At 44.0% G+C, this 72,089-nt stretch overlaps 1 protein-coding gene and 1 pseudogene across 4 annotated transcripts in view; both read left to right on the top strand.

The window, feature by feature from the left end:
- Positions 1-3,399, top strand: part of LOC311135428 (CCR4-NOT transcription complex subunit 2-like) — a 17,174-nt gene extending 13,775 nt beyond the window's left edge. For all 3 annotated transcript variants that reach the window (XM_084169374.1, XM_084169375.1, XM_084169376.1), the window contains exons 9-15: positions 260-377; positions 548-704; positions 848-909; positions 1,085-1,134; positions 1,275-1,375; positions 1,688-1,832; positions 2,482-3,399. In XM_084169374.1, the coding sequence (XP_084025500.1) occupies positions 260-377; positions 548-704; positions 848-909; positions 1,085-1,134; positions 1,275-1,375; positions 1,688-1,832; positions 2,482-2,568 (720 nt within the window). In that variant the 3' untranslated portion in view covers positions 2,569-3,399. The remainder of the gene's footprint in view (positions 1-259; positions 378-547; positions 705-847; positions 910-1,084; positions 1,135-1,274; positions 1,376-1,687; positions 1,833-2,481) is intronic.
- An 8,164-nt stretch (positions 3,400-11,563) lies between these two features.
- On the top strand, positions 11,564-53,570 carry LOC311135427 (solute carrier family 41 member 2-like; annotated as a pseudogene). Its single transcript, XR_014615410.1, has 14 exons — positions 11,564-12,063; positions 12,454-12,561; positions 13,133-13,204; positions 13,325-13,469; positions 15,287-15,434; positions 15,533-15,612; positions 15,717-15,848; positions 15,963-16,111; positions 25,846-25,939; positions 26,285-26,418; positions 41,352-41,549; positions 41,789-41,867; positions 52,567-52,646; positions 52,958-53,570. The product of XR_014615410.1 is annotated as a solute carrier family 41 member 2-like (transcript).
- The last annotated feature ends 18,519 nt before the right edge of the window (positions 53,571-72,089 follow it).

The following is a 72,089-nucleotide window of genomic DNA, read 5'->3' on the forward strand; positions in this document are numbered from 1 at the left end:
TTGTCATGCCAAACATGGATAAAGCAGAAACGGACAGGCAACCAGGCAAGGCCTCCTTATGTTGAGCAGCAACAGCTTTTATTTATTTTTATTTAACCTTTATTTAACTAGGCAAGTCTACTGCATATTCAAGTGTTTCACCTTATAGTTAGAAGAGCGGACATCTTATATTAAAAGCAATGTTCCATGATGTCATGTGGGTTATAGATGTAATAAAAATAAGATAATTATTAATTAATTAGTTTTTTGCTTTGTTCAGAACCTAAACTCTACAGGCAAGAGCACGTCCAGTGCAGATGGGCCTAAGTTCCCCGGAGACAAGACGACCTCGGCACAGAACAACAACCAGAAAAAAGGGATCCAGGTGTTACCTGACGGTGAGCCCTCTCAACCAATCACACCTCTCGGTCTCGACCTGGGTGGGTTTTGAGATGGTTCCTGCATGACTGTTGGCCAGTGGTGTTGTCCAAACTTTACACTAGCTGGAGGGAAAGCTCTACTTGGTTATTATTATTTTCCCTAAGTGTGGCTTTTCCTACCTCTGTAGGGCGGGTGACGAACATTCCCGGGGGAATGGTGACGGACCAGTTTGGGATGATCGGCTTGCTGACATTTATTCGAGCGGCGGAGACGGACCCGGGCATGGTGCACCTGGCACTGGGGAGTGACCTCACAACACTGGGACTCAACCTCAACTCTCCAGAGTAAGATGTCTGCTCTGTCTCAACGTTAGGTTGAAGGGATACATAACTCAAAAATCTACGTTTTGTCGGATGTTCTTATTCATCAAAAGTGGTATTAAGTTAAGTCCATGTTGAGAGTAACATGTCCTCTCCTCTCCTGACAGAAACCTGTACCCCAAGTTTGCTTCCCCCTGGGCATCAGCACCGTGTCGACCTCAAGACATTGGTAAGACATTATCCTGACCACACACGCACACTGAAACACACCAAGATGCACGCCAAGACACATACACCAGGATAGTCCACTCAGTTGCCACAACTGCCACTGTTTTCCACCAAAACGCACACACCCGCACCCCGCACTGAGCCTGTTGGTGACCCTGGTGCAACCTCTCTTTCAGACTTCCACGTCCCGTCTGAGTACTTAACCAACATTCACATACGGGACAAGGTAGGTGATGAATCAGTAATCTAACCAGTTTGTGTAACACCCCCTTTCATGTGGTATTGAGCTTATGCTCTTGAAGAAAACACAATGTCATCATTAGATAAACAAATGATGGTGTTGATAAAGACGTCTCTCCTCCTCAGCTGGCAGCTATAAAGCTGGCTCGTTACGGTGAAGACCTGCTGTTCTATCTGTACTACATGAATGGAGGAGACCTGTTACAGCTCCTGGCAGCAGTAGAGCTGTAAGTAGCACATCCAAACTACTACTGACGGCATTGAACTTACTTTGTAGTATAGAGTGCCTTGCTCAGAGAAGTGTCTTTTATTTAGATATGATCCATGGTCGGACTCCTCCCAAAAGTGATTTTAGAGATATATTACCTCACCGTAACTCCCAGCATCACTTTTTGGTTTTCTTTCAATAGTTGTCCAAAGTTCCACAGTTCTTTCCATAGGTTGTTATCAATAAGCGATTTGTGCGTCTTTTCTTTAGTGACTTCACTGTGCAGTAATGGGATTTCTCTCTCTCCTGTCTGTGCCTGGTGTTGGTGCAGCTTCAACCGGGACTGGCGGTACCACAAGGAGGAGCGGGTGTGGATCACGCGGGCGCCAGGCATGGAGCCCACACTAAAGACCAACACCTACGAGAGGGGGACCTACTACTTCTTTGATTGTCTTAACTGGAGGAAGGTAGCCAAGGTAAAGGTGTTGGCTTTAGTATATGCTATCCTCAATCAATACACTTAACATTAAAGGGATCGTTCAGGATTTTGGCAGTCTACTTCCCCAGACTCCGATTAACTCTAGTATACAATGTTTATGTCTCTGCGTCCAGTATGAAGGAAGTTAGATGTAGTTTCGTGAGCCAATGCTAACTAGAGTTAGTGCAATGCTAACTAGAGTTAGCATGCTAGCTGTTCTCATAGACGTCCAGTCATTGTGCTAACACTAGTTAGAAATTGCGCTAACGCTAGTTAGCAACTTCCTTCAAACTGCACGCAGTGACATAAAAATGGTATCCTCGAGTTCTTCTGACTCTGGGTAAGTAGATAAAGGGCTTCATTGCCAAAATCCCAAACTATCCCTTTAAGAGAAAGCTTTATGTGTGTGCCTTTTAGATTTAGATGTATGCCTTGAGTTGTGAATCTCCTTAGATGGAGTTACGTTGGTTCTGACCCTCAAGAAAGGCTTGTAAAAAGGCTCAAGATAGGCCTTCTGTATCTCTCGGTTACTGGTGATGTCACACTGAGTTTTCAGTTCTTGATGATCAGTAGTCTCACTCGGGCCATATAAACTCAGCAGGAATCTTCCATTTCCATTGCTGATTGTGTGTTCTCAATCCCTTCAGGAGTTCCACCTGGAGTACGACAAGCTAGAAGAGAGGCCCCACGTCCCGTCTACCTTCAACTACAACCCAGCCCAGCAGGCCTTCTGAGGCCCAGTACAGTACAGTCCCAGGGGAACTGCTTTCCCTGCACACCTCCCTCCCAGCCTGAGGAGGGTGCTGTGGCCCAGGCATCCATCCTGGTTTTTATTCCTTGAGGATCTGGTTAAAATGACTGCAGAGGAGGCGCTCACCACTGTATAAGGGTGGGGAAAACTGAGCCCTGCCTTTCCCAAATGATGTGCTGCCCAAACACCTATATCTGTTCTGTTTTTATTCCTTTAGTTTCCTCGTTTTTGGAGGGGGTTGAGCAGGGTCTGTGTTTTGTTTACCTCTGAATAAGAAGACTGACTATACCGGCACACTTTACAGTGACAAAACAAGGGTTATGCCTCATTTTTTCAACAACAAAAAAAGTGTTAAGAACAGACAAAGGTGGGGAAGGCTAAGCCAACAAGTACCATCCCAGACGTGAGAATGAAAGGGCGGAAGAAATGCAATGTTCTTTGTTGCACTATTTAGTAATAAAAGAACACAAAGATTGTTTGTGCTTTTTTAAGTGAATTACACTCCCTCATGTTTTGTTTTGGAAAGATGAGCAGCCTGTCTACACATCTCTCTCTCTCTCCACTTCTCCTTTCATCTCTCCTCTTGTACATTCCCTCTTTTCTCCTCAACCGGCCCCACATCCCTTTCTTTCCTTTTGACAGGTATTTTCTGTCTGGCGTCAATATAGACACAAATCAGATACTTTCTTTAGTGAATGTTCTCACAACCTGTGGACAACCCTTACAAGGGTTGTTAGATTACCTAACCAGCTTCATTGTTCCAGAGCAAGCAAAACACTTTCCAGTCTTTGTTACGATTTTGTAATAAATGTGTAAAAATATATATTTTTATGTTTGAACATCACATGAATAGTGATATGTATGTCTGAATGTGTATATATTATATATGTGTATGTATATATATATATATATTTATATATGTATATGTGTATTTATATATGTGTGTGTGTGTGTATATATATATATGTATATGTGTATTTATATATGTATGTGTGTATATATATATATATATGTGTATGTGTATTTATATATGTATATATATATATATATATATATGTGTATGTGTATTTATATATGTATGTGTATATATATATATATATATATGTATATATATGTATGTGTATATATATGTGTATATATATATGTATGTGTGTGTATATATATATATATATATATATATATATATATATATATATATATATACATATATATATATATATATATATATACATATATATACACGTGTGTGTGTGTGTGTGTGTGTGTGTGTGTGTATATATTGGAGAAAAAAATTGCCCTGCCTTGTACCTCGTTTTTAGGAAGTCAGCATGGATGCAATATGTGGATAAAATAGGACATTTCTGGATCTGCTGGACAGGGCGTCGCACTCGGCACCGTGAGCACTTACGAAGAATTACAAATAAAGACGAACGAGGAAAGACCTGATTCTCAGCTAAAACAAGGAAATCCACCCCCAAACAAACCAACTAGTCAGTCCAAAGCAAGAGAACAGATGGACACATTTCACTTAAAGCTGTTTAAACAGCAGCATTTCATAGGAAATTGAAAAATTAATAATAATTTTAAGAATAATGAATACAGACCAATCTTGTATTTTCTGAAGTTCAAAGCCTCTTTTCTTTGTAATAAAGCAGAAAAGGCTTTCCTGAACTACTATTGTGTGGCGTCTGATTTCTGACGGAAGGAGACATTCTGACATTTTAAATCTTCACATGGGTCTTGATGAAAACCAAACAAATTTGACACTGAATTTATATGAAATGATATCCCCCTTCCAGTGGTCCTTGGAGTTGTATATGTATTATCTGTGTATTACTGACCTGTTGATACACAATTTAAAGGACAGTCACAGACAGGACCATCTCGGGTCCAGTGTTATTGAATGACAGAAGGAGTAGGGAGGGATGGAATGTGTAGGGCTAATATATACTGAACAAAAATATAAATGCAACATGTAAAGTGTTGGTCCCATTTTTCTGAGGTGAAATAAAAGATCCTAGCAATATTCCATATGCCCAAAAATGTATTTCTCTCATATTTTCACAAATTTGTTTACATCCCTGTTACTGAGTATTTGTCCTTTGCCAAGATAATCCATCCACTTGACAGGTGTGGCATGTCAAAAAGCTGATCATTACACAGGTGCACCTTGTGCTGGGGACAATAAAAGGCCACTCTAAAATGTGCAGTTTTGTCACACAACACAATGCCACAGATTGGAGCATGCAATTGTCATGCTGACTGCAGGAATGTCCAACAGAGCTGTTGCCAGAGAATTTAATGTTAATTTCACTACCAAAAGGCGCATCCAACGTCGCTTTAGACTATTTGGCAGTACATCCAACCAGTCTCACAACTGCAGACCATGTGTAACCATGCCAGCCCAGAACCTCCAAATCTGTCTTTTTCACCTGTGGGATTGTCGGGGGGGGGGGGGCGGCAATTGATTGATTTCCTTCTATGAACTGTAACTCAGTAAAATCTTTGAAATTGTTGCATGTTGCACTTATATTTTTGTTCAGTATATAAGGGCAAGGTCAGAGATGGGCAACTCTAGTCATCTGGGGCCTGATTGGGGATACACTTTTGCCCCAGCCCCTGCTAACACACCTCCAATAATCAACTAATATAATGGTCTTCAGTTTAGAATGCAAACACAGAAAGACAGTCGTGAAGAGGGCATGACAATGCCTATTCCCCCTCAGGAGACTGAAAAGATTTGGCATGGGTCCCCAGATCCTCAAAAAGTTCTACAGCTGCACCATCGAGAGCATCCTGACTGGTTGCATCACCGCCTGGTATGGCAACCGTTCGGCATCCGACTGTAAGGCTCTACAGAGGGTAGTGCGTACAGTCCAGTACATCACTGGGGCCAAGCTTCCTGCCATCCAGGACATCTATACCAGGCGGTGTCAGAGAAAGGCCCAAAAAATTGTCAAAGACTCCAGTCACCCAAGTCATACTCTGTTCTCTCTGCTACCGCACGGCAAGCGGTACCGGAGCGCCAAGTCTAGGTCCAAAAGGCTCCTTAACAGCTTCTACCCCCAAGCCATAAGACTGCTGAATTATTAATCAAAATGCCACCAGGACTATTTGCATTGACACCCCAACCCCACTTTGTTTTTACACTGCTGCTACTCGCTGTTTATTATCTATGCATAGTCACTTTACCTCTACCTACATGTACAAATTACTTCAATTACTTCGACTAACCTGTATCCCCGCACATTGACTCATTACCGGTACCCCCTGTATATAGCCTTGTTATTGTTATTTTATTGTTACTTTTTTACTTTAGTTTATTTAGTAAATATTTTCTTAACTCTATTTTCTTAAAACTGCATTGTTGGTTCAGCGCTTGTAAGTAAGCATTTCACGGTAAGGTCTACACCTGTTGTATTTGGCGCATGTGACAGGCAAAGACAATATTAACTGTACACTTGTACATTTGAGTTGCAATCTTAGTCCCCTTCCCTTCATATGCAAATGGAATGATGATCTCTTGGATCGCAGCCAGCAAATTAATAATGATTGTGCTGCCAGGGATTTACAATACCTCACTGACATAACTACAGATATAAAACGAATCTCTGTCTGGTAAATGTATTATTATTATTACAGTTTTGGTCAAATGTCTGAGGGATGTTTCTCTTGGCTTTACTTACTCACAAATCCTCGACCATTGCTATTCAAACTTCAAGGATGGTTATAAGGCCCTCCCCCGCCCTCCTTTCAGCAAATCTGACCACGACTCCATTTTGCTTCTCCCTTCCTATAGGCAGAAACTCAAACAGGAAGTACCCGTGCTAAGGACTATTCAACGCTGGTCTGACCAATCGGAATCCACGCTTCAAGATTGTTTTGATCACGCGGACTGGGATATGTTCCGGGTAGCTTCCGAAAATAATTTAGACATATACACTGAAACGGTGACGGAGTTTATCAGGAAGTGTATAGGTGATGTTGTGCCCACTGTGACTATTAAAACCTACCCTAACCAGAAACCGTGGATAGACGACAGCATTCGCGCAAATCTGAAAGCGCGAACCACCACATTCAACCATGGCAAGGTGACTGGGAATATGGCAGAATACAAAAACAGTGTAGCTACTCACTCCGCAAGGCAATTAAACTGGCAAAGCATCAGTATAGAGACAAAGTGGAGTCGCAATTCAACGGCTCAGACACGAGACGTATGTGGCAGGGTCTACAGACAATCACGGACTACAAAAAGAAAACTAGCCACGTCGCCGACACCGACATCTCGCTTCCAGACAAGCTAAACACCTTCTTCGCCCGCTTCAAGGATAACACAGTGCCACTGACGAGGCCCACTACCAAGGACTGTGGCCTCTCCTTCTCCATGGCCGACGTGATTAAGACATTTTAGCACGTTAACCCCCGCAAGGCTGCCCGCCCAGACGGCATCCCTAGTCGCGTCCTCAGAGAATGCGCAGACCAGCTGGCTGGTGTGTTCATGGACATATTCAATCTCTCCCTTTCCCAGTCTGCTGTTCCCACATGCTTCAAGATGGCCACCATTATTCCTGTACCCAAGAAATCAAAGGTAACTGAACTAAATGACTATCGCCCTGTAGCACTCACCTCTGTCATCATGAAGTGCTTTGAGAGACTAGTCAAGGCATATCACCTCTATTTTACCTGTCACCCTAGATCCACTTCAATTTGCTTACCGCCCCAATAGATCCACAGACGATGCAATTGCCATCACACTGCCCTATCCCATCTGGACAAGAGGAATACCTATGTAAGAATGCTGTTCATTGACTATAGCTCAGCATTCAACACCATAGTACCCTCCAAGCTCATCATTAAGCTCGAGGCTCTGGGTCTGAACCCCGCCTTGTGCAACTGGGTCCTGGACTTCCTGAAGGGCCGCCCCCAGGTGGTGAAGGTAGGAAACAACATCTCCACTTCGCTGATCCTCAACACTGGGGCACAAGGGTGTGTGCTCAGCCCCCTCCTGTACTCCCTGTTCACCCATGACTGCGTGGCCAAGCACGCCTCCAACTCAATCATCAAGTTTGGAGACGACACAACAGTAGTAGGCTTGATTACCAACAATGACGAGACCGCCTACAGGGAGGAGGTGAGGGCTTTGGGAGTGTGGTGCCAGGAAAATAACCTCTCACTCAACTTCAACAAAACAAAGAAGATGATCGTGGACTTCAGGAAACAGCAGAGGGTGCACCCCCCTATCCACATCGACGGGACCGCAGTGGAGAAAGTGGAAAGCTTCAAGTTCCTTGGCGTACACATCACTGACAAACTGAAATGGTCCACCCACACAGACAGTGTGGTGAAGAAGGCGCAACAGAGCCTCTTCAACCTCAGGAGGCTGAATAAATGTGGCTTATCACCTAAAACCCTCACAAACGTTTACAGATGCACAATTGGGAACATCCTGTCATGCTGTATCTCCGCCTGGTACGGCAACTGCACCGGCCACAACCACAGGGCTCTCCAGAGGGTGGTGCGGTCTGCCGAACGCATTACCGGGGGCAAACTACCCGCCCTCCAAGACACATACAGCACCCGATGTCACAGGAAGGCCAAAAAGATCATCAAGGACATCAACCACCCGAGTCACTGCCTGTTCACCCCGCTATCACTAGAAGGTGAGGTCAATACAGGTGCATCAAAGCTGGGACCGAGAGAATGAAAAACAGCTTCTATCTCAAGGCCATCAGACTGTTAAATAGCCATCACTAGCACATTAGAGGCTGCTGCTGCCTATTTAAATCACTGGCCACTTTAAGAAATGGAACACTAGTCACTTTAATAATGTTTACATATCTTGCACTACTCATCTCATATGTATATACTCCATTCTATTCTATAATATTCTTCTGTATCTTAGTCCATGCTGCTCTGTCATTGCTTGTCCATATATGTATATATTCTTAAATCCCATTCCTTACTTTTTTTGTGTGTACTGGGTATATGTTGTGTAATTGTTAGATATTACTGCACTGTCGGAGCTAGAAGCATTTCGCTACACCCGCTATAACATCTACTAAACACGTGTATGTGACAAATACATTTTGATTTGATTTGTACTGGCATACCCGTTAATGACCAAGATTAACCTAATGGTCATGGTATTGGCTACACCTTTACACATTTAAATCAGCCCAAGGCCAAGCCAATAAGTATCCCATATACTGTGTATTGCGTTGCAGTAAAGGAGTGGGCGGAGTAGGGAGTCACCAGTACTCTGTATTAAACCCATTGCCCAGCACAAGATACCCATTCACGTTTTACAGACTCTATTGAGTATTTCCAAAAAGTGTATTTTGTTTACAGGTATGCCAGTACGTCATTGTTTACATTGTCTTTGTTTACATTTATTTATTTGCCCCATGACTTCAGGGTGCTCATGGGTAATGTATTTTTTTGTTAACAAAATACAGGACAGATGTGTTGGGGATATTACTGATATGAAATACACCGTGTGTTGGTTTATATGTCTCATACAAGAAAAACATATATTTGTAAAACTGTATGCTATTTGAATGTGATTTATTGGAACATGACAATTCATATGCTGGAGAATATTACATTTTCTGTCATAACATGATTGCTTACACTAGATGGTGTATTTCACTGTTGAAGAGCATCACTGTGTGAAGGGAACTGTGTGTGTGTGTGTGTGTGTATTTGTGTGTGTGTGTGTTTGAGCAATGCCATAGCTTTGAAGGAGCTTCAGCCATTCAGGGAGGAGGAAAACCGTTATGGACAGAATAAGCAGAGTAAAAGGACAACGATGGAGTATCTACTTCTCCAAAATCTATTTATTCTCTCACATGTGTAATATACATTTACATTTTAGTAATATGCTATGGTTTCACACTTTAGGTAAGTCACCTTTTTCTCTCTTAACATACTATCTTGGAACTTTACATATTTTCAACTTCAGACCAAATTTGTTTATATGCAAATTACTTACAGAATAACAAGTCATTGATTCACTCACTGTCACTCAATTCCAGATAGACTCACTCTGAATATTCTGACAGTGTCTGCCATTTTCAGAGTTACCTAATGAATTGAATATCTCGCTCAAGTTGTTTGGCTATTGTGTGACTGCTAGCGCCATGAGGCCCCACATTGTTTCCCTGTCTGACAAGGGACTTTGTAATAGCATGGGAAAACCCTGAGTATGTGGGAGAATGCCTAGCAAATTATACCATACAAGCATCAGATGTTATGTGTCAGACAGTCGTGCTGTCGCTATGACTCTCTTGTATGCTTGGCTGTCTTATATGCTCAAGTGTAAAGATACCATGTATCTAAGTCATTTATCTGTGTCTGTGCATCACAAGTGTGTTACATTACACACTAAGGCTACATTGCCTTATGAAGGTATTCATATCCCTTGACTTATTCCACATTTTGTTGTGTACAGCCTAAATTCAAAATTGATGAAGTAATTTTTTTTCACCCATCTACACACAATAGCCCATAATGAGAAAGTGAAAACATGTTATTAGCAAATGTATTGAAAATGAAATACAGAAATATCTCATTTACTGTATATATGTATTCACACCCGAGTCAAGACATGTTAGAATCACATTTGGCAGCGATTACAGCTGTGAGTCTTTCTGGGTAAGTCTCTAGGAGCTTCGCACCCATGGATTTTACAATATTGAAGCTGGTTGAGAGAATGCCAAGAGTGTGCAAAGCTGTCATCAAGGCAAAGGGTGGCAATTTGAAGAATCTCAAATATATTTGTTTAACACGTTTTTGGTTACTACATGATTCCATATGTGTTACTTCATAGTTTTGATGTCTTCACTATTATTCTACAATGTAAAAAAATTAGAAAAACCCTTGAATGAGTAGGTGTGTCCAAACTTTTGACTGGTAGTGTATTTAAAGTGGTACTCAGTGATGTGTTGTGTTGGATTTGCCCCAAACATAACGCTTTGTATTCACGACATCAACTTCATTTCTTTGCCACATGTTTTGCAGTTTTACTTTAGTGCCTTATTGCAAATAGGATGCATGTTTTGGAATATTTTTTATTCTGTACCAGCTTCCTACTTTTCACTCTGTCATTTACGTTAGTTTTGTGGAGTAAACTACAATGTTGTTGATCCATCCTCAGTTTTCTCCTATCACAGCCATTAAACTCTGTAACTGTTTTAAAGTCACCATTGGCCTCATGGTGAAACCCCTGAGAGGTTTCCTTCCTCTCCGGCAACTGAGTTAGGAAGGACGCCTTTATCTTTGTCGTGACTGGCTGTATTGATACACCTTCCAAAGTGTAATTAATAACTTCACCATGCTCAAAGGGATATTCAATGTCTGCTTTTTTATTTTTTACTCATCTACCAATAGGTGCACTTCTTTGCGAGGCATTGAAAACCCTCACTGGTCTTTGTGGTTGAATCTGTGTTTGAAATTCACTGCCCGACTGAGGGACTGTGTGGGGTACAGAGATGAGGTAGCCATTCAAATATCACGTTAAACACTATTATTGCACACAGAGTGAGTCCATGCAACTTATGTGACTTGTTAAGCACAATTTTACTCCAGAACTTATTTAGGCTTGCCATAACAAAGGGGTTGAATACTTATTGACTCAAGATATTTCAGCGTTCCTTTTTTTATTAATTAGTAAAAATGTCTAAAAACGTCATTCCACTTTGACATTATTGGGTATTGTGTGTAGGCCAGTGAAACGAAATCTCAATGTAATCCATTTAAAATACAAGCTGGAACAAAACAAAATGTAGAAAAAGTCAAGGGGTGTGAATACTTTCCGAAGGCACTTTTTACCACACCTTTTACACAGCAACAAGTGCATTTATTATTTTCTTATCTTGCCAGTAGTTCATGACTACTACCATGAGTGTTCACTGATAACATCAACATTAAGGATGATACATACAGTAACTGTCTGATTACCTCCTGCTGATTTTCTTCGACCCAGTTATATCAACTTGTGAGTTCAGGTGAGGACACCTTTTCTTCGGAGTAGCAGTAGGAGTGTCTAACTCACTCAGGACACATCATTGTTCGGATGGCCAACACTGGGCCACAGGATGACCAACCGGCCCCAAATGACATCGTGGGCACAGGAAAACACAACAGGCACCACTATGGGTCCTGCCTAGCCCCAGACACACAACATCCAGGGGGTCACCAACAACTCCTAAACGGAGCTCAGGACCCAACCAACACCAGCCCCTTTAGTGAGCTCTCTCCATACACAGAGACGGACCCTCTGCTCCCCAATGGACACTTCCCTGGCTCCAAGGTCAATGAGGAAGTTATGGAGAAGGACCCAGAGGATTGTGGTGCCCAGGGCAGTGTCCAATAAGTGCCCAGTGAGTCTGTCAGGTCTATGGTTCTGCAGATACTAGTGCCTTTCCTACTGGCTGGATTGGGGACGGTGTCAGCTGGAATGCTACTGGACATAGTTCAGGTGAGGTACTGATAAATTGCATGGTGTGTTTATTTTTTTATCTGTTATTGCATTGTGTATGGGCGTGTACTGTATTGTGTTTTAGTGTAGTGCATGGTATGTTTATGTATTGTGTTGTGTGTCTGTATATTGATCTATTGCATTGTGTGCTCGTCTGGCTAGTAGTGTATTGGGTGTTGGTGTGTCCACTGCACTGTGTGCCAGTCTATTACATGGCTCTCCAACCCTGTTCCTTGAGAGCTACCATCCTGTAGGTTTTCATTTCAACCCTAATCTAGCGCACCTATTTCTAATAATGATTTGGTTTAAAAGATGAATCAGGTCAGTTACAACTGGAATTGGAGTGAAAACCTACAGGAGTATTCAACTGTGGGTGTGTTGTTGTGGCAGCATTGGGAGGTGTTCCAGAGAGTCACAGAAATCTTCATCCTGGTGCCAGTTCTACTGGGCCTGAAGGGAAACCTGGAGATGACCCTGGCCTCCAGACTCTCAACCGCAGTGAGTACATACACATACACACGCTCACACATAATATGCCATTTAGCAGACGCTTTTATCCAAAGCGACTTACAGTCATGCGTGCGTAATTTTTTTTTTTTGTGTATGGTTGGTCCCGGGGATCGAACCCACTACCTTGGCGTTACAAGCGCTGTGCTCTACCAGCTGAGCTACAGAGGACCAAGCACGCACGCACACACAAACAACACACACACACACAATCAATCCATACCTCAAAACAGTGGGAAATCCATTCCTCACATTGTTTCTCGCTTGCATTGTGACTTCTCTGTCCCCATGTGAAAATCCTCACCTGCCTGTGAAGAAAATATCCCTGCACAACTCCCTACAGTACAACACTGAAATAATGTAACTACAACCTATACTGCATATATGACTCTGAATCTACCCTCCCTTACCATGTATTGTGCACACAGGATGTATGGTGTGTTATTGCATTTTTCACCCCCAACTGAACAACCTGCTGACTGGCATGATGGAAAATGTTCTGATTATAGAATGCATGACCTCTAGTAACTGATGCTCTCCCACTCATTTTGTCTTCTGTTAGGTAAATGTGGGGAAAATGGAAACTGCCAGAGCTAAGTAGAGTTTGATTATTGGGAACCTGGCACTAAAACAGGTAAATGAGTATGGTTATATTAAATGTTTAGTCACAGTAGATGGATAAAGACCCAAATGACAGACACAGGTTGGCCCTTGTGTGTCATACTGTTCACAGTGTTATCTGCCCACTCTCTAGATGCAAGCCACAGTGCTGGGTCTTCTGGCTGCCTTAACAGCGGTGGTCTTGGGCTGGGTACTGGAGAGAGATATGTTCCTCAGTCACGCTACTCTCCTCTGCTCAGCCAGTGTAACTACGGCCTTCATGGCTTCACTGCTGCAGGGTAAGGACACCAAATAGCCCTGTCTACACGACCAAAAGTATGTGGACACCTGCTCGTCGAACATCTCATTCCAAAATCATGGGCATTAATATGGAGTTGGTCCCCCCTTTGCTGCTATAACAGCCTCCACTCTTCTGGGAAGGCTTTCAACTAGATGTTGGGACATTGCTGAGGGGACTTGCTTCCATTTAGCCACAAGAGCGTTAGTGAGGTCTGGCTCTGATGTTGGGTGATTAGGCCTGGCTCGCAGTCAGAGTTCCAATTCATCCCAAAGGTGTTCAATGGGGTTGCGGTCAGGGCACTGTGCAGGTCAGTGAAGTTCTTCCACACTGAGCTCGACAAACCATTTCTGTATGGACCTCGCTTTGTGCACAGGGGCATTGTCATGCTGAAACAGGAACACAAAGTTGGAAGCCCAGAATCGTCTAGAATTTCATTGTATGCAGTAGCATTAAGATTTCCCTTCAAAGGAACTAAGGGGCCTAGCCCGAACCATGAGAAACAGCCTCCACCAAACTTTACAGTTGGCACTATGCATTGGGGCAGGCAGCGTTCTCCTGGCATCTGCCAAACCCAGATTAATCCGTCGGACTGCCAGATGTTGAAGCGTGGTTCATCACTCCAGAGAACGTGTTGCCACTGCTCCAGAGTCCAATAGCGGCGAGCTTTACACCACTCCAGCCGACGCTTGGCATTGTGCATGGTGATCTTAGGCTGCTCGTCCATGGAAACCCATTTCATGAAGCTTCCGATGAACAATTCTTGCGCCGAGGTTGCTTCCCGAGGCAGTTTGGAACTCGGTAGTGAGTGTTGCAACCGAGGACAGACGATTTTTACGCGCTACAAGCTTCCCGTTCTTGTGTGGCCTACCACTTCATGGATGAGCCGTTGTTACTCCTAGAAGTTTCCACTTTACAATAACAGCACTTACAATTGACCGGGGCAGCTATAGCAGGGCAGAAATTTGATGAACTGACATGTTGGAAAGGTGGCATCCTATGATGGTGCAACGTTGAAAGTCACTGAGCTCTTCAGTAAGGTAATTCTACTGCCAATGTTTGTCTATGGAGATTGCATGGCTGTGTGCTCGATTTTATACACCTGCCAGCAACGGGTGTGTCTGAAATAGCCAAATCCACTAATTTGAAGCGGTGTCCACATACTTTTGTGTATATATAGTGTACCATACTGACTTTGGGAGGCCCAAGTTGTAAATCACAGCTCTAAGAGCTAGCTAGGTATTTACAGCAACGGACGAACACCAACACTAGTTTAAAAACAACAACCCATTTATCCCTATACCAACATCACCTCATTGTCCTACATAGATTCATGCATGCCAATTCCTCCCTGCAATAAGGCCCTCTTCACTAGCATCTTAGTGTAAGATGGCAGTCGCTTCATTATAGGGAAGGTGTGTCTTTCTACATACCATGCCCTCTCTATCATGGGGGCACGTGTGTACCCATTGATCATTATTACTAATGACTATTTACCATACTGAATACAGCTGCGGGATTCCTGCAAAAGCCTGCATGCTATTTCTATTTGACACAGAATACTCAGCAAAGAGACCAGGAAACAACTAAAACTAAAACTGTAGGTTTCTTCCATATAAGATACCTTTTGGTTGCTAAATAATTTTATGACTCAAATAAAACCAATGCTTGAAATCTGAGAGACAGACCACATTTACATTTTAGTAATTTAGCAGAAGCTCTTATCCAGAGCGACTTACAGTTAGTGAGTACACTAGTCTGTCTGGCTATCAACTGTGTTTGTTTAGCTAGTATATCTGCTCCTCTCTGTCTCCACAGAGTATTATCCCTATGTGTCGTACCTGGTGTGCCTGATCTTCCTCTGCCTGACCCCTCTGTGGGTGGTCGTCTCCTCCAGAAACCCAGCCAGTCGCATTCTACTCTACACAGGCTGGGAACCAATCATCACTGCCATGGTCATCAGCAGGTCTGCTACCCTGTTCCGTGCCCCTGAAGTCCAGTCACAGCATTCAAATCCTGTGATCTTTATGGAAATACCATCCTTCAATTTGTATTTTTCTCTAGTATCGGAGGACTCATCCTGGACACAACTGTATCAGACCCGAACATGGTGGGAATGATAGTCTACACGGCAGTTATGAATGGCAAGACGGGAAGCTGGGTTTTTAGGAGCACACATTCAGGATCCTTCAAGAAAATGGTAATAATGTATATGATCATTGTGTCTCTCCTCCTCATCTCAATCTAGGTGTTGGGGGGAACTTGGTTGCCATCCAGTCCAGCCGTATTGCCACTGATCTGCACCGCCACTCCTCACTGAGGCAGGTGCCTGAGGATCGAAGGAGCTGCTACAAACCCTGCAGGACCTTCTGTGGCTCAGGTAATGACACACACACAACCAATCCCCTTAACATGCCTGTGAACACAACATTAATGAAATGTTCTGTTGTCAGTGTATTCTACCTGTCAGGTTAACCATCTCTACCTCTGACAGGAGCCAATCATCGCTCTGCCCAGGTGCTGCTCCTTTTGGTCGTCCCGGGTCACCTGATCTTCCTGTACACCATCCACCTGATGAAGGGCGGCCCCATCGGTCCCACACCTGTCTATATCACCTTCTTCTTAACTGCAGCCCTCCTACAGGTAAAACATGAAGCAAGAGAGATCAGTTAGGTCAATCATGCCTCAGTAGTCATAAGTGGATTATTTATCCTCTGCTCCTTCATTAACACTTACACTGAGTATACAAAACGTTAAGAACACCTGCTCTTTCCATGACATAGACTGACCAGGTGAAAGCTATAATCCCTTATTAATGTCACTTGTTAAATCCACTCCAATCAGTGTAGTTGAAGGGGAGGAGACAGGTTAAAGAAGGATTTTTAAGCCTTGAGACAATTGAGACATGGAATGTGTATGTGTGCCTTTCAGAGGGTGAATGGGCAAGACAAAATATTTAAGGGCCTTTGAACAGGGTATGGTAGTAGGTGCCAGGCACACCGGTTTGAGTGTGTCAAGAACTGCAATGCTGCTGGGTTTTTCACACTCAACAGTTTCCCGTGTGTATCAAGAATGGTCCACCACCCAAAGGACATCGAGCCAACTTGACACAACTGTGGGAAGCATTGGAGTCAACATGGGCCAGCATCCCTGTGGAATGCTTTCGACACTTTGTAGAATCCACGCCCCAACGAATTGAGGCTGTTCTGAGGGCAAAAAGGGGCAAAAGGAAGATGTTCTTAATGTTTGGTATAATAAAGGGCTGACTCTCTCTGTCCCCCTTCCGTCTATGTCCCACTCTTCTCTCTCTGTGTTCTCTTCTCTCAGGTCTTCATTCTGCTGTGTCTTGCTGACTGGATGGTCCATTGCCTGTGGTGGACGGGCAAGGACCCGGACAGTTACTCCATCCCCTACCTCACCGCTCTGGGGGATCTATTGGGCACGGCCTTCCTGGCTCTGGCCTTCTTCATCCTCTGGCTCGTAGGGGTTTAATGGAGGGCGGCCCTTATTCCCGGTCAAGGAGAGCGGCAGAGCCACTGGCTCCAGCAATGCCCTCATTGGCCAAGTACGTCGAGGGCTCATGGGAGGCACCTCTAGCGGCGCGTTCGCCGGCTAGGTCGTACCTCCCATTCACTAGAGTGGAGGGAAGATTCCAGGGCCCTTCAAAGGGAATCCCCAGGTTAGAGAGCGCCATGGCTGCGTATCTCGTACCGGGTTTGAGTCCCTGGCCCTCTTCCAAGAAGGCTACTCTACCATCGCAGAAGGACCGTCTCACAGCGCAGCTGTTGAAGAAGTCCTTCACTTTGGGAGCCCAGGCTGTAGCAGCAGCAAATAACATTGCCCTCTTGGCAGCCGCTCTGTCCCGTCTAACCACGGGTAAGACCGAGCTGGAATTAGAGGAGGTGGGGGAGGCGTCCAGAATTTCTGGCGCCATTCTTCACCTAACACAAGCTTCGGCCGTCTGTGCGGGGAGGTCCATGGCCACTTCGGTGGTCGCGGAGCGACACCTCTGGTTGTCTCTGACAACCATGAAAGAAGCAGACAGGACGTCGTTTTTGAACGCCCCCTTCTCTGACGACGGGCTCTTCGGAGTCGCCGTCAAAGAGGCGACAGAGAGGTTTTCAAGACTGGATGAAGAAAAGAAGCAGCTGGCCAGACACCTGCCATTGGCAGGGAGGTTAGGCCCTGCGCCCCAGTCCCAAAGACCGTCCACTTCCGCCGCCCAGAGTAGGCCAGGGTCTACGGCGAGGTGGCGTATCCGGCGACAGTCGGCGGCTACAGGAGGCAGGAGAGCGGGCTCCGCCCCCCCAGCAGCCACGGTGGCCCCAATGGTGCAGCCGGCGAGGGAGGTCGTAAGGACGCCGACCTGGCAACCTAAGGGGGGCCACAAGAGGAGGCGCACGTGACAGGACGCGGGGGAGTGGATAGAGGACGTGTCGATGGTGTCGAACGTGCCCACTGTTCCCCCCCACCCTTCGGTTGAAGGGATGGGTGAGGATGCTTTTGTTGATGTATGTAATAAAGAGTTGGCTCCACCTGACTTTGTCAAAAAAGAGCCCCTTTTCCATAATACGTCCGAGAGCGTTCATATCTCACCCTCTCCCGCTTTCTCTGCATTGCTGGCAGTGGCAACGAAGCTGTACCCTCTCACGCTGGCTAGACCAGACGTTGCAGAAGGGTTATGCCATCCAATTCCATCGGACCCCACCCCCATTCAGGGGAGTGGTGGAGACGGTGATGAAAACACCCGAAAAAGTGGCCGCTCTGGTTTCAGAGATTACGGAACTTTTGGCGACAGAGACGGTCACAGTAGTTCCCCAGGAGCAAAGGAACAAAGGGCTGTATTCGCCCTACTTCCTGGTGCCTTAAAAGACGGGGGGAATGAGGCCGATATTGGATTAACGCATTCTCAACGTGAGCGTAACCAAACGGCCCTTCCGAATGCTTACGACAAAACGTCTACTGGAATGTGTCCAGAAAGGAGACTTTTGTACAAGCATAGACCTAAAGGATGCATACTTTCATGTGCCGGTACAGCCGCGTCACAGGAAGCTTCTGTGATTCGCCGTTCAAGGAGTAGCGTAGGAATACACGAGGATGCCATTCGGGTACGCCCTGGCACCTCGCAAGTTTCCAAGTGTGTGGAGGCGGCATTGGAACCGTTGCGTCGTCAGGTAATAAGGCTACTAGCCTACCTAGATGACCTACTGGTTCTCGCCCCGTCAGCAGAGCTGGCGTTCACTCACACGACACAGACAGTGATTCATCTCACACGTCTGGGGTTCGCTGTGAATTGGAAAAAGAGTGTGCCCTGGCCCAGTCATCATATTGTCTATCTGAGTGTCTATCTTACAGCTAGACACTGTAATGATGAGGGCTCGAATTTCGGTCCCTCGAAGGGTAGCCTTGTTGCTAGCCCTGAGGAAGTGTCGTCCGAATCACACGGTAACGGCGCTGTCGGTCATGTCACTCTTGGGTCTCATATCGTCAGCCCATTCTGTGGTTCCGCTGGGACTCCTGCACATGCGCAGGATGCAGCGATGGTTCGCCCAACTAAGACTAGACCCAGTGCGTCAACGTCATCGGTTGGTGGTGGTTCCCCTCTCGCTCAGGGCAGATCTGAACTATTGGAGAAACCCGCGCGTTCTCACGCACGGAATCCTGATAGGCAAAGTGTCCTCCTACATTCCAGTGTATACAGATGCCTCTCTGACTGGATGGGGAGGGACATGTCAGACCCAAGCGATAGGAGGTGTGTGGCCTCTTTCGAGTCGCCACATCAACCTCTTGGAGTTGGAAACGGTTTGACTGGTTCTGACCCACTTCGCGTCTACACTTCGGGGTCGCGATGTGCTGGTCTGGTCAGACACCGGACCACAGTAGCTCACATAAATCGCCAGGGAGGAGTCAGGTCTCCTGCTCTCCACCGGGCGGCAGAGGAATTGTGGCTGTGGGCTCACGAGCACCTTTGCTCATTGAGAGCAGCACACATTCCGGGCTACTTGAACGTAGGAGCAGACCTCATGTCGCGAGGGGGTCCTCGAGACGACGAGTGGTGTCTGCATCCGGACATTGTTCTCAAAATGTGGGAACAGTTCGGGAGAGCCGAGGTGGATCTATTCGCATCACGCGTGAACGCGCAATGTCCCCTATGGTTCTCTCTGAGGGAACAGGACGAACCGCTACTGGGAAGAGACGCATTTGCGCACCAACCGTGGCCGAGAGTTCTTCTGTATGCATTCCCTCCGCTGTCCTGCATTCTCCCACTGTTAGCCAGGGTGAGATCAGGAGGGCTGTCAATAATATTGATAGCCCCCGATCGCCCAGGGGTTCCATGGTTTGCGGAGATGAGTCAGATGTTGATTGCGCCACCTTGGCCAATTCCACATCGACGGGACGCATTGTCTCAGGCGGGGGGTTCGATAGGGCAATTGCCCATAATTGGCCAACCACTGAAGGCTTGGCTCCTGAGAGGGACAGGCTAGAGCGCCGTGGGTTATCTGATGCAGTGATCAGGACCATACAGGGTTCACGTGCCAGTTCCACTTCCAGGATGTATGCCAGTAGATGGAACGTTTTTTCATGGTGGTGTGTCACACAGGGTGTAGACCCCATGAGCTGTCAGGTTGAGAGTGTTCTCTCTTTCCTGCAGTTGATGTTTGATAAGCAGCGATCGCCCACCACCATTAAGGTGTTTGCAGCGGTGATTTCAGCTTGTCACGAGGGGTTTGGCAGAGACAATGTCTTCAGCCACCTTCTAGTGAAACGTTTCTTATTGGGAACGCGGCGGCTTAGGCCAATGCCTAGAGCCACGCTTCCTCAGTGGCATTTGGCTTTGGTACTCGAAGTGCTATGTAAGTTGCCGTTCGAGCCATTGAATCAAATACCCCTCAAGATGTCTATGAAGACGGCACTGTTGCTCGCTTTGACTACTGCTAAGCGTGTCAGTAATTTGCATGCTCTTTCGACGAGACCCGACTGCCTTGCCATTAATGGCGATCTGAGCAGAGCGGTGTTACGTCCTAACCCGGCATTTGTGCCGAAGGTTATTAAGAGCTCATATAGGTCACAGACCGTGGAGCTGTGGGCTTTTTCTCCCCCTCCTCATAGGGAGAGGAGTGAGGAAAGGCTCCATCGCCTGTGGCCAGTGCGCGCTTTGGCGTGTTACGTTGAGCGCACAGCAGCGATTAGGTCATCGCCTCAGCTGTTAGTGTGTCACGGTGCGGCTGCACTAGGTAGACCATTTTCAAAACAGCGCTTGTCTCATTGGCTTTGTGAAGGCATTGAGACTGCTTATGAAGCAGCGGGGCGACAATTGCCTCAGGGTATAAGAGCTCACTCCACTCGTGGAGTAGCAGCTTCTACTGCCCTTCTCAGAGGAACAGGGGTAGAGGATATATGTACAGCGGCGTCATGGTCGACACCGTCTCCATTTATCAGTTTCTATCTCTTGGATATGTCTTCTAACTCTTTGGCTCAGTCTGTACTCAGCGTGGCTGAGGGGAGGACTTGAGCTAGGAGAGAGGAATGCAGGACTGAGGAGACAGGTCTCTTTCAGGTCTGCTTCTGATGGAAGGACATATTGGTATGATGAGGGAGAATAGTAGTAACCTTGGTTACGGTACTATTTGACCGTTCATGATATTTTTGACGGAATGTGACGTCATCTATCTGCTTGTTCAGATTAGTATGAATCATGTTCTGGGATCTGCCCACTAATCTATGGATTTCCATTGATTGAGTGAGGCGGCCTACCGTGTACACAATGTAGAGTGACACTTTGTGTCATTCCATTCGTGGTCGGTATTATTGTGTCAGGATATTGAGTACCATCTATCTGCTAGTACAGATTAGTATGGTTTGTATTCTGGTGATCTGCCCACTAGTCACTGGTGTTGCCATTGGACTAGGTGGGGCGGGTTTATAACTGATGACGCAGTATATTGTGACACTTGTATTGTCATACAGTCGTTGCAGTACTGCGGGACTTGGTTGCAGCCATTGCTAGGCCTGACCTTTTCGTCTCGATGGGAAGTGTTGGGCTCGGCAGGGAGTACATTTTGGAGCGCTACGCTCCGCCTTAAACCAATAGGAGCAGAGCTCCCCTATGGGGCGGAGCTCCACGATATAGAACGATTAGTTACCGGAGTGTAACTCCAGTTCTATGAATGGAGCGGAGCCCCATAGGACTTAAGGCCCTGCCGACCCTCTCTAGTCTCGCTGAAGATAAATATCTCGGGAGGCTGATTGAGGGGAGGCATCCCCTCTTATAGGGACACCTGTACTCCTATTGGCTGCAGGTGTGTGCATAATTTTGTCTCAGGCTGATACTGCCTTAGGGCAGAGGGTAAACCAATAGGAGCAGAGCTCCCCTATGGGGCTCCGCTCCACTCATAGAACTGGAGTTACACTCCTGTAACTAATCGATTATTTCCCCTCTCCTGCTTATACAGATTAACATTAAAAAAAGCTTTTTCTGCCTCTGAATGACGAGTAGCCTACTTTTCAGGTAGACGTAGTAGTACACAGGTCTACTGTACAGTGAAAACATTGCTCCCCTAGAGGCAGAGTGAGAGAGTGCTTTTGGGACGCAGAGCTTCGCGCTGGGACTGGTTCTCTCGCAGCCATTTTCTGTCCAACCACACGGCCGTTTAGAGAAGCTAACCAACCAGGGCTGTATCGGAGGTTTGTGGCTGGCTCCGGCCAATGATTGCTATCCGATTTCGCTTTACCTCGAATCGAAATCTCCGCGTTTGACTGTTTCTCTTTATTTGATGGTAGTGTGAATGGGAATTAGCAGCGGGAAAGTAGAAATGAAGACTGCGAGTTGTGAAATTACTGGAGCCGCTAGTAAATGGTATCCTGCTAGCCTATATGGGTTCTCACGCACAGGCCCTCCACAAACAAAGACTAGCTCTAAACATTGCTCAAATCATCTGTCAAATGTAGCTATACTAACTGGCTATGTTAGGCATGGTGGTCAGACTGGTGACGTCGACGGGATATCTTGAATTTTGTTTAAACATGAAGAATTTTCCAAATCGTGAGTTACTAATCGATTCAACAATGGCCATTAAATGGTGCCTTTTTTGATTTGGTATGAATGCGAGTTGACTAGTATGACCTAACATTAGCTAGTTAGGTCTCCTTCCCATCTAGCTAGCGCAGCTTGTTATCATAGCTAGCTAACGTTAGCTAGGTATCTAAAGTTGTCTTGTTTTATCTTAGGTGAAATGCGAACTGTTCTGTCCCCGCGTATTTATCTCGACCTCAAAGCCGTCTCTGGGTTTTGGCAAGTTCGATTCGTAGATATTAGCCAGTTAACGTTATGCTCGCCACTACTAGTTAGCCAGTTAGCTATTTTATTTGCCCTCTGGCTAGTTGTCAGTCAACGCGGGAACAAAGGGAATGTTGCAGGTAGACAAAGCCAGAGCCATGGGCTCTGGAAAAGCTAGTGTTAGCTAAACTCTAGCTGGGTAACAAAGCTAGTGTTAACTAAACTGGGTAGCAAGCGGTTTATCGATTTTACCATCCACGTCTGAACTAGTAACAAATCGTAACTTTTATGCAACTGTATGGTAGATTTTCCATTCCATGCTAATGTGAATGTACTCTGATTTACAGCCGCGACTGGACAGCGGTGCGCATAGCTACAACACAGCACAATGAGACAGATATTTCACCGGATGTATAAATGCGAAGCATCCGCTTGGCGTTTCTACTCCAGGAGTGAGGGTAAGCCCAGTGGCCTGCAGTGGTAGAAGATTGAACGAGATCGATTTTGGCCTACATTCTGTAAATTTTCTCATTGATGAAACATTTGATCTCAATACAATTAATTTTCCCAAAACTAAAATATGTTACGTACAGAGTGAACTAAGTTTTGTAGACATTACCCTTCGCCAAAGATTTAAAAAGTTACGTTGTTTAGGAGTGCAAAGGCAAATTGAGTTATTCCACACGCGCGCTCATTGTAGGCGTTCCCTAACGGAAATATACAAATGTTCGCTAGAAGGCGCCAATAGGATCTCGTTAGCTTGTGCTTGACTCTGCCCACCTAGCTTGTTCTGTCCACTATGACTAATTTGTTCCCATTTCAAACGACAGGCTATGGTCTATCTTGGTTTAGTTATACTAATCTTTGGTACAACAACCTGTGCTTTCTTCTTCTTTGGTATCATTGCGTTCACATATTTGTTTGTGCATGCAGCCACCTACCGTGCTGTAGTGTGTGTGCTCAATCACGTTACATTTGTGATATAAAAAGGAAGGGGGATTAAAAACCCACTACCCCATTCCACTACTTTGACCCTATCTGCTCCTGCACCATGCCAACAGCATGCCACCACATCTATTTTCTGTGATTTACGTTCCATTTCTGCGGTACAATTGATAAACCATTGCTAAGAAGTCAACCTTACTGAAGCATAAATCACTCGTTGGCCTATCCCTTTGTGCTGGCACAAATATACGCGCACCCTTGACCCATCCTCAACTTTCTTCACTGCCTCAGTATACTACACCTTCTGCACTACTCTGACTCTGGCCACTTCAACCAGCCTTTCTGGCACTGGACACTTCCGATCCCCAGCAACATGGGCACCCCTACAGTTGACACACACAACTTTATCCACCAAAACTACACAATCCTCTATCCCATACCCTCCTGCACAATTCCCACATCTTGGAATCTCCTTCCTACACACTGCTGCGACATGACCATAAATGTTGCACCTCAAACAGCGCAGTGGATTTTGCACAAAAGCTCTAAAAGGATAACTGATATATCCTAACATTACTTTGTCAGGTAGAGACTCTGACACCTCAAAAGGACTGACTGTGACTCCTCTGTTTCACCACCCTCCCCACCGTGTCTGCGACGTACCAAACAGCGGGCGTCGCAAACACCAGGTATCTTGAACTTCAATTGCTCCACCTTAACACCAACCCAGAAATCCCTCCTTTCAATGGTACCCTGTTCCTAAGAGCAAAGTAAGAAACAGATCTTGACCCAAGTTGCGTGACGCGGAGCTCCTGCTCCCTCTGATTAGAAGAAACACAAACAAATATCACAAGTCCACTACAGGTTACCTTCACTGATTCAACTGCCCTCCTTTCTCACCCACCCTGAAGCAATAAATGGATCCGCCCAAGAGAAAGGTCCACTTTCTCCAAAAATGTCACTCCTGCTGGACCAGATTCTTCTTTATTATGTCCAATGATTCCAAGCCCTTCACAACACCTTCCACCTCACTTAACTTACCCTCATTCACTTCCATTTCCCCTCCAGAACTCTGTCTGGCACACAGCTCATTCTGTTTGCGCTTTACACCAATCTTCTTCGACACCCCATCTCCATTTTTATCGCCATCTTCTTCAGATTCAAATCCATCCTCTGCTTTCCTCATTCTCTTCTTTCTCTTTTTCCGGCTCCATTCCTCCTCAGACATTGTGTCTGTGTCCATGCCCCAATATTCCTGATATTGTTCCATGATTCCCCTGTTGCACCATTCAGCTCAAGACCACTTGTTTCATGCCAGCTAACAACCTCAAGATGTCCTCTCCGTCTGAAAAAAAATTATGCTTCCTAGGCGACTAACATGTGCTTTCAGTTTTTGATTGGCTATTTGGATAGTTCATCCAGCCAGTGATTGGTTAATGTAGCTGAAACAGGTTAGAATACACAGTTAACCCATATTGTTGTATTTCCCATGAATGGAGTAGGGTGTATCTGCAGCCCGCGTTTACTACATTCTGCGCCCACTATGTGTCACTTACTACATGCCACGCCCACTACCATTGAGGCTGCTAGCTAGCTAGGACACTGGCACACACTGTCCTTCACACCTGCCGGCCGAGCACTGCTTTCCCGCCGTTATTTTAACGTTACGGCAAGGGTAATCACTACCTGGTTGTGCCACGCAAGAGTTGAGTTGTCGACATTAGCTAGTTACTTCCCCTGCCGTAACGTTAACGTAACTGCGGGAAAGCGGTGCTCGGCAGGCGGGGGCGAAGGACGCTGTGTACCGGTGTCCTAGTTAACTAGCTAGCAACTTCCCTCGCCGTAATTTTAATAGAACTGTGGGAAAGCAGTGTTTGGCATGCGGGGGCGAAGGACACTGTACCGGTGTTCCCTAGCCTAGCTAGCAGCCGCTGCCTTTGGTGGTATTTTTTGGTGGTTGGCATTGGTGCATTACCGCAACCTACTGTGCTGGAGTGTGGCCCATAGACAGAGCTAGCAGCCTCAATGGCAGTGGGCATGGCATGTAGTTAGTAACATGTAGTGGGCGCAGCATGTAGTAACTGCAGTCTGCAGATAGACATTATTGCTTGAATGTCCTAAAAATAACTGGGTTATAACTTCTGTCTGTTTACAGATGGACGGCGACAGTTCAACGACAGATGCCTCTCAGTTGGGAATGTCAGGGGAGTACATGGCAGGAAGCCACTACGTTCTCCAGTCACAGGACGGTAGGTGGTGGAATTCACCTCACAGACTAAGCACCCCTAATCATTAGCGCCCTATTCTCTGACATCCACAATGCCTTGGTCAGAATAACATGGGTGCCCAATGCTGCTGGACACCATCAGAGCACCCCTATATAAACATAAAGATACTGAAATGGGCTCTGCCACCTTTCATAAGCCCAAAGGTGCTTCACAAATAACCAGGCTTACATACTGTAGTAATCATAAATGATCAGGCTTGACATGGACCAAATCACATGTAGATTTGATCTGGATAGAAGTAGAGAAGATTTGTATAGGCACAATGTGGTGTTGAATAGGGATGTAACATGCCCCTCTCCCTGACAGATGACGGTGATGAGAGCCTGCATGACCATGAGGAAGGCAACGGCAGCAAGGAAAACTTCCGTGAGCAGGACATCTACCTCCCCATCGCTAACGTGGCTCGCATCATGAAGAACGCCGTCCCACAGACAGGAAAAGTATGGATTCAAATCAAATTTTATTTATCACAATTGGCGAATACAGCTGGTGTAGACTTTAATAATAATAATATGCCATTTAGCAGACGCTTTTATCCAAAGCGACTTACAGTCATGCATGCATAAATTTTTTTGTGTATGGGTGGTCCCGGGGATCGAACCCACTACCTTGGCGTTACAAGTGCCGTGCTCTACCAGCTGAGCTACAGAGGACTTTACAGTGAAATGCTTGCTTATGAACCTTTCCCAACGATGCAGAGGTTAAAAAATAAAATAGTAACTAACACGAGGAATAACATACACATGAATGGAGCTATATCCAGGAAGTACCAGTACCAGATCAATGTGCGGAGGTACTTGAGGTAGATATGCAAATGAAGGCAAGGTAAAGTGACTAGGCATCCGGATGGATAATAATAAGAGTGAAATGGAAAATGATGTGTGTAAAAGTGTGTGTGTATGTATGTTTGTTTATGATGTGTCTTAGGGCTGGGCGGTATACTGTATTTTACTATATACCGGTATTGATGCACGGACCGGTTTGGGTTTTTACTTTACCTTCTATAACGGTATTTGAATGTTTGGTTTGTTAAATGTGATATGCCGTGCGAAACGTCCATTTTTATAGTTTACTTCGCTACTTGAGTCATCTCTCTCTGCTCTCTCTCCATGCTGCTTTCCACACAGACCTAGCCCCACCCTCTGACACTCAAGGAGTGCATTTGGTGTTGCTCGGCCACAAGACACTTGCGTTCAGTCTGCATGGTCAATGCAGCACATGCAACAATGTTGATGACAACAATGCTGTTTTCACTTAGTTTCTTAATATAAATCCACTAGCGTTCTATAATTACTCTATTAGTTTGTGTTTCCTACATCTGCAAACAGCTACTTAGTTTTTTCTTAGCAAGTTGGGCCTAAATCTTGTTAGCCGCTAATACTAATCACTAGTTAGCTAGCTAGCTAATAAATGTACTAAGTCAGAGCAAACGTAATTAGCTATACAGCCTGATAATACCAGTGATGGTGTAGACCTACATCAGCATGTTGTTTGTGCAACAGTATCTTCTAAATCAAAGAGGAATACGTGAAGCATTAATATTTTTAGCTACATGAAGTAGCTAAGAGAGAACACTCAATGTAGGCAAAGATTATAGGGTCCCGTAGGAAACAAATATCAACACTTTGGTTCCTACCCTGTCAAAATAACTCCTCCCTAGCATTTTCATTCATTGTCATGTCAAACAACACTGTATTCAAAGTGCGCACTAATATATTCTAACTATATAATTAGAATAATCATTCTATTTCCATGATTCCAACAGTTCACCCAAGTGTTTTGCTCTAAATCGCAAGTCAAGTCGCAATTGCAACATTTGGTTAAAAATAAGGCCTAGATTGTTTGCCGATATGGTGCTGCCCTACGTAGTGTGGAAATGAACTCACATGAGTGCAGAAATTGATGAAAATGCAGAAAAATATTTTTCTTGTTGAATTGAACTGTATAAAACAAGCAGAATGGAGAAAGACCCATTGAAATCACTTAGAATGTATGTGTTGCCACTGTGGTTTATTCCACACTGGGTCAAACAGCTGAAAAGACAAAGACATGTTTCCAACAGCACAAGTATTTATACCTTCCTATTTGCCAGAGTCTCCTCCTTGCACATCTAGACAGCCATAGCCGGAGTCTCCTCCTTGCACATCTAGACAGTCAATACATCTCTGTTGCTAGGCAGGAACTTAGGTGATGTGTGTGTAATAGAACTGTTCTTGTCACTTCATCTGACCTGACATTGGCCCACATTCCACACTCCTCCCTAATCCATGGTAATCCAACCTTATCAGTGACTGAAACCAGACTGTTACCCTTTGGACCTCTCTATAGGATCCATGAGATTTAACAGTAACATTGTACATGTAATGTAGTTCTAGAGGATGCCTGGCTGTTCTTTAAAAGTAATTTCCTCTCATCTTAAATAAACATGCCCCATTCAAAAAATACAGAACTAAGAACAGATATAGCCCCTGGTTCTCCTCAGACTTGACTGCCCTTGACCAGCACAAAAACATCCTGTGGCGTACTGCATTAGCATCGAATAGCCCCCGCGATATGCAACTTTTCAGGGAAGTTAGGAACCAATATACACAAGCAGTTAGGAAAGCAAAGGCTAACTTTTTCAAACAGAAATTTGCATCCTGTAGCACTAACTCCAAAAGGTTTTGGAACACTGTAAAGTCCATGGAGAATAAGAGCACTTCCTCGGCTAGGAAACACTATCACCACCGATAAATCTACAATAATCGAGAATTTCAACAAGCATTTTGGTACGGCTGGCCATGCTTTCCACCTGGCTACCACTACCCCGGCCACCAGCTCTGCACCCTCCGCTTCAACTTGCCCATGCCCCCCCCGCTTCTCCTTCACACAAATTCAGATGGCTGATGTTCTGAAAGAGCTGCAAAATCTGGACCCCTACAAATCATCTGGGCTAGACAATCTGGACCCTTTCTTTCTAAAACTAGCCGCCGAAATTGTCGCAACCCCTATTATTAGTCTGTTCAACCTCTCTTTCGTAACGTCTGAGATCCCTAGAGATTGGAAAGCTGCCGCGGTCATCCCCCTCTTCAAAGGGGGTGACACTCTAGATCCAAACTGTTACAGACCTTCATCGACCTGGCCAAGGCTTTCGACTCTGTCAATCACTGCATTCTTATTGGCAGACTAAACAGCCTTGGTTTCTCAAATGACTGCCTCGCCTGGTTCACCAACTACTTCTCAGATAGAGTTCAATGTGTCAAATCGGAGGGCTTGTTGTCTGGACCTCTGGCAAGTTCAATTCTTGGGCGACTCTTTTCTCTGTGTATATCAATGATGTTGCTCTTGCTGCTGGTGAAGCTCATATCCACCTCTATGCGGACGACACCATTTTCTATACATCTGGCCCTTCATTGGACACTGTTAACAGACCTCCAAACGAGCTTCAATGCCATACAACGCTCCATCAGTAGCCTCCAACTGCTCTTAAACACTAGTAAAACTAAATGCATGCTCTTCAATCGAACACTGCTGGCACCCACCCACCTGACTAGAATCACTACTCTCGACGGGTATGACCTAGAGTATGTGGACAACTACAAATACCTAGGTGTCTGGTTAGACTGTAAACTCTCCTTCCAGACTCACATTAAGAATCTCCAATCCAAAGTTAAATCTAGAATCGGTTTCCTATTTCGCAACAAAGCCTCCTTCACTCATGCTGCCAAACATGCCCTCGTAAAACGGACTATCCTACCGATCCTTGACTTCGGCGATGTCATTTACAAAATAGCCTCCAACACTCTACTTAGCAAATTGGATGTAGTCTATCACAGTGCCATCCGTTTTGTCTCCAAAGCCCCATATACTACCCACCACTGTGACCTGTAGGCTCTTGTTGGCTGGTCCTCACTACATATTCGTCGCCAAACCCACTGGCTCCAGGCCATCTATAAATCACTGCTAGGCAAATCCCTGCCTTATCTTAGCTCATTGGTCACCATAGCAACACCCACCTGTAGTATGCGCTCCAGCAGGTATATCTCACTGGTCATCCCCAAAGCCAACACCTCCTTTGGCCGCCATTCCTTCCAGTTCTCTGCTGCCAACGACTGGAACAAATTGCAAAAATCTCTGAAGCTGGAGACTCTTATCTCCCTCACTAACTTTAAGCATCAGTTGTTAGAGCACCTTACCGATCATTGCACCTGTACACAGCCCATCTGAAATTAGCCCACTCAACTACCTCATCCCCATATTGTTATTTATTTTGCTCATTTGCACCCCAGTATCTCTATTTGCACATCATCTCTTGCACATCTATCACTCCAGTGTTAATACTAATTGTAATTATTTTGCACTATAGCCTATTTATTGCCTTACCTCCATAACTTGCAACATTTACACACACTGTATATATATTTTCTGTTGTATTTTTTGACTTTATGTTTTGTTTTACCCCATATGTAACTCTGTGTTGTTTTTATCGCACTGCTTTGCTTTATCTTGGCCAGGTTGCAGTTGTAAATGAGAACTTGTTCTCAACTGGCTTACCTGGTTAAATAAAGGTGAAAAAAAAAAAATGTGTAACTTGAATAAGTATATATTTCAAGCTAGAATCCAACACCACCCTAGGGTCACGTAGGGGTGGGCGATATAAACTAAAATTCATATCACGATATACTGTACAATTAAAAAAAAAAAATCATTTAATGAGCCCTTCAAAGTTAATAAATTACAAAATATTGCTTTTAACCTTATAGAAACAGAAAGGAGGCATTGCTCTTTAAAAAAAAAAAAAAAAAAAACTTTGTGGTAAACCTGTGCAAACATGAAACATAAACAAAGGTATATGAGTTAAATAAATATGCAGTAATTTATTTTAAAAATATTTAAAGTACTTTTTTTGCTGCCAAATATAAGAAGTGCTGTCTTTTTTCAGCATAACACCGGTCATTATGAATTCAAGTTGTAAACCTTTTCAAACTAACTTCAAGCATTAACCAGACTGTCTGTATGTTTCTCAGTTCAGCATGTAACAATTCACTGCCTCCCTCTTCACAAGTTCCGTGCCAGGAACACCAGCCTATTGACAGTTTCTGGCTTCAAAGTTGCCCTGTGGCATGTGACCACATTGCCCCCAGGGCTAAATGCTCTCTCAGAGGGGGAACTTGTGGCAGGGATGTGTCAGTATTTATTTGTCAGACAACTCAATTGTGGGAAGTTGGATGCGTGAACTCGCCACCACTCCAAAGGATCAGCCTCACTGTCTGTTGTTATCATCAGAGTGTAGCTGTCCAGTTTTCTTAAAGAAGCTCTCAAGGCTCTTCTTGGACTTCTTTGCTGATTGTGGAGCAGTGGCAGCTTCTTTCTCTCTCTCACTCTGGTCCTCTTCAAGAGATAAGTCTCCCACGGCTGTGTTCCCTACCAGGAGGGCTTCTGTCTCTGAGGCAGCTTTCACCTTCACCTCCACCAGCTTCTCAGTGGTCATGTAAGTGGTCTTGAACCTTGGGTCCAGAAAGGTAGCCATGGTGAGCAGCTCATCTGTTTTAGGGTCGGTTTATTTGTCATTCAAAGGGGCGGCAGGTAGGGGGCGGCAGGTAGCTTAGTGGTTAAGAGCGTTGTGCCAGTAACCGAAAGGTCACTGGTTCTAATCCCCAGTCGACTATATGAAAAATCTGTCGATGTGCCCTTGAGCAAGGCACTTAACCCTAACTGCTCCTGTAAGTCGCTCTGGATAAGAGCGTCTGCTAAATGACTAAAATGTAAATGTAATTCAGGTAATTGAGGACCCTCATCTTCATCTCTTGGGTCAGTTTGGCTTCGCCCTCATTTGATTTCAGAACCTCCGTCTTGAACAAATGGAGGACCAGCTTCAGATAGGACACACTCACGTATGTCTCTCCTGACAGGGCATCTGTGAAATCCTGGAGGGGCTTAAGTGCTGCCGTGATAGATTCAAAGACCTCAATGTCTTGCCAGGAGGGTGCAAGGTGCCGTGTTTTTTTGTCTGCTGCCAGGACTTGTGTGATGGCCTATTCCTGCTCCAGGACTCTTTCCATCATCTGTAGTCGAGTTCCCTACCTTGTCGGGGATTCCGTGATGAGCTTGTGGAGGGGCAGGCTCAGTTTATCCTGTGTACTTGTCAGGGCCTTCTGCTTCTTCCAATTATAGAAAAATGTGCTGAGCACTTTCTTGCACACTCCTGTGGCCCGGGAAACTCAAGGTTAGTTTTGGACACTCCTCTCTGAAAAATAAAAAGGTGAAAAAGAATGACATATGATTCACAATTATTCAATAGAAATAACATTGCATCTGCTGTAATTACAACAATTTACAGCATGGACACTGGACAAGATTATACATTTAATCCATCTATAGATTTACATACAACTGTTGTGTTAATTATTTATGCGTAGTCACTTTAACTCTACCCACGTACATATTACCTCAACTAGCCGGTGCCCCTGCACATTGACTCTGCACCGGTACCCCCCTGTATAAAGCCTCCCTACTGTTATTTTATTTTACTTCTGCTCTTTTTTTCTCAACACTTTTTGGTTGTTTTATTTTACTTTTTTATTAAGAAATAAATACATTGTTGGTTAAGGGCTGTAAGTAAGCATTTCACTGGAATGTCTACACCTGTTGTATTCGGCGCATGTGGCAAATAAAATTTGATTTGATTAAGAGCGCTATGTTGCTTTAGAAAACGGGATCATTTGAGTAGGCTATTTATTATTGAAAGAGAGAGGATAGATTCATATATTGAAACCATAGGCTAATGTATCAATTATAAATAAAAGCAATGTAATCGATGTCATGTTTGGATATTGCACACATTTACAAATATTATAGATTTGCATAGCTGTATACAGTATCTCACAAAAGTGAGTACACCCCTCACATTTTTGTAAATATTTGAGTATATCTTTTCATGTGACAACACTGAAGAAATTACACTTTGCTACAATGTAAAGTAGTGAGTGTACAGCTTGTATAACAGTGTACATTTACTGTCCCCTCAAAATAACACAACACACAGCCATTAATGTCTAAACCGCTGGCAACCAAAGTGAGTACACCCCTAAGTGAAAATGTCCAAATTGGGCCCAAAGTGTCACTATTTTGTGTGGCCACCATCATTTTCCAGCACTGCCTTAACCCTCTTGGGCATGGAGTTCACCAGAGCTTCACAGGTTGCCACTGGAGTCCTCTTCCACTCCTCCATGACGACATCACGGAGCTGGTGGATGTTAGAGACCTTGCACTCCTCCACCTTCCGTTTGAGGATGCCCCACAGATGCTCAATAGGGTTTAGGTCTGGAGACATGCTTGGCCAGTCCATCACCTTTACCCTCAGCTTCTTTAGCAAGGCAGTGGTCGTCTTGGAGGTGTGTTTGGGGTCGTTATCATGTTGGAATACTGCCCTGCGGCCCAGTCTCCGAAGGGAGGGGATCATGCTCTGCATCAGTATGACACAGTACATGTTGGCATTCATGGTTCCCTCAATGAACTGTAGCTCCCCAGTGCCACTCCCCAGTGCCACTCATGCAGCCCCAGACCATGACACTCCCACCACCATGCTTGACTGTAGGCAAGACACACTTGTCTTTGTACTCCTCACCTGGTTGGCGCCACACACGCTTGACACCATCTGAACCAAATACGTTTATCTTGGTCTCATCAGACCACAGGACATGGTTCTAGTAATCCATGTCCTTAGTCTGCTTGTCTTCAGCAAACTGTTTGCGGGCTTTCTTGTGCATCATCTTTAGAAGAGGCTTCATTCTGGGACGACAGCCATGCAGACCAATTTGATGCAGTCTGCGGCGTATGGTCTGAGCACTGACAGGCTGACCCCCCACCCCTTCAACCTCTGCAGCAAAGCTGGCAGCACTCATACGTCTATTTCCCAAAGACAACCTCTGGATTTGACACTGAGCACGTGCACTCAACTTCTTTGGTCGACCATGGCGAGGCCTGTTCTGAGTGGAACCTGTCCTGTTAAACCGCTGTATGGTCTTGGCCACCTTGCTGCAGCTCAGTTTCAGGGTCTTGGCAATCTTCTTATAGCCCATCTTTATGTAGAGCAACAATTCTTTTTTTCAGATCCTCAGAGACTTCTTTGCCATGAGGTGCCATGTTGAACTTCCAGTGACCAGTATGAGGGAGTGTGAGAGCGATGACACCACATTTAACACACCTGCTCCCCATTCACACCTGAGACCTTGTAACACTAGCGAGTCACATGACACCGGGGAGGGAAAATGGCTAATTGGGCCCAATTTGGACATTTTCACTTAGGGGTGTACTCACTTTTGTTGCCAGCGGTTTAGACATGAATGGCTGTGTGTTGAGTTATTTTGAGGGGACAGCAAATTTACACTGTTATACAAGCTGTACACTCACTACTTTACATTGTAGCAAAGTGTCATTTATTCAGTGTTGTCACATGAAAAGATATACTCAAATATTAACAAAAATGTGAGGGGTGTACTCACTTTTGTGAGATACTGTATATTTGGCTTAACATATAAGAAGGATCAGGCAGTGTAGTCAGCTATAACTTTAAACAGAGAAGATAAGGAATAAAATAGTTATTCTGCATTTTAAGTTGCTGTTTTTAAGTTACGTTATTTTTCTACCTAGCTCTGTTTTCAACAAGCATTTTGCTACGGCTGGCCATGCTTTCCACCTGGCTACCACTACCCCGGCCACCAGCTCTGCACCCTCCACTGCAACTTGCCCATGCCCCCCCCCCGCTTCTCCCTCACACAAATTCAGCCAGCTGATGTTCTGAAAGAGCTGCAAAATCTGGACCCCTACAAATCATCTGGGCTAGACAATCTGGACCCTTTCTTTCTAAAACTAGCCGCCGAAATTGTCGCAACCCCTATTTCTAGCCTGTTCAACCTCTCTTTCGTAACATCTGAAATACCCAGAGATTGGAACGCTGCTGCGGTCATCCCCCTCTTCAAAGGGGGTGACACTCTAGATCCAAACTGTTACAGACCTATATCCATCCTGCCCTGCCTTTCGAAAGTATTTGAAAGCCAAGTCAACAAACAGATCACCGACCATTTCGAATCCCACCGTACCTTCTCCACTATGGAATCCGGTGTCCGAGCTGGTCATGGGTGCACCTCAGCCACGCTCAAGGTCCTAAACGATATTATAACCGCGATCGATAAAAGACAGTACTGCGCAGCCGTCTTCATCGACCTGGCCAAGGCTTTCGACTCGGTCAACCACCGCATTCTTATTGGCAGACTAAATAGCCTTGGTTTCTCTAATGACTGCCTCGCCTGGTTCACCAACTACTTCTCAGATAGAGTTCAATGTGTCAAATCGGAGGGCTTGTTGTCTGGACCTCTGGCCGTCTCTATGGGGGTGCCACAGGGTTCAATTCTCGGGCCGACTCTATTCTCTGTGTATATCAATGATGTTGCTCTTGCTGCTGGTGAAGCTCATATCCACCTCTATGCGGACGACACCATTTTGTATACATCTGGCCCTTCATTGGACACTGTGTTAACAAACCTCCAAACGAGCTTCAACGCCATACAACACTCCTTCTGTAGCCTCCAACTGCTCTTAAACACTAGTAAAAGTAAATGCATGCTCTTCAACCGAACGCTGCTTGCACCCGCCCACCCGACTAGAATCACTACTCTCAGCTGGTCTGACCTAGAGTATGTGGACAACTACAAATATCTAGGTGTCTGGTTAGACTGTAAACTCTCCTTCCAGACTCACATTAAGAATCTCCAATCAAAAGTTAGATCTAGAATCGGCTTCCTATTTCGCAACAAAGCCTCCTTCACTCATGCTGCCAAACATGCCCTCGTAAAACTGACTATCCTACCGATCCTTGACTTCGGCGATGTCATTTACAAAATAGCCTCCAACACTCTACTTAGCTAATTGGATGTAGTCTATCACAGTGCCAACAGTTTTGTCACCAAAGCCCCATATACTACCCACCATTGTGACCTGTACGCACTTGTTGGCTGGCCCTCACTACATATTCGTCGCCAAACCCACTGGCTCCAGGCCATCTATAAATCACTGCTAGGCAAATCCCTGTCTTACCTTAGCTCACTGGTCACCATAGCAACACCCACCCGTAGTCTGCGCTCCAGTAGGTATATCTCACTGGTCATCCCCAAAGCCAACACCTCCTTTGGCCGCCATTCCTTCCAGTTCTCTGCTGCCAACAACTGGAACGAACTGCAAAAATCTCTGAAGCTGGAGACTCTTATCTCCCTCACTAACTTTAGGCGTCAGTTGTCAGAGCAGCTTACCGATCACTGCTCCTGTACACAGCCATTCTGAAATTAGCCCACCCAACTACCTCATCCCCATATTGTTATTTATTTTGCTAATTTGCACCCCAGTATCTCTATTTGCACATCTATCATTCCAGTGTTAATACGAAATTGTAACTATTTTGCACTATAGGCTATTTATTGCCTTACCTCCATAATTTAATACATTCGCACACACTGTATATATATTTTCTGTTGTATTTTTTGACTTTATGTTTTGTTTTACCCCATATGTAACTCTGTGTTGTTGTTTTTAATCGCACTGCTTTGCTTTATCTTGGCCAGGTTGCAGTTGTAAATGAGAACTTGTTCTCAAATGGCTTACCTGGTTAAATAAAGGTGAAATAAAAATAGCAATGTGTAGCCTGTGTCCGAAACAACCTAGTCTTGTCCATTTGTTCAGCTCCAATGCTTTGACCATGTTCGATCGCTGTGGGTAGCCATACATACTTGACGCGACTCTTTCAAGCCCCAGGATGAAAGTGCCTCCCTCAGCCCAGCTGCAATTATTTCTCTGGTGTGGTCGTCTGGGAAATAAGAGGTCTGAAGGCATTTGCTTTGCAGCTTCCAGTTGTCGTCAATGTAATGAATCGTGAGGCTAATGTCTGGCTCTGTGGTCCGGCTTGACCATAAGTCGGCAGTGGTAGAGAAGAATGCAGCATTACGGATTTCTGTGTAGAGTTCTGGCAGACATGTTTTGCTGAAGTATTTACGGCTTGGGATCTCGTATCTTGGGTCTAGAGTTCGAATCAACTTTCTGAAACCATCTTTCTCCACAGTTTTAATTGGTTCAATGTCTTTCGCTAAGTGATACGTAATTGCACTCGTTATCTCATTCCACTTCTTGCTCTTCTTGTCATAGGGAGTACCACTAACGAATGATGCCTTGAGTAATAGCTGAGTGCGGGTCTGGCTTGATGATGTCTTGGGACTTTCTCCGGGGACTTGTTGCACACATTATGGTAGATTCTTCATAATCACACACATGCAGGGTTTTCAGGTGGTGGAAAAGATTGCGTCGACACAACTTACACAGTACTGTTTGTTGGTCGAGGTCGGATATCTTAAAGCCAAACCAGTTCCAAACGACAGAGGAGGCCCCCTTTTTTCAAACCAATTCTTTGTCGTCCTGCAAATCAACCTCAATAGCGTTATTTTCCTTGTCTACAGTCATCCTCAATGCTTGCTTACACTTTTGCGCTTGATTTTCGGACACTTTTGCAAACAAAAGGAGTTTACTTCACTAAATGTTTGCTTACTCTGCAGTTGTGCATGCTTGTTTGTTGACTTTGATTGGCAGGCAGATTGTGTGTAACGTCCATGCTTCTAGTTTTCTTCTTTGCTAAAAAAGACAGTTTTTAGTAAAATAAACAATTTGAACTAGCCCACTAGGCTGTATCACTCGACAGACATTTTGAACGAAACAAAAACGCCTTATGTCATACATTAATTTATCATGATATGGCAAAATCCATATCATGGCACAATGTCATACCGGTATACCGCCCACCCCTAGGGTCAAACTACCGTCAAATACCATCATAACATCCCATTTTTTTTAAACTACCGTGATATGATATTTTGGCCATATCGCCCAGCCCTATTGTGTGTCTGTGTGTGTGTGTTACAGTGCCTATTCAGGCCTCTGACTTTTTCCACATTTTGTTACGTTACAGCCTTCTTCTAAAATTGATGAAATTAATGTTTTTCCTCATCAAGCTACACATAATACCCCATAATGACGAAGCAAAAACTGGATTTTAGAAATGTTTGCAAATGTAAAAAAATTAAATAACTGAAATACATTTACATTTTTGTAATTTAGCAGACACTCTTATCCAGAGCGTTAAGTATTCAAACCCTTTGCTATGAGACTCGAAATTGAAATCAGGTGCATCCTGTTTCCATTGATCATCCTTGATGTTTATACAACTTGATTGGCGTCCACCTGTGGTAAATTCAATTGATTGGACATGATTTGGAAAGGCACACACCTGTCTATATAAAGGTCCCACAGTTGACAGTGAATGTCAGAGCAAAAACCAAGCCATGAGGGTCGAAGGAATTGTCCGTAGAGCGCCGAGACAGGATTGTGTCGAGGCACAGATCTGGGGAAGGGTACCAAAACATTTCTGCAGCATTGAAGGTCCCCAAGAGCACAGTGGCCTCCATCATTCTAAAATGGAAGACGTTTGGAACCACCAAGACTCTTCCTAGAGCTGGCCGCCCGGCCAAACTGAGCAATCGGGGGAGAAGGGACTTGGTCAGGGAGGTAACCAAGAACCCGATGGTCACACTGACAGAGCTCCAGAGTTCCTCTGTGGAGATGGGAGAACCTTCCAGAAGGACAACCATCTTTGCAGCACTCCACCAATCAGGCCTTTATGGTAGAGTGGCCAGACGGAAGCCACTCCTCAGTAAAAGGCACATGACAGCCCGCTTGGAGTTTGCCAAAAGGCACTTAAAGACTCTCAGACCATGAGAAACAAGATTCCCTGGTCTGATGACACCAAGATTGAACACTTTGGCCGGAATGCCAAGCGTCACGTCTGGAGGAAACCTGAAGCATTGTGGTGGCAGCATCATGCTGTGGGGATGTTTTTCAGGGGCATTGACTGGGAGACTAGTCAGGATCGAGAGAAAGATGAACGTAGCAAAATACAGAGAGATCCTTGATGAAAACCTGTTCCAGATAGCTCAGGACCTCAGACTGGGGTGAAGGTTCACCTTCCAACAGGACAATGACCCCAAGCACACAGCCAAGACAACGCAGGAGATCGAACATCTCTGGAGAGACCTGAAAATAGCTGTGCAGCGACGCTCCCCATCCAACCTGACAGAGCTTGAGAGAATCTGCAGAGAAGAATGGGAGAAGCTCCCCAAATATAGGTATACCTAAGAAGACTCGAGGATGTAATCTCTGCCAAAGGTGCTTCAATAAAGTACTTAGTAAAGGGTCTGAATACTTATGTAAATGTTTTTTATTTTCAGTTATAAAATTGTTTTTTCATTATGGGGTATTGTGTGTAGATTGATAAGGGGTCTGAAATCTTTTCTGAATGCAGTGTATGTATGTGTGTGCAGATGTAGTGTTTGAATGTATGAGGAATTTGTGTGGGAGTGACAGTAGTGTGTGGGAGTGAGTGTGTGTGTAAATGGTGTGTATATAAAGTATAGTGAGTGTGCGTAGGGTCAGTGCAAGATAGTAATTGCAGATAGTTTTGGTACCATTAATTGACTGCTGTCTGTCTTGTGGGTAGAAGCTGTCTTGGCGCCTGTTAGTCGGAGAGCCGATGCTCCGGTATCGTTTGCCGGACGGTAGCAAAGTGAACAGTCTATGGCTTGGGCAACTGGAGTCTTTGGCAATTTTTCAGGCCTTCCTCTGACACTGCCTGATATAGAGGTCCTGGAGGCAGAGAGCTCAGCCCCAGTGATGTACTGGGCTGTCCGCACCACCCTTTGTAACGCTTTGCGGTAATGCTGGGATGCTGCCAGTCAAGATGCTCTCTTGGGGACGAGGCACTGCCGTGTCCTCTTCACAACTGTGTGGGGGTGTGTGGACGCCAAGGAACTTGAAACTCTCGACCCGCTCCACAGCAGCCCCGTCGATGTGGATGAGGGCGTGCTCTCCCCTCTTTCTCCTATAGTCCACAATCAGCTCCATGGTCTTAGTGACATTGAGGTAGAGGTTGTTGTCCTGGCACCACATTGCTATGTCTTGGACTTCCTCCCTCATTGCCGTCGGTGATCAGGCCTACCACAGTCGTGTCGTCAGCAAACTTGATGATGGTGTTTGCTTAAAGAAGTAATACATTTTTTGCTTTGCTGTTTTTTGCTTTTCTTTATTTGGATTCTGTAAGGTTCATAAATCTACACAAATCAAGATTGAAAGAGTGGCAAAGCCAGACACATAGACTACATAATCATCATATAGGGCTGCCAACAACCCCTAAATTACTGTCATAACCAATTTGAGGCCATGTATTTTGAAGTAAGATGGACTCATGCAGTGGTAGAGGAAACACTGAGACTGAATACACTGTCTTCAGCACAGAAGCACCTTTGAGGTCACCCAAGGATACACTGTACATTTTTTAAATCATCTTGCAAGACTAAATATTCACCAGTGTGGGTCTGTTTCTCCTCTGCCACGGCCCAAACACAAAATGATTGTTATTGATGTGTCTCTTTCTTGGCCATTTAACTAGTCACACACTGATAATACTCCCCCTTCCAGCTACGGTGGAATCTTCATACAGTAGGCTACATGTCCTTGAGCCTCCTGGTACTCCCTCATTCCAGCTCCAGGTGGTAAAGCTCTCAACGGCTGCTTGTTTGCTGCCTGACTTTTGTTCAGTGTTTTCCCACCAAGCATGGCTTCCATGCCTGATTAACAACAACAGATGTGACGTTCCACGTAAGTTGCACAGGTCAGGTTGACTTGGCCATCTGTGTTTTTCACCAAATCCATCAACAACACATCAAATTTGAACATGAGGGGTGGTTTCTCTGACACACTTTCTGAAGATTCTCCAATGACCATGCTTTTTAGTAGGGCTGGAAATTGCCAGGGACCTCACGATACGATATTATCACAATACTTAGGTGCCGATACAATATGTATTGCGATTTTCACGATTCTATATGTATTGCAATTTGATGTTCCAAACATATTGCTCACTATATGTGAGCTGCAGAGAGACAAGAGAGAGCATGAGAAAACAAGTTTTGATCGGTCGGGGTAATAAAAGTGCTGAAAACATGTTGGCTCACTATTAAAAAAGAGGATGGAGAATAAGCTATAGGATGAAAAATACCGGAGTTTTGGCGCCGACTAGCGCTAGCTAATACTACCTACAGTAGAAAAAAACTATTTTATAGTCAAATATCGATATCGTCCCAAAATAATATTGCAATATGTAACTGTCACTACTTTTTAGTGCAGGACCAGGCTTAATCTGTGTTCAGGAAACCATCCCTGAATGTTGTTTCCACGTGTGCAAAATCAACCTTTTAGGCTGCATGTTGACCCAGATCCACCTTTACCTATTAATTATTTCTAGATAGCGAAAGATGCCAAGGAGTGTGTGCAGGAGTGTGTGAGCGAGTTCATCAGCTTCATCACGTCGGAGGCCAGCGAGCGCTGTCACCAGGAAAAGAGGAAGACCATCAACGGCGAGGACATCCTGTTTGCCATGTCCACCCTGGGGTTCGACATGTACGTGGAGCCCCTGAAACTCTACCTTCAGAAGTTCAGAGAGGTGAGAGGGAGAAGGGAGAGAAAGCCTGTTTGTGTGTGCAATTTCTCGACGTAAGTCATTACCTGTGGACTGGTGTGTACGAGTTCTCAGGAAATCTATGTATGGCCTTAACTCAAACACAAAGGGCGTGATATTGCTGTGTCCTTGCCTTTTTTGGGCCATTAACTTATCACACTGTTGATGCCGTGGAAGTACAGCTCAATGTATAATACTAACACATTCTCAATGTGTATCTATAGGCGATGAAAGGGGAGAAGGGAATCGGAGGCGTATCTGTAACAGAGGGACTTGGAGAAGAACTCACAGACGACAGCTTCGGTAAGTGGGGCCTCAATCCTCATAGAAACCATCAACAGTCGTGGTTATCTTCCTCCAGCACTCTGTTAAAAGCTCAAGGATTAGGCCTAAATGAAAGGATGAGAAGTGATCTATGTATAAATGTACTACTTTGTAATTTATGTGACCGGGTCATCAGCTAGTTTATGGTCCAGGTGACTTTCATGGCCTTATTTACTGCAGTTTTTCCCCCCGGACCCCAGGCATATTCCTCCCCTGAAGATCAACAGATAAGAGATGGGCCTTTTATCCTGGTCTCCCTGGGAAAATAGATGATTAGGCAGTAGTCTAGAGGTTAGAGTGGCCCGGGGCCTAAACCAGAAACCTTTTGGCTGCTGGTTCAAGCCCCGGGCTGGGCCTGGTCTCCTTGGGTAAATATATTTTAGTTGCTAGACAGCCATTTTCAAGTCTTGCCATAGATTTTCAAGCCGATTTAAATCAAAACTGTAACTAGGCCACTCAGCAACATTAAATGTCTTCTAGGCAAGCAACTTCGGAAAGTATTCAGACCCTTTGACTTTTTCCACATTTTGTTAGGTTACAGCCTTATTCTAAAATGTATTAAATAGTTTTTTTCCCCTCATCAATCTACAAACAATACCCCATAATAACAAAGCAAAAACAGGTTTTTAGAAAGTTTTGCTAATTTATAAAACAAAATACTGAAATATTACATTTACATAAGTATTCAGACCCTTTACTCAGTACGTTGTTGAAGCACCTTTGGCAGCAATTACAGCCTCAAGTCTTATTGGGTATGACGCTACAAGCTTGACACACCTGTATTTGGGGAGTTTCTCAAATTCTACTCTGCAGATCTTCTCAAGCTCTGTCAGGTTGGATGAGGAGCGTTGCTGCACAGCTATTTTGAGGTCTTTCCAGAGATGTTCGATCAGGTTTAAGTCCAGGCTCTGGCTGGGCCACTCAAGGACATTCATAGACTTGTCCCGAAGCCACTCCTGCGTTGTCTTGGCTGTGTGCTTAGGGTTGTTGTCCTATTGGAAGGTCAACCTTTGCCCCAGTCTGAGGTCCTGAGAGCTCTGGAGCAGGTTCTCATCAAGGATCTCTCTGTACTTTGCTCCGTTCATCTTTGCCTCGATCCTGACTGGTCTCCCAGTCCCTGCCGCTGAAAAACATCCCCACAGCATGATGCTGCCACCACCATGCTTCACCGTAGGGATGTTGCCAGCTTTCCTCCAGACGTAACGTTTGGCATTCAGGTCAAAGAGTTCAATCTTGGTTTCATCAGACCAGAGAATCTTGTTTCTCATGGTCTGAGAGTCTTTAGGTGCCTTTTGGCAAATTCCAAACGGCTGTCTTGTGTCTTTTACTGAGGAGTGGCTCAGTCTGGCCACTCTACCATAAAGGCCTAATTGGTGGAGTGCTGCAGAGATGGTTGTCCTTCTGGAAGGTTCTCCCATCTCCACAGACGAACTCTAGAGCTCTGTCAGAGTGACCATCGGGTTCTTGGTCACCTGCCTGACCAAGGCCCTTCTCCCCGATTGCTCAGTTTGGCCGGGCAGCCAGCTCTAGGAAGAGACTTGGTGGTTCCAAACTTCTTCCATTTAAGAGTGATGGGGGACCTTCAACGCTGCAGAATTTTTTTTTTACCGTTCCCCAGACCTGGGCTTCGACACAATCCTGTCTCGGAGCTCTACGGACAATTCTTTCAACCTCATGGCTTGGTTTTTGCTCTGACATGCACTGTCAACTGTGGGACCTTATATAGACAGGTGTGTGCCTTTCCAAATCATGTCCAATCAATTGAATTTACCACAGGTGGAATCCAATCAAGTTGTAGAAACATCTCAAGAATGATCATTGGAAACAGGATGCACCTGAGCTCAATTTCGAGTCTCATAGCAAAGGGGCTGAATACTTATGTAAAGAAGGTATTTCTGTTTTTTATTTTTAATAAATAAATAATTGTGTGTAGATTGCTGAGGAACTGTTTTTATTTAATCCATTTTAGAATAAGGCTGTAACTTAACAAAAGTCAAGGGGTTTGAATACTTTCCTATTTTGTTGCATTACAACCTGTAATTTAAATTGATTTTTATATGGATTTCAAGTAATGGACATATACAAAATAGTCCAAATTGGTGAAGTGAAATGAAAAAAATTACTTGTTTCAAAATATTCTAAAAAATAAATAACGGAAAAGTGGTCCATGCATATTTATTCAGCCCCTTTTCTATGAAGCCCCTAAATAAATACGATCTGGTGCAACTAATTACCTTCAGAAGTCACATAAATAGTTACATAAATTCCACCTGTGTGCAATCTAAGTGTCACATGATTTTTATCATAGGTACACTTCAACTGTGAGAGACAGAATCTAAAACAAAAATCCAGAAAATCACATTGTATGATTTTTAAGTAATTAATTTGCATTTTATTGCATGACATAAGTATTTGATACATCAGAAAAGCAGAACTTAATATTTGGTACAGAAACCTTTGTTTGCAATTACAGAGATCATACGTTTCCTGTAGGTCTTGACCAGGTTTGCACACACTGCAGCAGGGATTTTGGCCCACTCCTCCATACAGACCTTCTCCAGATTCTTCAGGTTTCGGGGCTGTCGCTGGGCAATACGGACTTTCAGCTCCCTCCAAAGATTTTCTATTGGGTTCAGGTCTGGAGACTGGCTAGGCCACTCCAGGACCTTGAGATGCTTCTTATGGAGCCACTCCTTAGTTACCCTGGCTGTGTGTTTCAGGTCGTTGTCATGCTGGAAGACCCGGCCACGACCCATCTTCAATGCTCTTACTGAGGGAAGGAGGTTGTTGGCCAAGATCTCGCGATACATGGCCCCATCCATCCTCCCCTCAATACGGTGCAGTCGTCCTGTCCCCTTTGCAGAAAAGCATCCCCAACCCTTTGCAGAAAAGCATCCCCAAAGAATGATGTTTCCACCTCCATGCTTCACGGTTGGGATGGTGTTCTTGGGATTGTACTCATCCTTCTTCTTCCTCCAAACACGGCGAGTGGAGTTTAGACCAAAAAGCTATATTTTTGCTCATCAGACCACATGACCTTCTCCCATTCCTCCTCTGGATCATCCAGATGGTCATTGGCAAACTTCAGACGGGCCTGGACATGCGCTGGCTTGAGCAGAGGGACCTTGCGTGCACTGCAGGATTTTAATCCATGACGGCGTAGTGTGTTACTAATGGTTTTCTTTGAGACTGTGGTCCCAGCTCTCTTCAGGTCATTGACCAGGTCCTGCCGTGTAGTTCTGGGCTGATCCCTCACCTTCCTCATGATCATTGATGCCCCACGAGGTGAGATCTTGTATGGAGCCCCAGACCGAGGATGATTGACCGTCATCTTGAACTTCTTCCATTTTCTAATAATTGCGCCAACAGTTGTTGCCTTCTCACCAAGCTGCTTGCCTATTGTCCTGTAGCCCATCCCAGCCTTGTGCAGGTCTACAATTTTATCCCTGATGTCCTTACACAGCTCTCTGGTCTTGGCCATTGTGGAGAGGTTGGAGTCTGTTTGAGTGTGTGGACAGGTGTCTTTTTATACAGGTAACGAGTTCAAACAGGTGCAGTTAATGCAGGTAATGAGTGGAGAACAGGAGGGCTTCTTAAAGAAAAACTAACAGGTCTGTGAGAGCCGGAATTATTACTGGTTGGTAGGTGATCAAATACTTATGTCATGCAATAAAATGCAAATGAATTACTTAAAAATCATACAATGTGATTTTCTAGAATTTTGTTTTAGATTCCGTCTCTCACAGTTGAAGTGTACCTATGATAAAAAATTACAGACCTCTACATGCTTTGTAAGTAGGAAAACCTGCAAAATCGGCAGTGTATCAAATACTTGTTCTCCCCACTGTATATACACCTGTTCTGAAACGCCCCAGAGTCTGCAACACCACTAAGCAAGGGGCACCACCAAGCAAGCGGCACCATGAAGACCAAGGAGCTCTCCAAACAGGTCAGGGACAAAGTTGTGGAGAAGTACAGATCAGGGTTGGGTTATAAAAAAAATATCAGAAACTTTGAACATCCCACGGAGCACCGTTAAATCCATTATTAAAAAATGGAAAGAATATGGCACCACAACAAACCTGCCAAGAGAGGGCCGCCCAGTAAAATTCACGGACCAGGCAAGGAGGGCATTAATCAGAGAGGAAACAAAGAGACCAAAGATAGCCCTGAAGGAGCTGCAAAGCTCCACAGCGGAGGTTGGAGTATCTGTCCATAGGACCACTTTAAGCCATACACTCCACAGAGCTGGGCTTTATGGAAGAGTGGCCAGAAAAAAAGCCATTGCTTAAAGAAAAGAATAAGCAAACACGTTTGGTGTTCGCCAAAAAGCATGTGGGAGACTCCCCAATCATTTGGAAGAAGGTACTCTGGTCAAATGAGACTAAAATTGACCTTTTTGGCCATCAAGGAAAACACTATGTCTGTTGCAAACCCAACACCTCTCATCACCCCGAGAACACCATCCCCACAGTGAAGCATGGTGGTGGCCGCATCATGCTGTGGGGATGTTTTTCATTGGCAGGGACTGGGAAACTGGTCAGAATTGAAGGAATGATGGATGGCGCTAAATACAGGGAAATTCTTTAGGGAAACCTGTTTCAGTCTTCCAAAGATTTGAAACTGGGACAGAGTTTCACCTTCCAGCAGGACAGTGACTCTAAGCATACTGCTAAAGCAACACTAGTGGTTTAAGGGTAAACATTTAAATGTCTTGGAATGGCCTAGTCAAAGCCCAGACCTCAATCCAATTAAGAATCTGTGGTATGACTTAAAGATTGCAATACACCAGCGGAACCCATCCAACTTGAAGGAGCTGGAGCAGTTTTGCCTTGAAGAATGGGCAAAAATTCCAGTGGCTAAGTGTGCCAAGCTTATAAAGACATACCCCAGGAGACAAGGTGGCTTAACAAAGTATTGACTTTGGGGGGATGAATAGTTATGCACGCTCAAGTTCTTTTTTTTGGTCTTATTTCTTGTTTGTTTCACACACAAAAAAATGGCATCTTCAAAGTGGTATGCATGTTGTGTAAATCAAATGATACAAACTCCCCAAAAATCAATTTTAATTCCAGGTTGTAAGGCAACAAAACAGGAAAAATGCCAAGGGGGGGGTGAATACTTTCGCAAGCCACTGTAGCCTTGTGTTTTAGGTTATTGTCCTGCTGAAAGGTGAATTTGTCTCCCAGTATCTGTTGGAAAGCAGACTGAACCAGGTTTTCCTCTAGGATTTTGACCGTGCATAGCTCTATTCTGTTTCTTTTTATTAAAAAAGAAAACTCCTTAGTCCTTGCCGATGACAAGCATACCCATAAGATGATGCAGCGTCCACCATGCTTGAAAATATGTAGAGTGATACTCAGTGATGTTTTGTTGGATTAGCCCCAAACATAACGCTTTGTATTCAGGACATAAAGTTAATTTCTTTGCCTGATTTTTTTTTTTGCAGTTTTACTTCAGTGCCGTATTGCAAACAGGATGTATGTTTTAGAATATTTGTATTCTGTACCGGCTTCCTTCTTTTCGCTCTGTCATTTAGGTTACTATTGTGGAGTAACTACAATGTTGTTGAGCCATGCTCAGTTTTCTCCTTTCACAGTCATTAAACTCTGTAACTATTTTAAAGTCACCATTGGCCTCATGGTGAAATCCCTGAGTGGTTTCATTCCTCACCGGCAACTGAGTTAGGAAGGACGTCTGTGTCTTTGTAGTGACTGGGTGTATTGATACACCATCCAAAGTTCAATTAATAACTTCACCATGCTCAAAGGGATATTTTTATTTGTACCCATCTACCAATAGGTGCCCTTTGTGAGGCATTGAAAACCTCCCTGCTCTTTGTGGTTGAATCTGTGTTTGAAATTCACTGCTCGACTGAGGGACCTTACAGATAATTGTATGTGCGGGGTACAGAGATGAGGTATTCATTCAAATATTATATTAAACACTATTATTGCACACAGAGTGAGTCCATGCAACGTATTATGAGACTCGTTAAGGAAATGTCTACTCCTGAACGTATTTAGGCTTGCCATAACAAAAGGGTTGAATACTTATTAACTCAAGACATTTAATCTTTTCATTTTTTATTAATTTGTAAAAATGTCTAAAAACATAATTCCACTTTGACATTATGCGGTATTGTGTGTAGTCCAGTGACATGAAATCTTAATTTTAATCCATTTTAAATTCAAGCTGTAACACAATATAATATGGAAAAAGTAAAGGGGTGTGAATACTTTCTGAAGGCACTGTAGGCTGCCGATGTTGTATCCCAATGCTAGAGCTGTACTCCTGCTGACCCTGTGCCTCTCAACATGTCTGTGTATATCAGGGGGTGTTTGGATAGACCGAAGACAAAGTTCCATTCTAACCAATGGACAATAAAGTTGTTTTAGTTTATAGCATAGTTCAGGGCTATTTATCAATATTCTTATGGGGGACAGATTTTAAAGTTAATTACAGGGTGCCGGACATTTTCAACATGCTTAGGGACTTTAGTGGTCTAATAATTGTTGATAATTGGTGACTTAATTAATTAATCTGCCTACTATTTCAAATTAATAGCGTTTTATAAGGGCACCAGTAATCATTTTTATTCAAAGAGAACAATTAACTTGAAACTCTGATTAGTAGTTTAGCCTCCGTTCATCAAGTCTCATATCAACAATCTTAAAGGAAACGTAAGGTCTTTAAATTGTATTAGAGCCAGCATTTGTCAAAGCAAGAGAGAACCACACTTCTTTATAAAGATAGGATTCATTATTACGCTTAGAAACACACAATAAAAAGAAACACACAGATTATGATTGATCTATTAAGCTTATCATTTAGCAATGGTGAATAGTCAAGGAGGAAACACAGAGAATGCTGTCATATTTACTGAGTCAGGTCCTCGCTCTCTTTCTCCTCGACCTGCTTCATTACCGTCGATTGGTGCAGTCAGCTTTGTGTTGCATCACACGGTATAAATGTGTCCGAGACCCCACTCTTGATCCATTCTTCAGCTAAGTGTAATGGGTCTGTCCATTTTTCTTAATTCCTTGTCAGTGTTCCGTCTCGGTTTCTCCATGAGGGAGCCGTGCCTCTCTGAGTTCAGAGGCCGTTTCCTAAAGTTCTGTTTCAGTCCAAGACTGACAACTCTGTCATGCCTACTCTACTTTCTCCCTCCTGCAAGACAAGTCAATTGAACTATCCATTCGTCTGTGTAGTTGGGGAGCCAACTTCCTCTACCGGACTTTCCCCATTCTCCTGTTGATGAAGATTTTTCAGTAAACTATTAGATAAACAAAGTTAATCACAGACATGACGAACATGGAGTCAGAATTAAACATGGGTACTCTCTGTTGCTGGGCAAGAACTTAATTGGTTCCTTTCACTGGGTTTGTGTGTGTGTGAAATGGGGATCTGACCTCGCTATTCCTCGCTCTTACCTAATCCATGGCTGTCCTCTCTCCTCAAACAAAGTCTTGGGAGCGGAGCCAGAGTTGAACAGAGTTCAGACTAATCATTAGTAATTACAGCATGACGGGAGGGAAGAGAGGAGTTGGGTTTGGGTATGTTTGAGAGATTGAGTGTGGACCTGTCATGTCCAACAATCAATCTTCAGGTCAAGCCAGGGTGAACCGGGGTTAAACTGAACATTATTATTTTTGCATGACAAGGGCTTGATTGTACTACTATTGATTCTAAACTGAATAAAAGCCTAATTTAGCCGCTATCATAGACTAAGGAAGTGGGCGGAGAGGTCGAGAGGGGGAAACTGGGGATGGTGGTGGGGGAACCCAAGAGGGAGGGTCTTTAACCGGAGATGTATGTGAAAATTACTATATAAACTGAGAGCTGGGAGGTGGAAAGGGAGATGCTTTGCAAATCACCTCGGCTTTGTCTATTTGTAATAAAGTCTAACTTAATTCTACGAAAACTCTGAAATACTTTAGTTCTTTGATTAGTATAAGGACAACATTTTCCACATCACTGTCTGTCTCTTAGCTGAGTTTAACTCAGTTTCCAAGGAGATAGGATCATTCGTCCAATGGGCGTGGCCTTGGTTTGCAGAACTTGATTCTCCTTCATTCTATTATCTGTTTAGTAAGTCCTCTAATTTATAGGGACTCACAGAAGGCGGGCTCTAATGGCTGGACAGTGTGACATTAGGAACGCCCCGTTGATTCGGAGAACTCAACCCGTTTAATGTTCATATGAGATAAAGCTGAGATTTCCTCATAAGTGTTCACAGAAATTGTCACAGAAATTGTCCTCTGAACAGGAAAAAACTATCTTAAAAGGAAATAGCCAATTAATAGATTATTAACACGACTTGAATAAGTTGCATACATTTGATGTTATAGTGAAATATATATTATACTTTTAACAACATAAGAAAAGCAGAGGAAAAATATCACAATGTATATTGGGTTCATACCAAAACATGTTGTGCGTTTTTTAGTTTAATACATTGATTAGAAACATTTAATATGTTCTGACGTTATTAGCACCCTTTTTCGCTCTTTGTTCTCAAATAAATATTTTGGACTCTATTTTGTCTCATGCTCTTTCCAGGGGGCACTCAGGGTAGGAATGAAATGGGGGGGAACAGATAAGCTATGGCCCCTGATGTCCTTTATGGCCCGTCATATAATGAAGCACATTCCGGTGACTCTGGTAACTCACTAAAGGGCAGGAAGGGTGACCCTGGTTCCTGTGTTAATGTTTAATTGTAAATCACCCCTGTTGCTGTCGTAGAAATATTTGACTCAAAAAGTAGTCAACTTAAAAATATTTCTCAAGAGACTGGAACTTGTGAATTTAGACTTTTATTATTTGCATAACAAAGCCGAGCTTGCTCCATGGAGCAACAACTGTCTCTCTTTGGCTTAGAGCTCCCTTTTATACACACAAATGCATAATCATGTTACTTAGCATATACAGTCCCTCCCCTTAGGGCAAATGATTAACTTATTTTAGTGCCACTGTACCCTTATCTTTCAACGTCCAAATGTCACATGTGGTTTACTCCAAAAGGTCATGGGCGCTTTTCCACAGGAAGCCTCTTCCCTAATCTCATTATATTGGTAGCAGACCCTTTCCCTAATCTCATTATATGGTTGCAGACCCTTTCTTTACAAATAATACACGTACATACATTAAGGCATTTATCATTTACCATCCTCCCTGGCCCTTGAGATTATGTGCATGTGGCCATGTGTCAGGTCATAGGGTCATAAGCAAAACAAATGATAACACTAGGTCCATTGTTACTCCAATCTCCACACAGCCATCACATGTCATTGACATACCCAGACCAGCTGCAGGGAGTTTATGAAAAACACATAAATGTCTCTGCTCTGTATTAACCCTTCAACTGGTTCTCAATCCATAAACATTTTAAGGCATATAGGTGTTTAAATTCTACAACATATGTACTTGAAAATCATCCATATTGTGCATGTCGTCCTCGTGGGCCCTCGTCGCAACACATGCAATTCTTCTGAAGAACTGTTATCAAAAACAAAGCACACACACACACCATATAAAGCATTAAATGTTGTGAAAAGTAATTAGGTAATTGAAAATCCTCTGAAAACAAAGCTCTTTCTCTTTACTGCCCAAACACAGATTGTCAGAACATGGACCAGCAAGCTATTTGATTCTCTATTTTAGGAAACAAATGTATACAAATTATTTAAAGGTGCGATATGCAGAAATTGCTCCGCCTTTTCCTGGATGCATGTGGCATTGTGTGACAAAACTGCACATTTTAGAAAGGCCTTTTATTGTCCCCAGCACAAGGTGCACCTGTATAATGATCATGCTGTTTAATCAGCTTCTTGATATGCCACACCTGTCAGGTGGATAGGTTATCTTGGCAAAGGAGAAAGTATCACTAACAGGGAAGTAAACAAATTTGTGCACCAGATTTGAGAGAAATAAGCTTTTGGTGCGTATGGACAATTTCTGGGATATTTTATTTCATCTCCTGAAACATGGGGACCAACACTTTACACATTTATATTTTTGTTCAGTATAGTTTATGGTCTAGTTGCTCTAACTGTCATGATGGCCTTATTTACTGCAGTTGCTCCCCCTGGGCCCCAGGCATATTCCTCCCCTGAAGATCAACAGATAAGTTATGGGCCTTTCATCCTGGTCTTCCTGGGGAAATAGGTTCTTAGGACGCTAAGGAGCTAGGAACAAAATATGTTTAAAATATATTCTGTCCTTTATTCATTTCTAACAATGGGTAACAGTGAGTGACACAGACCATTGCTTCAGGGAAAACGTGAGTCTGCATAATGTTAACCCTTTACACTCGTACCCGTATACGGGTTGAAAATTGCAGATTTGGGGACTGATAAGCGCCTAAATTGGACCACAGTGGCTGTACATTAACATGCTATAAATGACGTCAGAGTTCAAGCACTGCGCTGTGTTTTTTTGTTGTCTGAGTGACGGAAATGCTGTAAATTAAGAGGGCTCTATGTATTTTGAAAGATGAGACGTTGAGGATTATAATAAATACCGCTTTGATGTCATAGAAGCAAGCCAAACACCTATTAGTCCAAATGTGCACTTCACATTTCCATATCATAAAACTGTCATATACAGTGTCAACGTTTTTGATCATATAGGTTAATTCCCACAAGTATTAAGGGTATGAATCTGTTTCCTCTTGCAGCGAATCAGTTGCCTGCTGGAATAATAACTGCTGATGGACAACAACAGAATGTCATGGTGTACACCACCTCGTATCAACAGGTAAGGGTGCTCCTGAGTCTCCATGCATGCTGCTAGTACTCATTAAAGACCAAACACGTGAGAGTGATGAGTTGCACCATCAGTCGGGGCGCTGGTTGCAGTGGCACAGGCGTCCCGTCCCGCACCTCTCTGGGGACACACCCATGTGCACAGGGGCCATCTGACTCACCCACCACCACCACAAAACATGTTAAACCATGATCAATGAATAAATAATAGAAGAAATGTCTGAGTAACCATGGCATGCAGCTAACCATAAATAAGTGAGAAACAAAGATCTCTACATGTAAGTTCTGCTCTCCTTCCTCAAGATTCCTGGAGTGCAGCAGATCCAGTTCTCTTGATGAGGTTCCGGAATTCTCCATTCTGAATCAGAACACGTTGTTTGGAATGGGGAGGAGATTACTGCATTACTGAACACTCAGGTCAAAAGATGGTGGTCGGAAGATGAAACACCCATGGGCAAGTGAGAGGGGAGCGTATGCAGAACTTTGGGTTTGGATCAGAATCAGATTAATGTTTTGGTCACGATAAAGAACCGGACTGGAGCTGATCTGGAGCCAGTTATTTGGCTGTTTTTCGTTTGTTTGTTTATTGGAGATTGTTTTCAGAGTACTTCATATTTTTTGTTTTCCTCCATGTTGTGTATCACTTTTTGAGTTTTATCCGAGTTTGAGGGAGGGAATGAATTGGGGGTGGCGGGCGTGAACATGAGAAATAAAGTTGAAATGTGTGTCTAGGGAATTGGTGACCTCTTTGAAGCAATAAAAACAAAAGTAGTTGAATGTTGACTTCTGCACTCTGAATTCCATTGTGAACAATTGTGAGTGGAATGCCATTATTTAAAATTAGATTAATGTAACTCTTTTATAATTTCTGTAAAGTTATTTTATGTCAGTCCTTTTAATAAAAATGTAAGCGTGATGCCAGTCTCTCCATTCCCCCCCCCCCCGCAAGTTTTTATCCTAATCTCTCGACTCTGTCAAGATCCTGTAACACTACAGCACCACCTAAAGTGCTACCCTAGTCGGGTGGGGCCTATGGTTGCCTGCTGCCCAGAGAATGACAAGAGTATGGAGAGAAGGGAGACTGGAAGTTGTTGGAAGAACCAGTAAGGAGTGGCCTTGCTACTTGTGAAAGAGACCTGACCATGTTGGCGCAACAGTTGGGGAAGGAGACCACTGAGAAGAAGAGGCTGTTGAGGTGCCATCATCTTCTGCTACACCATCTCTCTATTCCTGCTAAGGCTGAAGAAGAGGACAAGAGAGTGTAGGTGAGCTGAACCTGAGTGTAAAGTAGAGTTCTGCTACTCTACCCAAGCCTGACGGGCCCCAACATTATACATTGGGTTAGGGCCAGTTAGGGCCAGTTTTCTTTTATCAATAACTAAGGGCAGGGCTCGGGTATCGCTAAATTGATCACTAACATTTTGAAGCTGAGCCATTTACTCGTGCTCTGCTGCGCAGTACAGTCATATCTGACTGAGATCATAACATGGTGTCAAATGTGCTTCAACCTCGTCAAATATAAGACAGGATAGATACCGAAAATAATGTTTGTTGAGATTTGTCGAAGTTTAGAGTGATGAAAAGTAGCTAACAGCTAACTGCTATCTAATGTCTCGTCATTGAGCAGAGCAACCGAGCAGCCCAAGCGGAGCCGTTGCGATGGATACTCACAGACGCGGAGCTAATGCTATGGATACTCACAGACCCAGAGCCGCTTTGAGCAGCGCGCAGGAGCGAGTGACAGACAGAGAGGAGCAGCTAATGGATTTACTAACTGAGGAAGTTATTTCGAGCAGGGCCGGGCCTTAAATTCGGCAGAAGCAATCGGGCTGGGGAAGGGTAGGGCCTGGGGCATGGCTAGGGCTCGGCCTTAAAATGCATGCCGTGCAGGACTCTAGTGTACACCTTCCTGTTGAAGCGAGCTGCACTGCTTCCTGAGTTTTACTCTCTTGATGCTGAACGTTAGTAGGAGACCGAACCAAAATTTAACTTTGACCGAGATTAACATGTGTCTTGTCACGGTCACCTATAGTTATCAGATCATTGCATATTTTGTCTGTACAGGTGTCTGTAGCATGTTTGAGCTTCTGCTGATCGCTTTGGAACGTTCATAATAATAAATAAAAAAGTAAAAGTAAACACAGCTTATCGCTTTGCAATGATAGAAAATGTGTTTTATTTGTGGAGTCTTCTGCTTTGATGCTGGAGATCTACTAGACTCTGAAGCAGTATTACTTGCAAGCTGGGAAGCTAGTTATGCATGTCAGTCTTACTAAAAGTGTTTACATAGTGATGTAGAAAATTGTCCTTGTCCTCAGTAAAACCCAAAGTACTTTCAGAGTTTTTGTAGAATTAAGATAGACTTTATTACATAAGCAATAGAGCCGAGGTGGTCTGCAGAGCAACTAACTTTCCACCTCTCAGTTTATATACAGTTCCATTTTGCTCATTTTACATACTTTTTAGCTTAATCCCTCCCTGTTTAGTTCCTCCACCACTGTTTCCAGTCTTCACCTCTTGACCACTCTGCCCACTTCCTTATGTTATAATAGTGGCGAAATCTGACTTCTCTTCCTTCTATGTATTCAGTTTCTGGAAACAATAGTGGCAGGACCAAGCCCTGTCATGTAAAAATAACAGAGACATTTCCTGGCTCTGTTGTGATCCCCTAATTGATTCCTAAGCATATCAATCGATACTTAAACATGGCAGGTCTATTTTCTGAGCCACAATCAATCCTCAAACATATACAGTTCCCACACATAGCAGGCAGTTCTCACACATGGCAGGCCCATTCCCAGGTCCATTTCCTGGCTCTGTTCCAGGCCTCTCCCCTGTGTGCCACTTAGTCCCAACGCCTGTATTGCTGTGATTAACCATGTTTAACTTATAGTCTGAAAAGATTTAACTATGTTTAACCCTGTCTCTGTTCCAGGCCTCTTCCTTCTGCACTACCTAGTCTCAACGCCTGTCACATGTCATGTTGTTATTAACTATGTGTTATGATGTCATTTCATGGTGGTGGGAAGAAGGTTACATTTATGAGATAAGTGATTCTGGGTGCCGCACAGTCTGAATACCAAGGATTCCATTATGTCGAGGGAGCTTAATCGTGGTTTATCTTAGAATGATTGATGGACATGATATACTGACTTGGGTACAGGGTAATGCCATCAAAGAAGGGAGTGCCAACTGAGGGTTAGCATTTACATTTACGACATTTAGCAGACGCTCTTATCCAGAGCGACTTACAAATTGGTGCATTCACCCTATAGCCAGTGGGATAACCACTTTACAACTTTTTTTTTTTTTTTTTTAAGGGGGGGAGGGGGGGTAGAAGGACCACTTTATCCTATCCCAGGTATTCCTTAAAGAGGTGGGGTTTCAAATGTCTCTGGAAGGTGATGAGTGACTCCGCAGTCCTGGCGTCGTGAGGGAGCTTGTTCCACCGTTGGGGTGCCAGAGCAGCGAACAGTTTTGACTGGGCTGATGTTGTTAGCAGATGTTGTTGAAGAAACGTGTCACATGAGGTATATAAACTGAGAGGTTTTCTTTGTTCAGTAGTTCGGATGGCAAGAGGCGAAATACGTGCCTTTTGTTAGATGAACCCAGTACCGAATATTAAATATTTGTATGAACTCTCCATCTAAGTGTTAAGTATATTCTTGTATCATGAATTACTTGATACCCGAGAAACTCATCATAACACTGTTTAACTCACCGTCCGAAAATATTTAACTATGCTTAACACAGTTTAACTTATAGTCTACTGAGTCTGAAATGATCCAACTATGTTTAACATATACAGTCATGGCCAAAATTGTTGGCACCCCTGAAATTTTTCCAGAAAATGAAGTATTTCTCACAGAAAAGTATTGAAATTACACATGTTTTGCTATGCACATGTTTATTTCCTTTGTGTGTATTGGAATAACACAAAAAAAAACAGGAAAAAAGCAAATTTGACATAATTTCACACAAAACTAAAAAAATGGGCCGGACAAAGTTATTGGCACCCTTTCAAAATTGTGGATAAATAAGTTTGTTCCAAGCATGTGATGCTCCTTTAAACTCACCTGGGGCAAGTAACAGGTGTGGGCAATCTAAAAATCACACCTGAAAGCAGATAAAAAGGAGAGAAGTTGACTCAGTCTTTGCATTGTGTTTCTGTGTGTGCCACACTAAGCATGGAGAACAGAAAGAGGAAAAGAGAACTGTCTGAGGACTTGAGAACCAAAATTGTGGAAAAATATCAACAATCTCAAGGTTACAAGTCCATCTCCAGAGATCTAGATGTTCCTTTGTCCACAGTGCGCAACATGATCAAGAAGTTTGCAACCCATGGCACTGTAGCTAATCTCCCTGGACGTGGACGGAAGAGAAAAATTGATGAAAGGTTGCAACGCAGGATAGTCCGGATGGTGGATAAGCAGCCCCAAACAAGTTCCAAAGAAATTCAAGCTGTCCTGCAGGCTCAGGGTGCATCAGTGTCAGCGCGAACTATACGTCGAAATTTGAATGAAATGAAACGCTATGGCAGGAGACCCAGGAGGACCCCACTGCTGACACAGAGACATAAAAAAGCAAGACTACAGTTTGCCAAAATGTACATGAGTAAGCCAAATTCCTTCTGGGAGAACGTCTTATGGACAGATGAGACCAAGATAGAGCTTTTTGGTAAAGCACATCGTTCTACTGTTTACCGAAAATGTAATGAAGCCTTCAAAGAAAAGAACACAGTACCTACAGTCAAATATGGTGGAGGTTCAAAGATGTTTTGGGGTTGTTTTGCTGCCTCTGGCACTGGGTGCCTTGACTGTGTGCAAGGCATCATGAAATCTGAGGATTACCAAAGGATTTTGGGTCGCAATGTAGGGCCCAGTGTCAGAAAGCTGGGTTTGCGTCCGAGATCATGGGTCTTCCAGCAGGACAATGACCCCAAACATACTTCAAAAAGCACCCAGAAATGGATGGCAACAAAGCGCTGGAGAGTTCTGAAGTGGCCAGCAATGAGTCCAGATCTTAATACCATTGAACACCTGTGGAGAGATCTTAAAATTGCTGTTGGGAAAAGGCACCCATCCAATATGAGAGACCTGGAGCAGTTTGCAAAAGAAGAGTGGTCCAAAATTCCGGGTGAGAGGTGTAAGAAGCTTATTGATGGTTATAGGAAGCGACTGATTTCAGTTATTTTTTCCAAAGGGTGTGCAACTAAATATTAAGTTAAGGGTGCCAATCATTTTGTCCGGCCCATTTTTTGAGTTTTGTGTGAAATTATGTCAAATTTGCTTTTTTCCTGTTTTTTTTGTGTTATTCCAATACACACAAAGGAAATAAACATGTGCATAGCAAAACATGTGTAATTTCAATACTTTTCTGTGAGAAATACTTCATTTTCTGGAAAAATTTCAGGGGTGCCAACAATTTTGGCCATGACTGTAGTTCAACTTATAGTCTACTGAAGAATCCCCAATAATAGTGAGTGGGATAGATTGGAATTCAAATTTGTACAGATCGCACTTCAAGGTGGGAAAATCATGTGACAATCCACACAGTGTGGAGTAGAGGAGGATGGATACCTCAGCTGCCTGTGTTCAGCAGTGGTCAAAACAACCAAAAAATAGGAACTGTTTTCACTTTCCTTGGGAGTCAAAACTGTTCCAACAAGATATAATAGTTGATATCAGGCCCCCATAACAGCGTTCACATGTCTGGTCATATCAGATCTGAATATTCAAAGCAGGAAGGATTGATTTGCAAAGTGTCTAGAGGGACAGTCAACCTGTCATAATGGTGAGGGGATAGAGTGAGAATTTGATAGAAGAATTTGTAATGACTACAATATTCCACCCTGGAACATTTAACGGTGTGAAATGTATTAGAATAATAAGACTATAATCTAGTAATGTGTGTGAGTAGGACAAGTTAAGATTATGACATTGTGTTACTATTTAGCAATATAAGTAGGAGTTAGGTCAGACAACAAAGAAGAAGAACTGTCGACAGACAACTTGTGACAACTGTGAAACCAATAATAGAAAATAGGCCTCCCAACTCAGGGAGGGGAGAAACCGATAGGCTTGGAGAAGATTGTGAAACATGTTGCAGAATATTACATTTACATTTACGTCATTTAGCAGACGCCTAAGCGGGGTGGGATTTTTCGTCTGACGTGTGTGTGTGTATAATGGATGGGCTCTAAACTTGAATAAAATAAAAGATTGACCTAATGCAGAAATGGGACTTTGTTTAATTCATTATTAAACTAGAGCCTTACACCCTCTGGGAATTATTCAAAGCTTGAGAAGTAGTTGACTTCAACCATTCAGATAATAACATTCTCATGACAGAATTATGATGGTTAAGGTGTTGAAAAGAATGGCAGGCTAAGGCCTAGTTTTCTGTGACAATGTAGTGGCATAAAGCATGAATAGGAAGGCCCCACTCACACACCCACAAACTTACAAAGAAGTTTCACTTACACACACAGAGCACAAAGATGAATGAACATTGAGAGAAAATTGACATTGACCCTAGAAAAGAAGAATAAATTATTTGGAACTGGAATTTATTAAAATAGTAATTAAAGGTTAAATATATTAAAGGTTGAAAACATTTGGAAATGTTAAAGGGTGTTAAGTAATATAGTAAAATAGTTAAGAGTGAGATGTTTGTTTTCTTTAAGGTACAATGCATTTAGGCTATGTTTATTAGACTTAGAGGATAGGGCCTGTATGAGGTTGATAATGAAATTGCATAATATTGAAATGTCATAATGTTGAAATATGTAAAATGTTGGATATTTGAGATGTAATGGGAGTAATAAGGTAGGTTAGAGGGAGATTAGAATTGAGTGAAATTAGAAGGGTGAAGGGAATAAGAAGGGTTCATGTTTAAAAGTTTTAGAAGTTAATAGTAATGATTGCAAGTGTATTAAGTGTGCTATTTTAACCTAGAATTAGCCCAGGTTAGATTAACCAGCATGATTACATCCTGTTGAGGCGTACGTCCTGTTGAGGCACACATCCTGCTGAGGTGAGGATAAAGTGGGGCTAGTGGGTGGTGAAAAAGCCCTTTTTGAAAAATGGCCACATTAGGTGTCAACCACTGAATGCGTAATTGAAAAAGGCATTAAACACAATGAGTTAGCAGTAGAAGGATTAAGGGTATAAAAGAGGCATGATTTTTGGGAGAGGGCACTCTCTTTAAGCTTGCGAGGAGAACCTGTCGCATGCTGGAGAAAGAATTTGATGTAGCTTTTTAGCTTAAGATATATTTTTATTTTTATTATACTTACTGTTAAAGTAAAAATTATAGTAGGAATCCTTAATGTTACCTTATTGATAGAAGTGTTAAAAGTAGCAGTGCATTCGGAAAGTAATGAGACCCCTTCCCTTTTTCCACATTTTGTTAAATTACAGCCTTATTCTAAAATTGATTAAATAAAGAATTTCCCTCATCAATCTACCCACAATACCCCATAACCCTAAACCCATAACGACCCAGTCTGAGGTCCTGAGTGCTCTGGAGCAGGTTTTCATCAAGTATCTCTCTGTACTTTGCTCCATTAATCTTTCCCTGCCTCTGAAAAGAAATCCCCACAGCATGATGCTGCCACCACCATGCTTCACGGTAGGGATGGTGCTAGGTTTCCTCCAGATATGACGCTTGGCATTCAGGCCAAAGAGTTCAATCTTGGTTTCATCAGACTACATAATCTTGTTTCTCATGGTCTGAGAGTCCTTTAGGTGGTGCCCTTTGGCAAACTCCAAACGGGAAGTCTTGTGCCTTTTACTGAGGAGTGGCTTCCGTCTGGCCACTCTACAATAAAGGCCTGATTGGCGGAGTGCAGCAGAGATGGTTGTACTTCTGGAAGGTTCTCCCATATCCACAGAGGAACTCTGGAGCTCTGTCAGTGACCATCGGGTTCTTGGTCACCTCCCTGACCAAGGCTCTTTTCCCCCGATTGCTCGGTTTGGCCAGGCGGCCAGCTCTACGAAGAGTCTTGGTGGTTACAAACTAATTCCATTTAAAAGTGATGGAGGCCACTGTGTTCTTGGGGACCTTCAATGCTGCAGAAATCTTTTGGTACCCTTCCCCAGATCTGTGCTGCAACACAATCCTGTCTCGGAGCTCTACGGACAATTCCTTTCGAACTCATGGCTTGGTTTTTGCACTGTCAACTGTGGGACCTTATATAGACAGGTGTTTGACTTTCCAAATCATGTCCAATCAATGGAAGTAACCACAGGTGGACTCCAATCAAGTTGTAGAAACATCTCAAGGACAATCGATGGAAACAGGATGCACCTGAGCTCTATGTCGAGTCTCATAGCAAAGGTTTTGAATACTTATGTAAATAAGGTATTTTTGTTTTATTTTTAATAAATTATCACATTTCTAAAAACCTGTTTTCGCTTTGTTGTGTGTTGATTGAGGAAACATTTTTATTTAATACATTTTAGAATAAGGCTGTAACGTAACAAAATGTGGAAAAAGTCAAGGGGTCTGAATACTTTCCGAATGCACTGTAGGCCTACCATCTCCTGCCGTCATGCTCTTGATGAAGGCACTTAATCCCCCACAAAGAATTGAATGTTGTCAATATGTGGTCAACCCTCCATCTGGAGAGCTCCTGGGTGTGCAGGCTTTTGATCCAGCACTGAAACACCAAAGTCTGCTTATTAAGGTCCTGTTGAGCAGCTGATGTTTAGGCTACAATATGGTTAGACCAGGGCTTGAACAAAAGCCTGCACACCCAGTAGAAATCCTGGAGGATGTATATTGCAACATTACAACCTAATACATTTGTCTAAAAAAAGTATTCCTTCATTCAATGAATCAGGGATCAAATGGATAAGGTAGGCTACTTCAAAGCAACTGGACATGTTTATATATAAGGCACAAATATTCATGTTTCAGGAGAGTGTGGAGGAAATGTATAGAGAGCCTTGAAAATTTTCATCTTGTCTCTTTTTGTCATAAATAATCCTTGGTTCCTGCCTGTGCTTGGTAAAGATATGAGTGGGGGGTGTCATTACCCTCCTGTTAGGACCATCTGGCAGAACTCCCAGAATATGTTCTTTAAGTTAAGATAGGAGACGGAGCCAGTCACATATAGGAACCAATCCAATTAATCATGTTTATGTAGCTGTATATAAGGCACTATGTAAGGAACGCCCTTTTAGAGCTCACTTCAGACCGGTACTTTATGCATCTAAATTTGACTGTGACCTCTCCAGATTGCTGACAATAAAGAGTGATTCATTTAATATTTACTTTGAGTGTCCCTGTGTAGAATTTCCACGCAGGAGATCTATGTGCAGTAAGTCATTTGTCAATTAGGCTATTCTTAGAAAACATTTTTAATGGTGTCGCAATTACATGGCTACTGTTTAATAGAGGAATCCCAGCTTTCCAACGGTGCAGATGTATTTAGGCTCTACAGTGCCGGTGGAAAGGTGAAAACAAAAATAATGCTTAGTTAGCTATAGTTAACTAGCGAGAACTGCTACAAGTTATGTTTTGAATTGGCTATCTAGTTAGTCTGTCTGTCATTATTTTATACCTTCTGCTGAAATGCCGCGGGCTCTCTCCTCAGACAACGGCCCACTCGCACTGGCACCCATGCAGCACACAGACACGCACTGAAGGGTCATTCCGATAATGGCTGATATGTAGATTTTTAAGTGATTGATAATATTTAAAAGCGTGCCTTCATGAATTACATTAACAAAAATTATGCAACTGATATCTATGAATTTTCATGACCTTACAAACCCTCATTTTACAATTTGGACAGCGCAACATGCGCATTCAGACTGACTGATCGTCAATATGCGCAATCTAGAACAGCCTAATATCACGCACATATTCACAGACTAGCGGCAAATAAACCTGAACAAAGTGGAATCAGGAAATGAATGCCCACTCTCCATTTGCTATTCAATGCAGATCCCATCTTCATTCCGCTTTGATCAACCTTTTTTGTGTGAATCTAGGCCAGCCATAGGCTACTTTGTTTTCTAGAGGAACAAATTGAAGTGCCGGTATGGCGCTCCGGACAGCTCCGTCCCAAGTCAAGAACTGCTCACTACTGTAAATTGCTTTGGATAAGAGCATCTACTAAAATGTAAAATGAATGAATGGACCATTTCAGTTTTCACAAAGAGATAAGTTTCATTTGCAAAGTATTTCAGGAAACGTATCAGGTGTGGTCCCCTGTAGCTCAGTTAGTAGCGCATGGCGCTTGCAACGCCAGGGTTGTGGGTTCGTTTCCCACGGGGGGCCAGTATGAAAATGTATGCACTCACTAACTGTAAGTCGCTCTGGATAAGAGCGTCTGCTAAATGACGTAAATGTAAATTAAATGCTAGTAAACACATTTAGTAAAAAATACAATAAAAAGTAGGGCACTGGGCCTTTACTAGTCCTGTGTTAGCGGAGATTCATTCTGACTGTTTTGAGGAAGTGTATGCTGACTACGGCATCTCAAAATGGACAAACAGTACTATTGCCACTCTTTTGTCGTTTTTCAAGCGAAGGTCTTTTAGGGGAGTATGCGAGCACACTCATTCCGCTAGGCGCTAGCCGAACTGAAGAATGCTGGCGCATTAACTCCGCCATGGTTCGTTGGACAAAACTTATGGGGAAATGAATGGCTCCTAGCAGAAAAAGGTGGAATCTGTGTTATGTTTGGAAGCGAGTGCTGCACTTTTATTCCAAACAATACTGCCCCAGGTGGAACATTCACTGAGGCAATGATCAAGTTTAAAGGATTAAGACAATAAGTCAAGAACAATGCTGGGACTGGCTGGACTAAACTCTGGGAAAATGCTTCACTGTGGGGATGGTGTTCTCGGGGTGATGAGAGGTGTTGGGTATGCGCCTGACATATCTGTCACGACTTCTCATCATTCCATTTGTTTTGTCTTGGTTATTACACACACCTGATTCATATCCCCTCATAAGTACCTGTATAAGTGTTCCCTTTGCCCCCTTGTCTTTGTGTGTGATTGTTTATTGTGGAGGTTAGTTTAGCTCGGTGGAGCTCCATGTATTTTGTTTAGCTGGGATATTTCACCCATGTGCCTTGTTGTTTACCAGTGCGCCTGATAACACACTGGAGTGTTTGACGCATTGCTGCGTACCGCTGTGCCTTCGGAATAAACCCTTTTTTTTTTATAACCCAACCCTGATCTGTACTTGTCCACAACTTTGTCGCTGACCTGTTTGGAGAGCTCCTTGGTCTTCATGGTGCCGCATGCTTGGTGGTGCCCCTTGCTTAGTGGTGTTGCAGACTCTGGGGCCTTTCAGAACAGGTGTATATATACTCAGATCATGTGACACTTAGATTGCACACAGGTGGACTTTATTTAACTAATTATTTGACTTCTGAAGGTAATTGGTTGCACCAGATCTTATTTAGGGGCTTCATACCAAAGGGGGTGAATACATATGCACCCACCACTTTTCCGTTACTTGTTTCATTTCACTTCAACAAATTGGGACTATTTTGTGTATATCCATGATATGATGGGTTTATACAGGGTTTTAGGAATGAGGTCAATCCATTAGTATAGGTCACTCTTGGTGCCACGATGTCTGGATGCCAGGATGTCTAGGAGGCTCACTGGTGTTTATCTTAGAATGATTGATAGATGGAATATCTTGCCTGGGGTACAAGGTGATACCATCAGGGTGGGGAGTGCCCACTGATGTTTACATTTACATTTTACATTTTAAATCATTTACCAGACGCTCTTATCCAGTGCGACTTACAATAAGTGAGTACATTACTTTTTTTATTTTTTATTCATACTGGCCCCCCGTGGGAATCGAACCCACAACCCTGGCGTTGCAAACGCCATGCTCTACCAACTGAGCTACATCCCTGCCGGTCATTCCCTACCCTACCCTGGACGACGCTGGGCCAATTGTGCGCCGCCCCAATGGTCTCCCGGTCGCGGCCGGATACGACAGAGCCTGATACGACAGAGCCTGTTTACCAGATGTTGGTGAATAAATGTGTAACATGGACTATAAGAAGGGAGATATTTTCTTTGTCCATCATTCAAATAGCAAGAGGCAATTGACTTGTGGCTTTTTATGTTGAATCCGGTACCGAATTATTGAATAAATTGTATAATCCATTTAAATTACAGGTTGTAATGCAACAAAATAGGAAAAACGCCAAGGTGGATGAATACTTTTGCAAGGCACTGTACAGGGGGTACCGGTACAGAGTCAATATGCGGGGGCACCGGTTAGTCGAGGTAATTGAGGTAATATGTACATGTGGGTAGAGTTAAAGTGACTATGCATAAATAATAAACAGAGTAAGCATCAGCTTAAAAGAGGGGGGGGGCTTGGGAGTAGAAGCTGTTAAGAAGCCTTTTGAACCTAGACTTGGCGCTTCGGTACCGCTTGTCGTGTGGTAGGACTCTTACCCTGCCCACACCACCAAACGGACTCTTACCCTGCCCCCACCACCCAACAGACTCTTACCCTGCCCCCACCTACCCAACAGACTCTTACCCTGCCCCCACCACCCAAAGGTAATTTATGGTTGCTACAGTTGTAAATGTCCATATATTATTATCATCTTTATCTTGTCTCATTCACTTCTCTTGATTTTATTTGATTTATTTTGACCTGCACTGTTGGAGCCCAGAGCATAAGATTTTGTGTCCCTCTCCATGTGACTAATAAACTAATCTAATCTAATTAACAATGGGATTTTAAAGTGTTTTCTAAAATTGATTATTATAATAATAATATTATTATGAATAGTGTTATTACTATTATTATTAATAGTAGCATCATACATGTTATTTGTATTACTGCTTTTACCATGACAACTGTCTAGTAATCATTACTTTTAATGCTGTTAACAAAAGGTGCTATAATATTATTTGTGCTATAAAGGCGATTGACTGTATTGCTTTTTTCATATTGTTAAACAACATTCTAAGTCTGCTAACATTTTCTCATAAAATGAAAAAAATCACAATCATCATTGCAGGTCTTTTATTTTGAAGGAAAATCGCAGAGGTCACGACCTTATTCTTTCTAGGTCTTGTTTATTAATTCTGGCGGAACAGAGGTGAAGCGAGGTAATGGCACCATTGATCTACAATAAGAGGTAGACCCGTTCCTCTACTTCATTATAAATGGACTTCCTATTTCAACACAGTGGGAGGATTCAACACCTATAGGTTCATGTAAAGTCTTCATACACTTAATACAAGTATTCAGCCTATAAATTAAGATTCTATCTAGTAAAACTGCAATTACATTTTTGTATTTAATGATTTTATTTAATTAGGTGCAGTGTGACACAACAACCAGGTTTGGCAGAAGGACTCCAGACCAGTGGTTCTCAACCTGTGCAGGTGGTCCGCAATTACTTTTTAGATTGTAGTATTTTATTATTCAAAAAGAATAACAGTTGGGAGTATTAATGGTATTATAATCAATTTTACATTCCTTTTCACAATGCAACTAGTTTATAATAATAATAATAAGACACAGACACGAATGATCTGCTTGGCGTGTTGACACACTGGTGGTTTGTTGTGGCCGAGTATTGGTGCTAAACCGTGTTGTTGGAGGCTGGCATGCTAGTTGGCTGTGGCGTCATAGGATTTGGTGCCCTGGACGGTTTTCACAGAAGAATACTGTACCAAGTTAGCTAGCTGAATAAACTAAGTTAGTCTATTCCTAGAAAACATTGAACCGCTGTAGTTTACAACAATTATAGTTTCTGAGGTGGAAGTTGGGAGAGTTATATTTGGGTGTTTCAGTGTAACGTAAGTGAGGGAGACCCCGCTCTCTCGCTTTCCCAGATGTTTAGTTCATTTCATTCTGATCTCCTTTGCATTATTGTAGCCATTTTCTGTAGCCTGTCAACTATGTGTCTGTCTATCCCTGTTCTCTCCTCTCCGCACAGGCCATACAAACGCCTCACACCGCGTGGCTGCTGCCACTCTAATCTGGTGGTACCTGCACGCACGACCCACGTGGAGTTCCAGGTCTCCGGCAGCCTCTGGAACTGCCGTTCTGCGGCCAACAAGGCAGAGTTCATCTCAGCCTATGCTACCCTCCAGTCCCTCGACTTCTTGGCGCTGACGGAGACATGGATTACCACAGAAAACACTGCTACTCCTACTGCTCTCTCCACGTCTGACTATGTGTTCTCGCATACCCTGAGAGCATCTGGTCAGCGGGGTGGTGGCACAGGAATCCTCATCTCTCCCAAGTGGACATTCTCTCTTTCTCCCCTGACCCATCTGTCTATCTCCTCATTTGAATTCCATGCTGTCACAGTCACTAGCCCATTCAAGCTTAACATCCTTATCATTTATCGCCCTCCAGGTTCCCTTGGAGAGTTCATCAATGAGCTTGACGCCTTGATAAGTTCCTTTCCTGAGGATGGCTCACCCCTCACAGTTCTGGGTGACTTTAACCTCCCTACATCTACCTTTGACTAATTTCTCTCTGCCTCCTCCTTTCCACTCCTCTCCTCTTTTGACCTCACCCTCTCACTGTCCCCCCCTACTCACAAGGCAGGCAATACGCTTGACCTCATCTTTACTAGATGCTGTTCTTCTACTAATCTCACTGCAACTCCCCTCCAAGTCTCCGACCACTACTTTGTATCCTTTTCTCTCTCGCTCTCCTCCAACACTACTCACTCTGCCCCTACTCAGATGGTAATGCGTCGTCGCAACCTTCGCTCTCTCTCTCCAGCTACTCTCTCCTCTTCCATCCTATCATCTCTTCCCTCTGCTCAATCCTTCTCCCTCCAATCTCCTGATTCTGCCTCCTCAACCCTCCTCTCCTCCCTTTCTGCATCCTTTGACTCTCTATGTCTCCTATCCTCCCGGCCGGCTCGGTCCTCCCCTCCTACTCCGTGGCTTGATGACTCATTGCGAGCTCACAGAACAAGGCTCCGGGCAGCCGTACGGAAATTGAGGAAAACTAGACTCCCTGCGGACCTGGCATCTTTTCACTCCCTCCTCTCTACATTTTCTTCCTCTGTTTCTGCTGCTAAAGCCACTTTCTACCACTCTAAATTCTGACCCTAGGAAGCTCTTTGCCACCTTCTCCTCCCTGCTGAATCCTCCTCCCCCTCCCCTCGCCTCCCTCTCTGTGGATGACTTCGTCAACCATTTTGAAAAGAAGGTTGACGACATCCGATCCTCGTTTGTTAAGTCAAATGACACCGCTGGTCCTGCTCACACTGCCCTACACTATGCTTTGACTTATTTCTCCCCTCTCTCTCCAGATGAAATATTGCAACTTGTGACGGCCGGCCGCCCAACAACCTGCCCGCTTGACCCTATCCCCTCCTCTCTTCTCCAGACCATTTCCGGAGACCTTCTCCCTTACCTCACCTCGCTCATCAACTCTTCCGCTGGCTATGTCCCTTCCGTCTTCAAGAGAGCGAGAGTTGCACCCCTTCTCAAAAAACCTACACTCGATCCCTCCGATGTCAACAACTACAGACCAGTATCCCTTCTTTATTTTCTCTCCAAAACTCTTGAGCGTGCCGTCTATAGAATTAAGGCAAATGTAGGGAGATGCCAAAGGTAAAATATAATAAACATGTTTGATATTTTATAATCCAGATGCATGCTTTAATGAGGAATATAGCCATGTGGTATATGACTATGTTTAAATGAATGTATGTGCTCTTTCACAGGGGCTCTCAACCTGTGGCCCATGTGCTGATTATGGACACATTGTATGCGTTACATTAGTTCTTTTTTAAGAAGGGGCCTAATAAACACAGCCAATAGAATGATAGAACGAGAGGCTTCATATAGAAAAAAGCATTCATGACCTTTTGGAGTGGACATTGTGTGACAGCTGGACGTTGGAAAAGAAGGGTGGTGCAGAATTAAAATAAGTTAGGAATTTGCCATAAGGGGGTAACTGAATATGCCATGTAAGCATGTTTGTGCATTTGTGTATAAAAGGGAGCTCTAAGCCAAAGAGAGACAGCCGTTCCATGGAACTGCTCGTCTTTCGTTATTAGATAATAAAAGTCACATTTTTGGATTCACAGGCTCCAGTTTCTTGAGAGACATTTTTGAGTTGACTACGTTTGAGTCAAATATTTCTACGACACGTCTTTAGCCAACTCTCCTGCTATCTCTCTCAGAATTACCTTCTTGATCCAAACCAGTCAGGTTTCAAGACTGGTCATTCAACTGAGACTGCTCTTCTCTGTGTCACGGAGGCTCTCCGCACTGCTAAAGCTAACTCTCTCTCCTCTGCTCTCGTCCTTTTAGACCTATCTGCTGCCTTTGATACTGTCAACCATCAGATCCTCCTCTCCACCCTCTCCGAGTTGGGCATCTACGGCGCAGCTCACTCTTGGATTGCGTCCTACCTGACAGGTCGCTCCTACCAGGTGGCGTGGCGAGAATCTGTCTCCGCACCACGTGCTCTCACCACTGGTGTCCCCCAGGGCTCAGTTCTAGGCCCTCTCCTATTCTCGCTATACACCAAGTCACTTGGCTCTGTCATATCCTCACATGGCCTCTCCTATCATTGCTACGCAGACGACAAACAATGAATCTTCTCCTTTCCTCCTTCTGATAACCAGGTGGCGAATCGCATCTCTGCATGTCTGGCAGACATATCAGTGTGGATGACGGATCACCACCTCAAGCTGAACCTCGGCAAGATGGAGCTGCTCTTCCTCCCGGGGAAGGACTGCCCGTTCCATGATTTCACCATCACGGTTGACAACTCCTTTGTGTCCTCCTCCCAGAGTGCAAAGAGCCTTGGCGTGACCCTGGACAACACCCTGTCATTCTCCGCTAACATCAAAGCGGTGACCCGATCCTGTAGGTTCATGCTCTACAACATTCGCAGAGTACGACCCTGCCTTACACAGGAAGCGGCACAGGTCCTAATTCAGGCACTTGTCATCTCCCGTCTGGATTACCGCAACTCGCTGTTGGCTGGGCTCCCTGCCTGTGCCATTAAACCCCTACAACTCATCCAGAACGCCGCAGCCCGTCTGGTGTTCAACCTTCCCAAGTTCTCTCACGTCACCCCGCTCCTCTGCACACTCCACTGGCTTCCAGTTGAAGCTCGCATCTGCTACAAGACCATGGTGCTTGCCTACGGAGCTGTGAGGGGAACGGCACCTCCGTACCTTCAGGCTCTGATCAGTCCCTACACCCAAACGAGGGCATTGCGTTCATCCAACTCTGGCCTGCTGGCCCCCCTACCTCTGCGGAAGCACAGTTCCCGCTCAGCCCAGTCAAAACCGCTGCTCTGGCACCCCAATGGTGGAACAAGCTCCCTCACGACGCCAGGACAGCGGAGTCACTCACCACCTTCCGGAGACACTTGAAACCCCACCTCTTTAAGGAATACCTGGGATAGGATAAAGTAATCCTTCTACCCCCCCTTACTCCACCCCAAAGAAAAAAGAAAAAAAAATAATAATAATAATTGTAAAGTGGTTGTCCCACTGGCTATCATAAGGTGAATGCACCAATTTGTAAGTCGCTCTGGATAAGAGCGTCTGCTAAATGACAAAAATGTAAATGTAAAAATGGTAGCAGAGAGAACAGTCTATGACTAGGGTGTCTGGAGTCTTTGATAATTTTTAGGGCCTTCCTCTGACACTGCCTGGTATAGAGGTCCTGGATGGCTGGAAGCTTGGCCCCAGTGATGTACTGGGCCGTACGCACTACCCTCAGTAGTGTCATGCGGTCGGAGGCCGAGCAGTTGCCATACCAGGCGGTGATGCAACCAGTCAGGATGCTCTCGATGGTGCAGCTGTATAACTTTTTGAGGATCTGAGGACCCATGCCAAATCTTTTCAGTCTCCTGAGGGGGAATAGGCTTTGTCGTGCCCTCTTCACAACTGTCTTGGTGTGTTTGGACCATGATAGTTTGTTGGTGATGTGGACATGAAGGAACTTGAAGCTCTCAACCTGTTCCACTACAGCCCCGTCGATGAGAATGGGGGCGTGCTCAGTCCTCTTTTTTTTCCTGTAGTTGTGATGAGTGTGATGGAAGGAGTCAGGCGCAGGAGGGTAATCACCGAATACAGAGTTTATACCTTCGATACACAAAATACGCTGGAATAGCGACAAACGAAACGGGCACATGGGAAACTATCTACCCTGGCAATACACTGTAACGGTATCTCCATACAATACATAGGCACAGGGGAAATATCTACCGTGGTAACAAAATGGTACGAGTAGCTCCACCGAGCTACACTACTCTCACATTCAAACAATCACCCACAAGGACAAGGGGGCAGAGGGAACACTTATACACAGACTAATGAGGGGATTAGAACCAGGTGTGTGTGACTGACAAGACAAGACAATTGTGATGATGATTGGGGTGGCAGTGGTTAGAAAGCCGGTGACGATGAACGCCGAAGCCTGCCCAAACAAGGAGGGGAGGAAGCCTCTGCGGAAGTCGTGACAGTAGTCCACAATCATCTCCTTTGTCTTGATCACTTTGATGGAGAGGTTGTTATCCTGGCACCACACGGCCAGGTCTCTGACCTCCTCCCTATAGGCTGTCTCATCGTTGTCGTTGATCAGGCCTACCACTGTTGTGTCAAAACGTAATGATGGTGTTGGAGTGGTGCCTGGCCATGCAGTCATGGGTGAACAGGGAGTACAGGAGGGGACTGAGCACGCACCCCTGAGGGGCCCCCGTGTTGAGGATCAGCGTGGCAGATGTGTTGTTACCTACCCTTACCACCTTGGGGCGGCCTGTCAGGAAGTCCAGGATCCAGTTGCAGAGGAAGGTGTTTAGTCCCAGGGTCCTTAGCTTAGTGATGAGCTTTGAGAGCACTATGGTGTTGAACCCTGAGCTGTAGTCAATGAATAGCATTCTCACGTAGATGTTCCTCTTGTTCAGGTGGGAAAGGGCAGTGTGGAGTGCAATAGAGATTGCATCATCTGTGGATCTGTTGGGGCGGTATGCAAATTGGAGTGGGTCTAGGGTTTCTGGGATAATGGTGTTGATGTGAGCCAGGAAATTGACCTGTTATTAGATTGAAGGGTTAAAACAGAGCCAGGAAATGGCTCTGTTATTTTTTACATAATAAGGTTTGGTTGCTCCACTATTGTTTCCAAAAACAGAATGAATAGAAGGAGGAGAAGCCAGATTGCGCCACTATTAAAGAATAAACATGATGGGCGTGGCGGTCAAGATGTTAAAATTGGAAACAATGGAACTAAACAGGGAGGGATTAAGCTAAAAAGGTGTGTACTTTGAGCAAGAATGAAACTGTATATAAACTGAGAACTGAGGGTTGGAGAGTTAGTTGCTTTGCAGATGAGCTCCGCTCTATTGCTTGTGTAATAAAGTCTATCTTGATTCTAAATGACAAAAACTCTGGAAGTACTTTATCTTTTAATACAGATAAGGACGATTTTCC

This window comes from Coregonus lavaretus (genome assembly GCF_964263955.1).
Source record: "Coregonus lavaretus genome assembly, chromosome: 9".
Lineage (NCBI taxonomy): Eukaryota > Metazoa > Chordata > Actinopteri > Salmoniformes > Salmonidae > Coregonus > Coregonus lavaretus.